Source organism: Cenococcum geophilum (genome assembly GCF_001692895.1).
Source record: "Cenococcum geophilum 1.58 unplaced genomic scaffold K441scaffold_33, whole genome shotgun sequence".
Taxonomy (NCBI): domain Eukaryota; kingdom Fungi; phylum Ascomycota; class Dothideomycetes; order Gloniales; family Gloniaceae; genus Cenococcum; species Cenococcum geophilum.
In genome coordinates this window covers 1,611,783-1,683,104 of record NW_027137591.1, presented here as the reverse complement: position 1 = coordinate 1,683,104, position 71,322 = coordinate 1,611,783, and the positions used below count along the sequence as shown (strand labels likewise).

At 39.1% G+C, this 71,322-nt stretch overlaps 8 protein-coding genes across 8 annotated transcripts; 1 reads left to right on the top strand and 7 right to left on the bottom strand.

Annotated features, from left to right (window-relative positions):
• Positions 1-26,167: 26,167 nt before the first annotated feature.
• pks6 (polyketide synthase) lies at positions 26,168-34,110 on the bottom strand (the record flags this gene model as incomplete). Its single annotated transcript, XM_067651234.1, has 9 exons — positions 26,168-27,115; positions 27,180-27,666; positions 27,735-28,075; positions 28,142-28,216; positions 28,275-28,553; positions 28,604-31,725; positions 31,783-32,232; positions 32,290-33,485; positions 33,542-34,110. The coding sequence occupies 9 exons, from the start codon at positions 34,108-34,110 to the stop codon at positions 26,168-26,170; spliced, it is 7,467 nt and encodes a 2,488-aa protein (XP_067501790.1).
• An 895-nt stretch (positions 34,111-35,005) lies between these two features.
• K441DRAFT_688547 (signal peptidase complex catalytic subunit sec11) lies at positions 35,006-35,598 on the bottom strand (the record flags this gene model as incomplete). The annotated part of the gene is made up of 2 exons (XM_067652202.1): positions 35,006-35,243; positions 35,318-35,598. The coding sequence occupies 2 exons, from the start codon at positions 35,596-35,598 to the stop codon at positions 35,006-35,008; spliced, it is 519 nt and encodes a 172-aa protein (XP_067501789.1).
• A 588-nt stretch (positions 35,599-36,186) lies between these two features.
• Positions 36,187-37,408, bottom strand: K441DRAFT_663556 (uncharacterized protein). Its single transcript, XM_067649217.1, has one exon. The coding sequence runs from the start codon at positions 37,046-37,048 to the stop codon at positions 36,560-36,562; it is 489 nt and encodes a 162-aa protein (XP_067501788.1). The 5' UTR covers positions 37,049-37,408; the 3' UTR covers positions 36,187-36,559.
• Positions 37,409-38,244: 836 nt separating this feature from the next.
• K441DRAFT_663555 (uncharacterized protein) lies at positions 38,245-39,701 on the top strand. The gene has a single exon (XM_067649216.1). The coding sequence runs from the start codon at positions 38,414-38,416 to the stop codon at positions 39,569-39,571; it is 1,158 nt and encodes a 385-aa protein (XP_067501787.1). The 5' UTR covers positions 38,245-38,413; the 3' UTR covers positions 39,572-39,701.
• Positions 39,702-42,025: 2,324 nt separating this feature from the next.
• K441DRAFT_663553 (uncharacterized protein) lies at positions 42,026-42,913 on the bottom strand. The gene is made up of 2 exons (XM_067649215.1): positions 42,365-42,913; positions 42,026-42,306 (listed from the first exon to the last, which is right to left on the bottom strand). The coding sequence occupies exons 1-2, from the start codon at positions 42,866-42,868 to the stop codon at positions 42,154-42,156; spliced, it is 657 nt and encodes a 218-aa protein (XP_067501786.1). The 5' UTR covers positions 42,869-42,913; the 3' UTR covers positions 42,026-42,153.
• A 5,998-nt stretch (positions 42,914-48,911) lies between these two features.
• On the bottom strand, positions 48,912-53,164 carry K441DRAFT_640492 (uncharacterized protein). Its single transcript, XM_067646618.1, has 4 exons — positions 52,528-53,164; positions 52,285-52,472; positions 51,653-52,201; positions 48,912-51,590 (listed from the first exon to the last, which is right to left on the bottom strand). Exons 1-4 carry the CDS (start codon positions 52,754-52,756, stop codon positions 49,119-49,121), a joined length of 3,438 nt encoding a protein of 1,145 aa, XP_067501785.1. The 5' UTR covers positions 52,757-53,164; the 3' UTR covers positions 48,912-49,118.
• Positions 53,165-53,884: 720 nt separating this feature from the next.
• On the bottom strand, positions 53,885-54,748 carry K441DRAFT_189693 (uncharacterized protein). Its single transcript, XM_067640431.1, has 2 exons — positions 54,040-54,748; positions 53,885-53,953 (listed from the first exon to the last, which is right to left on the bottom strand). Exon 1 carries the CDS (start codon positions 54,549-54,551, stop codon positions 54,054-54,056), a length of 498 nt encoding a protein of 165 aa, XP_067501784.1. The 5' UTR covers positions 54,552-54,748; the 3' UTR covers positions 53,885-53,953; positions 54,040-54,053.
• K441DRAFT_663550 (uncharacterized protein) lies at positions 54,594-55,319 on the bottom strand. The gene has a single exon (XM_067649214.1). The coding sequence runs from the start codon at positions 55,132-55,134 to the stop codon at positions 54,946-54,948; it is 189 nt and encodes a 62-aa protein (XP_067501783.1). The 5' UTR covers positions 55,135-55,319; the 3' UTR covers positions 54,594-54,945.
• Between the last annotated feature and the right edge of the window lie 16,003 nt (positions 55,320-71,322).

Below are 71,322 nucleotides of genomic sequence, written 5' to 3'. Positions count from 1 at the left end.
CTACCCCCTAAGGCCTATCGAAGGCGTAAGGGGGATTCATCCGTTCTACCGTTCTAATACTAAAATTAAAAGCGGGATATGTGTGTGTGTATCTGGGTATCTTTTGTGCCTAGGCCCCAGTCACTAGGCCCTCTTTACGGGTATTACTCCGTTGAGAGGAGATAAGGAAAACCATGGGGGGTTATCCAGCTGCCGGCTTTAGTAGTATTACGGCAGTACGGCGAGTGACCGCATGCTCCGCGGGCAATTGGCCTAGGGGTTAGGAGGGGCCGTATATTTGCTCGTTCGTTTGCGTTCGTTCGTTCGTTGATATAAGGTCGTCGATGCCTTCCATTGTAGGTTAGGGGGATGTTATCGAATACTGTGCATCCATGTAGGATCGTACAGGTGCTTAGTAGGGGAACAGTAGTGGCTGTATTGTGAAGGGGTACCGTCTACAGTGGTTTTCGAGATCTCACCATCCTATGTGAAAACTTTTTACTACGCCCCATGACGCATACAACCACCACCAGGCCCACCAGTACGCTGTGCGACGTCTCTGCGTTGGCTCTAAGTCTGATCTTCGAAGACCTAGGTTCGTAGCCGTCACCGCGTACAGGTGCAGAGTCCGATTTCGACGGCCAAGCAGACATATATAGAGGACAAGAAAAAGATAAATAGTAAGTTTTAAAGATCGTTAGTTATAAGGACGTTAATAATAAAATATAGTACGAGGTTAAGTAAATAGGCTATAATAAGACTACCTAGGAACTATTAAAGAATTTAAAGAACGCTATAGGAAAGGTATAGGAGTATTAGAGGAGATTAGGTTAGGCAGTATTAATAAAGAAGGATTACTAAAAAACGAGTTACGTCAGGAAAACGGGAAGTGGCGCAGGAAATTTGGTTTCGCTAAAAGTGTTTTTAGGGCCCGGGGCTAGCTTTCCGCCATATTAGCCAACCCCCCCTAGCCCGGGGCCAGCTTTTAGCCATATTAACTAACCCCCCCTAGCCTANGGCTAGCTTTTAGCTATATTAGCTAACCCCCCCTAGCCTAGGGCTAGCTTTTAGCCATATTAGCTAAGCCNTAGAGCTATACGCTAGCACTATNCTAGCTTATAGCTATAAAATAAATATTATTACTATTATTGTATTTATTGCTATTAGGGTATTAAAATCCTAAAGGCCTCCAGGCAGGCTCCTAGCAGGCTTCCTAACAGGCTCCTAGCAGGACTTTAATTTTCCTTATCATCTAAATCGTCCGAAGTACCATCGGGTCCCCACTATATTCCCGACAGCCTCTACACGTGCCTTTGCATACCCCTTATACACCTAAATACCACCTTTACCCTTCCTTCCTTCCTTCCTTACATCCTCCCTACTTAGGGAGGCACCAGAACGGTAGCTAGAGGACTGTGACCAGAACCAGACGACCGTCGCCAGAACTAGACGACCGTCGCCAGAACCAGACGACCGTCGCCAGAACCAGACGACCGTCGCCAGAACCAGACGACCGTCGCCAGAACCAGACGACCGTCGCCAGAACCAGACGACCGTCGCCAGAACCAGACGACCGTCGCCAGAACCAGACGACCGTCGCCAGAACCAGACGGACCGTCGCCAGAACCAGACGACCGTCGCCAGAACCAGACGACCGTCGCCAGAACCAGACAACCGTCGCCAGAGCCAGACGACCGTCGCCAGAGCCAGACCGATAATCGTTTAAACGACCAGCCAGCAAACACCATAATCAATTCAATCGATCGATTAAATCAAACTAAAGCCTTAAATATCATCCCATTACCAAATCAAATCAAATCAAGGCCTCTTAGGGAGGCCACCCTAGACAACTACATATTTAAACCGTACAGCTAGCGAACGCCTAGAGAGAAACGATTTAAATTAATATAATTAATCGCAATTAAATTAAGCAGAGCCTTTAATCTAGCCAATCTCTCCCCTAAATTACAGATACAGACAGTAGGTATAGACAAGTAGGCACGACCAGCAGGTATAGACAGGTAGGCACGAATAAGTAGGACAGTTAGACGGTAGAATAGGTAGGATAAGTAGGATAGGGAGGACAGGCAGGACAGGTAAGACAGGCACTAGGCCTAGTTAGGAAATAGTATATAGCCGGCGGATTATCGGGAACGCCGCCAATTAACGATTTAGAGACTCTGCGAGAGATATCCCTTATAGCTACTATTAATTTTAAATTTTAAATTTTTAAATTTTAAATTTTAAATTTTAAATTTTGAATTTTATTATAATTATACATATTACAGCTATAGGAAATATTATATAAAATATATAAAACGTATAAAATATATAAAACGTACAAAACGTATAAAATATGCTAATGTTGCTAATATGGCCCCGGGCTAGCCCCGGGCTAGCGTAAATAAGTATACATAAGCAGATCAGCGGATCCAGCTAAAATGACCCCAGGCCAGCCCCGGGCTAGCCCCTGGCTAGCCCCTACCACCCTCCCGTTTTCCTAACGTACCTAAGGGGGACCTAAGAAGAGCAGTTACCGAACTACTTAAATCTATTTCCTTCTTGGCTAAAAGAGAATCTATTCTTTTATTACCAAGTTTCTATAAACCCTATTTTATAAGCTTTTACTCCTTAAAACGGACCTTTTTATAAACCTTCTTAAGACGGATTAACCGAGCGGACGCCATAAGACGAGAATTAAGAGCCCGTTACTAAGTATTAGTAGCCTCTTACTCTATATTATAGGAACGGTATAACTCCGCTAAGGTAACGGACAGTTTATTATCTAGCCGTGTAATAGTAAATTAAATATAAGACCCTAAAATAAATTAGTTAAGGAACTAGACAACTATTAAGAGTAATAGGTTATATATATTTAGTATTAGAGACGAAGCAAACGTTACAGGACGAATAAATATTCGCTTTAGTACACTCTAAATAAGAGGACGGTTATCGTAAAAATAGACTCGCTAACGTAATATAGACTAACCCCTCTTTTAAATAATAAAAATATAGAGATGGTATAATCTTACTAAGAGACAATATTATAGCAATAGTGCGAACACGACAAGCAGTTAAAGAAGAGGAAATTACTTTAGGTATAATAAGTAACGATATTAACCAAATTAATTAGACGGATATTATACCTTTAGTAAACAACTTAGAGATATTTTAAATCTTTAAAAATAAAGATAGAGAGGAGGGAGATAGTATTACGGACGCTTTAAGTACAATATTATAACTACTTAGGGAAGAGTTAGAAGAAGCTAGTTAGTTAATATAGGCACGGTTTAGGATAAAGCCGATAGAACTATATAACGAAAAATGGTAATTAAGGTCACGTAATATAATCTATATAATCCGCAATAAAGTAGATAAAGCACACGTATATTATATATAAGAAGGATTTTATAGGAGTATGGTTATATATTTAAGGACCCTTAATCCCTACCTAGATAGTTCCTTCCTTATAGTGATTCTTAGAATATAATTAAAGTTAATCTATTAGGCAACCACTCCACCAGTTATTATTACGTTGTTAACTTTAACTTGCATTACCTATATACCTAGCCTAATAACGAGCCTATTATAGTACCTGCTACAAGGTTCCGTTACACTAAGCTCTTAGCGTTATTACCGCCCTACCACATAACTTAATCTAAAACAGCTATTCGGTTAATCGCCTTATAGGCTCCCTTTTTATAGCTAGCAAGCTCTAACAGCCTAGTAGATAGATTACTATATAAGGCCGCCTAACCTATAGGGGAAAGCTAATAGAAATCGCCTACTAGTAAGATATTTAAGCCTCTAAAATAGTTGTTATTACGCGTAGGGTAGATCTAACGGAGGCGGTAATTAATCTAGGCTAGATATACTTACTTAATTATAGATTTCTTATTAAGGATAAGATAGTAAATATCGTTAAAAGCTTGTTATAGAGGCATAAGACTAGCAGCAGGCAATTTTTTAAATAAACGGTTTACCGGCAACCTTAATAGATCGTATATAGTTCTACTATTAATACTAAAGGCAGCTACCCTAGTAGGGGCAGCTCGAGCCAATAGCGATAGCTTATTATTAGCCTTTACTATATTACAGAGCGTAGTAAAGAGGACTGTAATAAAATATAATTTACCGGTTCCTACCTTTCCATTAACATTAATCCGCAGTAGGGGGGGCCAAGGCCCACTTAAATCTACCTATAGTAATTAATTATAATATTATAGATATAACACTAACCTAGTTATAAGGAGGACGGAGTTACTATTTAGGATAGGCGGCTCTACGGTAGAGGTTATAGCCGTACTTCCTACTAATAAGTCCTCTTATTAAGCTCTAGGTACATACCCTAATATATACTCTAGTTATAGTTATAATTAAGCTCCCTATTACTAAGCCTATTAGGATCCTTAATTTTAACTCTATTAGTATTTTAAACGCGGGTATATAAGGCCTTAAAGGACTAATATAGCTCTAAGTTATCTGCGAAATCGCCCTTAAACTTATTAATATTATTAGCAGTTTCGCAACCTTCCTCTAGTTTCTAATTATAAAAGTAGTTAGGTAGGTACTAATAAGAGTTAACGCAAGCCTAATAGGAAGCTATATAATTAGGGGCCCCAAATCTATTAGTATAAGTAGCTACTTCCTTATACTCCCTTTACGGGTAATAAAGAATAAGCTTTATACGGCAGAACTTAAAATACTACAAATAGGAACAATCGCCGTTATATTATAGAAAGTACGATATAACTTAAGGCCTTACTCTTAGCTAATGCTTATAAGTAGAGTAATTAAAATAAAGTAGAAAATTAAAAAAAGTAACGTCCTCTACCCTATCTGGGCGGCGCTTATATTTCTTATAGTTAGATAGTCCGCACCCTCTTAGTTGCCTATTATTAAGCTTATACATAGCGCTTTAATTATCCTCTTAGTAGTAATCTAAAGTTACTATATTCCTAGAGCCTTTATAAAAGGGAATATTAAAAAGTAAATAGTATACCTCCTATACTAACTAATCGCGTTTAGTAATAAGCTTATTTATAAACCTAACTACAACTAAACTAAAGGCATAAAGGCTATTAGCGTGCAGCTATACTAATTAGAGCAACTTCTAGTAAAAAGTTAACTTCTTCTCTTTCTTACTATAATATTTGCCTATATAGTTAACTATTACTAATATACTTATAGTGGGTGACGTATTAATATTCGCCATCCACGCTAATATTATAGCCGCATTATAACCATTAAGAAGCTTATTATTACGCTGCAGACAGAACGTCTAATAGTATAGATTTTAATCCTTTAATATAGCAGCCTTATTACGGAGAGACTGTAGAAAATAGAAGCGGCACTCCTTTGCTCCAATAGAGCCTTTCTTTAATCTTAAGCAGTAAGATTCGGTGCAATTATGGTGCTGTTAAAATCGATTAAGGCAGGTAGTAAGAAGCTCACTAGTATTAAGCTATTCTTTATAGCTAAGAGCAGAAGGATATTAAAGATTAGGAGGCTTAAATTAATTAGAATTAATTACGGATATAAAAGTAGCCCAATACTTAGTAAAAGCCGCCCTTAATTTAATAGCTAATAGATCTAGCCTTAGGGCTATTAAACTCTATAAAAAGCTATATATGTGGCCGCTACCTTATATCTACCACTTATATTAGAACCAAAAGTTAATACTATTAAATAGGCCCATAAGTACGTGCTTCCTAAATAGATTAAAGCAGTAATATAGCTAGTAAGCAGCAATATACGGATTATTATTAAGGTTTTAAGAAGCAATCTAGTAGCGCTAAGCCTTATTAGTAGCCTTATATTCGTTAAATAGAGGTATATAAGAGTGTAGATTATACTAATATAGATTAGCAGCGCTAAGTATAAAGAATAGAGACCCGCTTTTAATATTCTTAGTATAAGCCATAAGCTTATTTCTCTTTTACCTCTAATAAGGTCTAGTGCCCTTAAAGTTCCGTATATACTATATAATCTTATTTAGCAACTAGCCACCCCTATTACTATTTATAACATTACTAAGCTTATCTAAAGATAGACTATTCTTATTTAATTAGCCGTAAAGGAAGTGGGTAGTATTAAGGACTTACTCTTTTATAATTCGATTAAACACGTAATAGTGAAATAAGGGGTAGCGGCCAAACCGACCGTCCTAACACTTAAGCATATACTTAGTGTACGCAGCTAGGGTAACCGTACGGCTTTATAGCATATTAAAATCGGCTTTACTATAAGGAAATAGGGTAGGAAAGGCGCTACGTATAATAAAACTAGCTAATTACTTAAAGAGAGGTATCTATCGCATAGTAGGAACCTCTAGGCCCGCTTATAGGTCTTATTAGTATTAAACCTTACGACCTAAAAGCTCCAATTTAGTAAGGTTAGGCACTAAATTAGGAACCAAAGTATCTAGTACATTATTATTAAATTCGCCGTCTAGTATATTACTGCCAAGCTTAGTAAGTAGAGGATTAATAGTAGGAGGATATTATATAGGAGTAGTAGGGTAAGCCGTCGGGCTACTAGAATTAGACTCTAACTTATTAATATAAGGTAGCTAATCTAATATAAAGCCATTTTTGGGTAAGCTAGTAAGCTAAATACTATATATTTTAATATTATAATAATTAAGATAATTAACCTTTAGAAAGTAAAGCCATTATACTATAGTAAAGCGCCTTACGGTATACCGCTTAGTAAACCGCCAACTTAGGTATTTGCTACCCTCTACTACTATAGGCCTTATAACTAGTATATTAAGTTTAGTAGGTAGCTATAGTAGCTGCCTTTAAGTCTTTAGTATATTCTGGCTAAAGTAGTAGACGTAGCTAGTATAGCGATATTACTAGCCGCGTATATATACGACTTGCAGATAAACGTATACGCGCGTAATTAAAAGCTCCTCTACTATAGTAAGTATAGGTAGGAAGCTAGGAATAGGCCCTAGATCGAGCCCATTGCTTTTACTAAATAGGGGAGAAAGAATTAGATCTTTAAGGCTATTAACGTCCTTAATACACGTCAGGAAAACGGGAGGGTAGTAGGGGCTAGCTAGGGGCTAGCCTAGGGCTAGCCCGGGGTCATTTTAGCTAGATCCGCTAATCTACTTATATATACTTATTTACGCTAGCCCGGGGCTAGCCCGGGGCCATATTAGCAACATTAGCACATTTTATACGTTTTATACGTTTTATACATTTTATACGTTTTATATATTTTATATAATATTTCCTATAGCTGCAATATATATAATTATAATAAAATTCAAAATTTAAAATTTAAAATTTAAAATTTAAAAATTTAAAATTTAAAATTAATAGTAGCTATAAGGGATATCTCTCGCAGAGTCTCCAAATTGTTAATTAGCGGCGTTTCTAATAATCCGCCGGCTATGTACTAATTTCCTAACTAGGCCTAGTGCCTGTCCTACCTATCCTGCCTATCCTCCCTATCCTACCTATCCTACCTATTCTACCGTCTGACCGTCCTACTTATTCGTACCTACCTGTCTATACCTACCGGTCGTGCCTACTTATCTATACCTACTTATTTGTATCTATAATTCGGGGGAGAGATCGGCCAGATTAAAGGCTCTACTTAATTTAATTGCGATTAATTATATTAATTCAAATCGTTCTCTCTGGGCGTTCGCTAGCTATATGTTTAAATGGTAGTCGTCTAGGGTACCTCCCTAAGAGGCCTTAATTCGATTTAATTTGGTAATGGGATAATATTAAGGCTCTAGTTCGATTTAATTAATCAATTAAATTAATCGTGGTGTTTGCTGGCTGGTCGTTTAAACGATTATCATCTAGCTCTGGCGACGGTTGTCTGGCTCTAGCGACGGTCGTCTGGTTTTGGCGACGGTTGTCTAGTTCTAGCGACGGTCGTCTAGTTCTAGCGACGGTTGTCTAGTTCTAGCGACGGTCGTCTGGTTCTGGCGACAGTCGTCTAGTTCTAGCGACGGTCGTCTAGTTCTAGTTATAGTCCTCTAGCTACCGTTCTAGTGCCTCCCTAAGTAGGGAGGATATAAGGAAGGAAGGAAGGAAGGGTAAAGGTGGCATTTAGGTGTATAAGGGGTATATAAAGGCACGTATAGAGGCTGTTAGGAATATAGTGGGGACCTAATGGTACTTTGGACGATTTAGATAATAAGGAAAATCAAAGTCCTGCTAGGAGCCTACTAGGAAGCCTGCTAGAAGCCTGCCTAGAGGCCTTTAGGATTTTAATACCCTAATAGCAATAAATACAATAATAGTAATAATATTTATTTTATAGCTATAAGCTAGTATAGTGCTAGCGTATAGCTCTAGGGCTTAGCTAATATGGCTAAAAGCTAGCCCTAGGCTAGGGGGGGTTAGCTAATATAGCTAAAAGCTAGCCCTAGGCTAGGGGGGGTTAGCTAATATAGCTAAAAGCTAGCTCTAGGCTAGGGGGGGTTAGTTAATATGGCTAAAAGCTGGCCCCGGGCTAGGGGGGGTTAGCTAATATGACGGAAAGCTAGCCCTAGGCCCTAAAAACACTTTTAGCGAAACCAAATTTCCTGCGCCACTTCCCGTTTTCCTGACACAGGCTTTACATGTGCCTATATTATTACCTTCCGTAGCTAGGCCTATTTAAAACCACTACTCTTTATAACAACTATACGTCTTTATATATTTAGCCTATAATATGCTCCTAAACTTCTTAATTTACCCCTAATTAATAGCTAAAACAGGGTTTAGTATAGCTAAAGCCGGAGCTTACTATAAGGAAGGTGGTATTAGCGCTAGAGTAGGCATTAAAGCTAGTTCCGGCAACGCATTCGGGCCCTCTTAGATGCCCCTTTTAGCTTTATCTATAGTATATAGTAAAGGAGTAGGCGAGTGAGCTTCACCCTACTAATCGAGAATGCGGTGCTCCCGTTATATTGCCCTAATTATCTTCCGCCGTTAAGCTATTTTAGGTATATCTTAGCTATTCTAACTATAAGGCAAGAAGGCGTTCTTAGGGTCGTTTTTAGGTTAAGTAGTTTACTGGCGCCTTATAGAATAATTCTTAGTAGTAAAATCTAGCCCTATAAGAGCTTTCCGCTTTCTTAAAATAGATATAGAGTTCTAGAAAAGTAAGTAGAAGTAAAAGTAATATATAGGGAAAACGTGCCTTTAACCGACATAGCTAGTATAGCTTTAAAAGCTTCTTTAATAGGCCGTTTTTAACAAAGTTAATACGGGGCTTATAGATATGGCACCTAATACACTTAATTATAGTAGGCTCTACCACGCTTATAATATATATTAGGGTGTTAATTAAGGTGTTAACAAAAAAGGAATACTAAGATATTTTAACGTTCGCAATATTTTAAAGTTCGTCACATAGATTCTGCCACAACTTACCGCGCGCTACATTTTTTAAACCAATCAAAAGTAGGCTTAGCAAAGTTTAAATTCTAAGACCCAAAAATATAAACTACTTATACCTTAGGTTAATCAATTAGGCCTTCTAAATCTTAGTAATCAATTCAATTATAGGGCCTGGTTGAATTGAATTAATTAAAAGTTAGTTAAAACTTTATGGTGTTTATGTAGTTAAAATACCTCAGGAGGTTTTAAGGGGTACTTTACCGCGACAAGATTTCGTGGTGTTCACGGCTCGGCTGAGCGCCCGCTCAGTCGCTGAGCCGCACGTGACACTTACGACCCCCGTCAACATTCGCGAATATCCACGGCCGAGCCTGCAGCCAAGCCGTGGACATCTTTGAATGTATTTACCCCTGCTAATCGAGTCGCTAATGCGCGCGTACTATTGGCCTATTGACCCAGCCGTGCGCCCGTATATTTACCCTATGCGGTAAGATCACTTATCCGCTCTCGCTAAGCGGCCGGTAAATAAGTATGCTTCCTCTACCTTTCCTCCCTAGTCTACGCCTACGTATATAAAAAAAAATAGGGACCCCCCCTAGAGCGCAGCTTCTCTAGCAGTATCCTATATATCTTAAAAATGCCGTTAGTTAGTCGTATAAAGATTAATATCGCGAATAATACCAAACTACGCGCTAACGCGTAGAGTATCCTTACCCTTATATATTCTAAGAGGCCTAAAAATATATCTCTAAATTATAAGCTAAAGCAGAAAGTGTTTAAGGTAGGTAGGTAGGTGCTTTATAGAGTAGTATACTTATAACTAACGCGCGTCTTTCTAGGCCTTTTATAAGCGAAAGCAGTACTATAATAGCAATATCGTTATAAAAGAGAAGCTACTCCTTTTTCTTATTAAGGAGGTTATAGGCTAGCTACTAAAAGCAAAAAGCTATAAGGCTAGCGACGACATACCCTAGAACGAGATGCGGCTCCCCTAGCGCTTAGTTTATAGCTATATTACTACCCTAATGGACCTTTACTAAACGTAGAAGGGTATAGGGATAAATAGCTACTAGTTCCTACGGGAGGACAATATTAGGGATTACCTAAAGATTCTATAATAGAGGGACGCGTAGTAGGAAAAGGAGTAGTTTATAGATAAAAGTAGGGATATACTACTTAATAGATATATAGAGGATAAGTTTAAGAGCGTTTACTATAAGCTATAGGCCCGCGGAGACTCCTTACTAGAATAATACCTCTACACGCTTATAGATATCCTACTAGGCCACTATATACTTACCCGCGGCGGTAATAGGCGCTCCGCTAAGATCTTAGATATATTTACCTTTAAGTTTAAGGGGGAAGGCCCTATACGCTATATACCCCTAATATTTACTATATATACTAGTAAGTAAAACTAGTATAGCCGCCTTAAGACTATTAGAGCTCTACGTAATAAAAAGCCGCTTATTTATATACTTAGCGGGCTAGCTTTTTACCTTCTATACTACTAGGACCTTAGTAATAAGCTATTCCTAAACTTTAGTAAGTGGTTAGTATAGTATAATATCCGCCTAATTAAGAGTAGCGCTAGGGACTATAAGACAGCCTTTTTATATAACTCGCAGTAGGAGTAGGTTACTAAGGCGTTTTAGGCTATTAGCGTCTTCTTATAAAAGAAGACCTATATTAAGTAAAGCGCTAGTACTAAAACGGCGGAGCTAAAAGAGGTTAGTAAGAACTAGATTAAACGCGCTAGTAGGTAAAACTAGGAGTAGATAGTTAGCTACTACTTAAACTCGCTACCGTAGGAGTTTATACGGATAATAGCCGGCTATTCGCTATAGATAGGCTACTTTAAGATTTATAGAGCAAGCGTTACCCCCCTTAACGTACTACTATTAATAATTTAGCTAGAGCTAGACGTCTAGAAGGGTTAGTTCAGCCCTTAGGTTAGCTAGGTTAATAACCTTACAGCTACTAGCGCTATAAACCTCCTATTCTACCTTTAGAAGGTTATTCTATAGAACTTAGTAGTCCTCTATAAGATATTCCTAAGTAGCCCTATATAGAACTACTCGGTCTTTTAGTATAAGGCCTATTTACCCTTTATATAGAAGGTTAAAGCCTACCTATAGTAGGAGGAAGAAGGCCCTAGCTAGCTATTAATACTCTACTAGGCCGTACTGGCTATTGCGGACCGCCTAAAGACTATAGACGCCTAAGCACGCGAGCTATAGGCGTTGCTTAACCGTATAGCCGAGTCCTAGTAGGCGTAGTCTTTATAGCTTTAATTACTTATATCTAGTAGCCTTACCTTTTAGCTTAAGGTCCCTTTAGTATCTATATATTTATATTTAATAATATACCTACTAATAACGCGTCTACCAACGGCATGTTTATTAGCGCCTCTATTTATTATAGAATTAAGCTAGGATATATTAGCCTAGGTAAGCGCTATAGCTTCCCCTTTACTAGCGCCGCTATAGCTATAGCTATAGTTATAGCTGCAGCAAAGGCCTAAGCCTAAGTAGCCGCCTATATATTATATATACCGTGCGGTAAAGTTTATATAGGCCCTTTAGTATAAGTAGACTAAGGGGCTTAGAGGTAATCCTTTTATAGTAGCGCTAGATTCTAAATAGGGTAGTAAATAGTAAGCTAGCTAGCAAAACGAGCTCTAATAGTACTCCCTATAGCTTAAGGTTATTAAGGAAATTAAGTAGGTCGTGTAGGCCTAGAGGGTTAATAAGGAAGCGGCTATATAATAGGTTAATTAATAGCAGGAGTAGATATAGTGCTTATTAAATTAGCTTTATAAACGGCTTTAAGTAGGTAAAAAAGCTTTAAAATAGTATATATATCTAACTTTTAAGGAGTCCTCTTAAAGCCTTTATCTATAGCCCCTTGGGGGGCTTATTTTAGTACAGTATAAGTTTTAGTAAGGTACTTATATAATAGTGGCGCCTAATCTAAAACGTAAATATCTCTATTAACCTATAGCTAATTCTTACTATCCTAGTATAAGTAGAGAGCCCTTAGATAGCTCTATATATAGCGCTTAACGAGTATTAGGAGCGTAATATTACTACGGCGTTACTAGCGATTAAAGATCAACTGTAGATATAGGGTAATATCTATATACCGCTAAGCGCATAGGCCTCCTACCTGCTAAATTATAACTTAGTAGCTAATTTAGCTATATAAATTAAACCGTAGATATACTATTAGTGTTTATAGCTTAGCTAAGCGCCTGCTTAGTTGCTAAGCCGTATATAATACTTATAACCCCTATTAATATTCGCGAATATCTATAGCTAAGCCTATAGCTAAGCTATAGATATCTTTAAATATATTTACCCCTACTAATTAAGTCGCTAATATACGCGTACTATTAGCCTATTAGCCTAGCTATACGCCTATATATTTACCCTATATAGTAAGGTTACTTATCCGCTCTCGCTAAGCGGCTAATAGGTAAGTATACTTTCTCTACCTTTCCTCCTTAGTCTACGCCTACGTATATAAAAAAAAATAGGGACCCCCCCTAGGGCGTAGCTTCTTTAGCAGTATCCTATATATCTTAAAAATACTATTAGTTAGTCACGTAAAGATTAACGTTATAAATAATGCCAAACTACGCGCTAACGCGTAGAGTATTCTTACCCTTATATATTTTAAGAGGCTTAAAAATATATTTCTAAATTATAAGCTAAAGCAGAAAGAGTTTAAGGTAGGTAGGTAGGTACTTTATAGAGTAGTATACTTATAACTAACGCGCGTCTTTCTAGGCCTTTTATAAGCGGAAGTAGTACTATAATAGTAATACTATTATAGAAGAGAAGCTACTCCTTTTCCTTATTAAGGAGGTTATAGGCCGGCCACTAAAAGTAAAAAGCTATAAGGCTAGTAATAATGTACCCTAGGACAAGACGCGGCTCTCCTAGCGCTTAGTTTGTGGCTATATTACTACCCTAATAGACCTCTATTAGATATAGAAGGGTATAGAGATAAATAGCTACTAGTCCCTATAGGAGGATAATATTAGGGATTACCTAAAGGTTCTATAATAGAGGGACGCGTAGTAGGAAAAGGAGTAGTTTATAGATAAGGGTAGGGATATACTACTTAACGGATATATAGAGGATAAGTTTAAAAGCGTTTACCGCGAGCTATAGGCCCGCGGAGACTCCTTACTAGAATACTACCTTTATACGCTTATAGATATCCTACTAGGCTACTATATACTTACCTACGGCAGTAATAGGCGCTCCGCTAAGATCTTAGACCTATTTACCTTTAAGTTTAAGGGGAAAGGCCCTACGCGCTATATACCCCTAATATTTACTATATACGCTAGTAAGTAGAACTAGTATAGCCACCTTAAGACTATTAGAGCTCTATATAATAAGAAGCCGCTTATCTATATACTTAGTAGGCTAGCTTTCTACCTTTTATACTACTAGGATTTTAGTAATAAGTTATTTTTAGACTTTAGTAAGCGGTTAGCGTAGTATAATATCTACCTAATTAAGAGTAGCGCTGGGGACTATAAGACGGCCTTTTTATATAACTTGTAGTAGGAGTAGGTTACTAAGGCGTTTTAGGCTATTAGCGTCTTTTTATAAAAGAAGACCTATATTAGGCGAAGCGCTAGCGCTAAGACGGCGAAGCTAAAAGGGGTTAGTAAGGACTAGATTAAATATACTAGTAGGTAGAACTAGGAGTAGATAGTTAGCTATTACTTAAACTTACTACCGTAGGAGTTTATGCGGATAATAGCCGGCTATTTACCGTAGATAGGCTGCTTTAAAATTCGTAGGGTAAGCGTTACCCCCCCTAATATACTCCTATTAATAATCTAGCTAGAGCTAAACATCTAAAAGGGTCGGTTCGGCCCTTAGGTTAGCTAGGTTAACGACCTTACGGCTACTAGCGCTATAAACCTCCTATTCTACCTCTAGGAGGTTATCCTATAGGACTTAGTAGTCCTCCGTAAGATATTTCTAAGCAGCCCTATATAGAACTACCCGGTCTTTTAGTATAAGGCCTATCTACCCTTTACGTAGAAGGTTAAAGCCTGCCTATAGCAGGAGGAAAAAGGCCCTAGCTAGCTATTAATACTCTACTAGGCTATGCTAGCTATTATAGACTGCCTAAAGACTATAGACGCCTAAGTACGTAAGCTATAGGCGTTGCTTAACTATATAGCTAAGTCCTAGTAGGCGTAGTCTTTATAGCTTTAATTACTTACGTCTAGTAGCCTTACCTTTTAGCTTAAGGTCCCTTTAGTATTTATATATTTACGTCTAACGGTATACCTACTAATAGTACGTCTACTAATAGTATATCTACTAGCGCCTTTATCTATTATAGAATTAAGCTAGGATACGTCGGTCTAGGTAAGCGCTATAGCTTCCCCTTTACTAGCGCCGCCGTAGCTATAGCTATAGCTATAGCTATAGTAAAGGCCTAAGCCTAAGCAGCCGCCTATATATTGTATATGCCGTACAGTAAAGTCTATACGGGCCCTTTAGCGCGAGTAGACTAAGGGGCTTAGAGGTAATCCTTCTATAGTAGCGCTAGATTTTAAATAGGGTAGTAGATAGTAGGCTGGCCGGTAGAATAAGCTCTAATAGTACTCCCTACGGCTTAAAGTTATTAAGGAGATTAAGTAGGTCGCGTAGGCCTAGAGGGTTAGCGAGGAAGCGGCTATATAGTAGGTTAATTAATAGTAGGAGCGGATATAGTGCTTATTAGATTAGCTTTATAAACAGCTTTAAGCGGGTAGAAAAGCTTTAAAATAGTATATATATTTAACTTCTAAGGAGTCCTCTTAAAGCCTTTATCTATAGCCCCTTAGGGGGCTTATTTTAGTGTAGTATAAGTTTTAGTAGGGTACTTATATAATAGCGGCGCCTAATCTAAAACGCAAATATCTCTATTAACCTACGGCTAATTCTTACCATCCTAGTATAAGTAGAGAGCCCTTAGACAGCTCTACGCATAGCGCTTAATGGGTGTTAGGAGCGTAATATTACTGCAGCGTTACTAGCGATTAAAGATTGACCGTGGACATAGGGTAATATCTATATGCCGCTAAGCGCACGGGCCTCCTACCTGCCAAATTGTAACTTAGTAGCTGATTTAGCTATATAAATCGAACCGTAGATATACTATTAAAGTTCCCATACAAATTTGTTAGCGGTAATAATCCCCTAGCTTCTAAGGAGCTATCCTTCTCACTTAATTTAATAAGGCTAGCGTGGTTAATAGGCAAGCCGCTTAATAATCCGCCTGCGATTAATTGATTATTAATATAATCAATCGCAACTATAAATTGTTATTAATCAATTAATCGCAACTAGAAATTCTTATTAAGCGCCTGCAATTAATTAATATAAAACCTCGCTAATAGGAAGATAGTTTGTAATAGACTTTTTGTGTTAAGGTTTAATTTTAATAAGGTATACGTTATTAATCTAATTAGATCGCTTAGAAACGTAGCTATTAGTTATTTATAAAACAAACTAAAATCCTTAGCATGCAGATCCCAAAATTTTATACTTAACCTTACGTATAAAACCGCAAGATAGCCCATTCCCATATTAAACGCGCCTTATTATTAATATAACATCCCTACTATTAGTTAGTAAGTTAAAGCCGACATCGACCTGCTATTTAACCTACCTTAACGCGTTTCCTAGTATTATAGTGCCTTATATTAACCCTACTCGTCGCGCGGATATAGTCTATCTACTTAAATTAGGCTAGCGGCTAGATACTATCGCAGAACAGCTATATATTAGTTAAACTACTATATATAATACCGAATATTACCTTATATAATATAGCTAGCCTATTAGGCCTTATATACGGAAGACTAGCTAGCTAGCGGCGTTAACGAAAGCTAATAGAGAGGCCCTCCTTAAACTCTTACTCTATAATAGTTAGAAATATCTAAATAAAATTTAGTACTAGCTCTATTATAAACGTGGCCTTAATATTACTAGTATTATAATCTACCGTATATTAAAGAAGGAAGAGTAGATAAGGAAGGCTATTAGGTGTATAGTATAGGGCCATAACTTATAGTTAAGGGAGCTCTATTATAATAATATAAGGTAGTTTTTAGTAGATATTATAGTATTTCTTAATAAGGCTATTTTTAATAATAAGACTAGCTAGTGGATAAGAGGGCGAGCTCTAGTTAGTAAGGAGGCGTGCTATAAGGGCGATCTTTAAAGAGGTAATACTTAGATATCTACGCAGCTATAATAATTAATAGCTGGGTTTGCTACTAAGCCTATAAGGGCTATTTTTATATTAATAACTTTATTAAGTAGCTATATAGCTACCTATTTCCTACGCTTTATAAGTAATATCTAAATTATACTATAGTAATTATAATAGATAACCTTAAGGTTTACATTAACGCGTAGATTCCGGCTGCTATTAAAGAGGAGGGCTATATCCTTCGCTATCTACCGCTATACTTACTAGATTTTAATCTAATTAAGCTTATATAGGCCGCCTTAAAGGTATAGATCTATCGCTAGCACCTATATACTTAAGAATTCTACTATAATTATAGTAAGCTTCTTAAGCGAGCTATCCGCAAGAGTAGGTGCAATTCCTTTACCTAGTAGTAGTTTTAATACGCTATAGGAGGAATATATATAGAATAGGCTAAGCTAGAGCGTTTACGGCGTTAGTTAGAGTAATTTAAGCGTGGTATTAAGGTTTAAGGGCTAGGGGAGTTAACTGCGGCCTTTAATATCGCTATAGGCACCTAGTTAGGAAATTATCTAATATTAAATTACTATAGAAAACACCCCCTTCTACCTAGTTTATATATCCTTTACCTCTATATAAAGCCTCCTACTAAGTCTATAAGGGCGTTTGCCGCTATAGCAGCCTTTTACTACCTATAGTATACTTTAAACTTATAGAGCTAGCTAGCTATATTACTAACGAAGCCGTTAGCAGTACCTAACTCTAAAGCCCTACGAAACTTATATAAATTTTCGTTTTTTATAGTACGTAGATTATCTAAACTCTATTATTATTCTAATATAATATCCCTAAACTACTTTAGTTTCTCTTATATTATAGTATTATATATCCCCCCTAGCTTCTAGATAAATAAACGCTAAATAGTATCTATATCCTCTTTATTAACTAATATAGGACTTAAGTATAGGTAATTGTTAATATTATATATAGAGGTAGGAGGCGGCGGTAGAGGGCTGATAGTAGGAGTAGTAGCTTAGATTTAAGGTTAAATAGGCAGTTAAGTAGGCGGCAGTATAGGTAGCTAAAGCTGCTATAGTGGTAGATAATAAGGCGCTTAATTCTATAGATACTATATATAAAAGGGGCTGGCGTAGTATTAAGAATACGTAGGTAGCTGCTAATTAAAGCTATATAGAAACATCGCTATCTACTACTACTGTCTCTATATAGTAATTAGACGGCGACGTTCCTCTTATTCCTTACGTTATTCTTTATAGCACTTATCCCTCTTATCCTCTCTATCCTCTAATTGACGTCTATAGGCCTCTATCTATAATTCTTAAAGCTTAGCTATACGGTTAGTTACCGTATAAAGCTTAGTTACGGCTAAAGGTCTATAAAATTGTTGACCTAAACGGCTAACTAGACCGTCTACTATAAGAGCGCGGAAAACCTTTATAGGCGGCTCCTTATAGTAAGCATCGCTAGAGGTAATAACGTTTGCCTAGGCTTCCTACTAAGCAGCGTTAATAGCGTAGTGTTAACTATTAAATATATAGTAGAAGTTGTAATAGTTACTATAGTTTATATCTATATACTTAATCTATTTCCTTAGGCGAGCTTAAAAGTTAGTAATATCCTTATATACTGCTTAATAGCTTAGATTCTACTATAGTAATAGCTCTAGGCGTAATTTTATAGGCGCACCTTTACCTAGTATAAGAGTAGGACTCTTAGACTATAAGGTAACCGGTAAAGAAGATAGGATCTTAATAGACTCTTTAACGTCCTTAATAACCTTCCTCTTCCTTCCTAACTTTATTAACGCCTTATAGTTAATCTTAACTTTAAAAGTTAATTAAATATCGCTATTAAGGTTATATACCTACTAGATATTAATAACTTTAAGTAGGTAATCGCTCTATTTAATAGAGAAGTCATTAATAGAGTAGTTAGCTCGTCCGCCGTAGCTAGAAATATACTATATAACTATAAGATGTTTAACCTAGGTAAAGATTTTACTACTAAGTTAATAGTTAATCTTACTTATAATAGCGTCTTTAATAAGGCTTAGGTTATATAACTACCGTTTCTACTTAACTAGGTAGTCTATAGTAACCTTAAAACTATTAATATAGAGCCTAAACTAACTATAGATAGGATAGTTAATGGTTACCTACTTAGTCTAACGCTTAAGACGAACACCTTAACCTTAAATTTAACGCCTTTAACGTAGATCTTCTACCTACCCTTTTAATATATCTTTAATATTAAAGTCCTTATTATTCTAATTAATAAGATCTAAGCTATAAGGGCCCTAATTAAGCCTTTCTAGATTTAATAGAACCTTTAAATTTAGGCCTTTAAGTCTCTTAATATTATACTCCTATCTAGCCTAAAGCTTATCCCTCCTATACTCCTTCCTTACCTTAACCTCCTCCTTAGTTTTATTATTATAGTATCTATAACAACTATAGCCCTCTAACGCTTAATACGGTATAGCCTCCTTAACTTCTTTAACTTCTTTAGCTTCCTTATTCTAAAACTATATACGCTAGCTATGGTCTATAGGCGGCTCTATATAAGTTATCTAAGTTACCTTTATTAGTTTAGCACGCTAGCTAGGCTTAGGTGGCCCTAGAGGAGAAGGAGTAGACGGCTTCCTATATTTATTTATAGTAGAAGCCTTAGGAGTAACACTAGCAGAATATAGATAAGCGCGGGCATTACTAATAGAGCGAGTACTACTAGCTAGAGGAGCTGCTGATAGCACTAATATTGCTAGCGTTAACTTTAAGGCTTACTTTACGGGCTTCTTTACGGGCTTCTTTGTGGGTACTATAATACTAGGAAACGCGTTAAGATAGGTTAAATAGCAGGGCGACGTTAGCTTTAACTTACTAACTAATAGTAGGGATGTTATATTAATAATAAGGCGCGTTTAATATGGGAATAGGCTATCTCGCGGTTTTACACGTAAGGTTGGGTGCAAAATTTTGGGATCTGCATGCCAAGGATTCCAGTTTGTTTCGTAAACGACAAATCTAATACGCCAAGATAGACAGATTTAGTGTAGTCTGCCACTAAGACGCGTCTATTAGCTGTATTTGTTTGCGCCTGTTTCTAGGGAGGGAATTTTTTAATAGCCTTTTAGTCTTTATTAACTTAACTATCTCTGCCACTATATCTCTTAGCTTTTTCCAATAGGCCAGACAAAGGCCTAGAACTTTGCCCTCACCGTTAGAGTCTGCATTATTATTAGATCTAACAGTTTTAACGCGCAATTCTTCTATTCTAGCTGATATAGGGGGCTTAGCAGCAGATGCGTGGGCACGTGCTCACGCAATCTGCTAAAGGCTGGCAGAATTCGGCAGAAGTGTTAGAAAGCGTCATAAAACATCCGTGGGAAGATCCCTTAAGGGAACTTGGTGGCGCGGGTGGTTTTTGTAACAAGGGAGAACTAATTGGAGTATATTTTTACTATATATAACAAGGTTCTGCCAAAAAAATCTAACTCTTACCTATATTCTCTATTACGGACTACCCAATTTGGTAATTCTTAGCAATCAATTGCAATTATTCAATTAATCAGCTAATTCTTATTAATTAGTTAATCGCAACCGGGGGTCCCTGCCTGCGATTGATTGCCTGTTGACCACGCTGGGTGAGGCTTTGAGTTTACCTTCAATGCGCACTCTCTTCTTCAACACTATCCGTCCAAAATTTAATATTATGGCCAATTGGTGCCGCCATGGCGTTGAGTTTATGGGACAAGGAGGGCGTAGTGGATATTTTAAAGACACCAAAGAGGGTGCAGACGGGAGGGTAGATACAATAGTGGGGGAAAGGGATAGCAGGAAGGTAGTGGTGAGTGAACACCATGCCAAGTCTCGTGATATTTGCTTACCAAGGCAGTAGAGAGGTGTATTCGGTGGTAGAGGACAATTTAGGAGATTTTAGTAGGTCCTTTTTGCTTACCACCATGCCAAGACTATTTATAATCTGATCACTAATCAACGGTTTAACTAGTTCAATCAATTCAATTCAATTTCAATTCAATCGGCCATCTGCTTATTAAGCTTCAATTCAATTCAATTAAGGCCTTAATTGAATTAAATTAATTGACCTAAGGTACGAGTGGTCTATATTTTCGGGTCTTAGATTTTAAACTTTGCCAAGCTAGCTTTTGATTAGTTTAAAAAATATTGCGCGTGGTAAGTTATAGCAGAATCCACGTGACGAACATTAAAATATTATGAACATTAAAATATCCTAGTATTGCGCCTTCCTTTTTGTTAATACCTCTATTTATACCAATATATATATTATAAATATAGCAGATCCTACTGTAATTAAGTGCAGCAAGTGCTATATCTATAAGCCTCGCCTTAACTTTATTAAAGACGGCCCTTTAAAGAAGCTTTTAAAGCTATGCCAGTTATATTAGTTAAAGGCACGTCTTCCCTATATACTACTTCTACCTTTACTTACTTTTCTAGGCCTCTAAATATGTTTTAAATAAGTAGAGAGCTCTTACAGAGCTAGGTTCTATTACTAAGAGTCGTCCTATAAGGCGCTAGCAAATTACTTTACCTAAAAATAATACTAAGAACGCCTTCTTGCCTTACGGCCAGAATAGCTAAGATACCCCTAAAATAGCTTAACGGCGGAAGATAATTAGGGCAATATAAAGGGAGTACCGCATTCTTAATTGGCGGGGTAAGGCTTACTCGCCTACTCCTTCGCTATATACTATAGACGAAGCTCCGTATAGTAGAAGAGGTACTTTAAATAGCCTAAATACGTTCTTGCCGGGGCTAGCTCCTATACCTACTTTACTACTAATACCTACTCCGGCTACGGCTATACTACTACCCGTTTCGGCTATTAATGGGGAGCGAATTAAGAAGTTTAGGAGTATACTATAGGCTAAATATATAGAGACGTGCAGTTATTATAAGGAGTAGTGGTTCTAAATAGGCCTAGCTATAGAGGGTAATAATATAGGTATATATAAAGCCTGCATTAAGGACGCTAATAGCCTTAAAGATCTAACCTTTTCTCCCCTATTTGGTAAAAGCAACGGGCTTAATCTAGGGCCTATTTCTGGCTTCCTATCTATACTTACCGCGGTAGAGGAGCTTCTAATTACGCGCGTATATATTTATCTATAAGTCATGCGTATACTCGGCTAGTAATATCGCTATACTGGCTATATTTGCTGCTTTAGCTAAAATACACTAAAGACTTAGAGGCAGCTATTACGGCTACCTACTAAACTTAATATACTAGTCGTAAGGCCTATGGTAATAGAGGGTAGTAAATACCTAAGTTGGTGGTTTACTAAGCGGTATACTATAAGGCGCTCTATTATAGTATAGTGGCTTTACTTTCTAAAGGTTAATCATCCTAATTATTATAATGTTAAAATATATAGCACCCGGCTTACTAGCTTACCTAAAAATAGCTCTATATTAGATTAGCTACCTTATATTAATAAGTTAGAGTCTAATTCTAGTAGCCCAACGGCTTACCCTATTACTCCTATACAACGTCCTCCTACTATTAATCCTCTACTTACCAAACTTGGCAGTAATATACTGGACGGCGAATTTAATAATAATATACTAGATACTTTAGTTCCTAATCTAATACCTAACCTTAGTAAATTAGAGCTTTTAGGTCGCGAGGTTTAATACTAATAAGACCTATAAGCGGGCCTAAAGGTTCCTACTATATAATAGATACCTCTCTCTAAGCGATTAGCTAGTTTTATTATACATAGCGCTTTTTCTACTCTGTTTCCTTATAGTAAAGCCGATTTTAATATGCTACGAAGCCATACGGTTACCCTAGCTGCGTACGCTAAGCATATGCTTAAGTATTAGGACGGTTGGTTTAGCTACTACCCCTTATTTTACTACTACGTGTTTAATCAGATTATAAAAGAGCAAGCCCTTAACGCTACCCGCTTCCTCTATAGCCGATTAAATAAAAATAGTCTATTTTTAGATAAGCTTAGTAATCTTATAAATAGTAATAGGGGTAGCTAGTTACTAAATAAGATTATACGGCATATACGGAACCTTAAGGGCACTAGACTTTACTAGAGGCAGAAGAGGAATAAGCTTACGGCTTATACTAAGAATATTAAGAGCGGGTCTCTATTCTTTATACTTAGCGCTACTAATTTATATTGGTATAATCTACACTCTTATATACCTCTATTTAACGAATATAAGGCTGCTAATAAGGCTTAGCGCTACTAGATTGCTTCTTAGAATCTTAACAATAATCCGTATATTACTGCTTACTGGCTATATTGCCGCTTCAATCTGTTTAGGAAGCACGTACTTATAGGCCTATTTAATAGCACTAACTTTTAGTCCTAATATAAGTGGTAGGTATAAGGTAGCGGCCACATATATAGCTTTTTATAGAGTTTAACAGCCCTAAGGCCAGATCCGTTAGCTATTAAATTAAGGGCGGCTTTTGCTAAGTACTAGGCTATTTTTATATCCGCAATTAATCCTAATTAATTTAAGCCTCCTAATCTCCAATATCCTTCTACTCTTAGCTATAAAGAATAGCTTAATACTAGTAAGCTTCTTACTACCTACCTTAATCGATTTTAACGGCATTATAATTATACCGAATCTTACTGCTTATAATTAAAGAAAGGCTCTACTAGAGTAAAGAAGTGCCGCTTCTATTTTCCACGCTCTCTTTATAATAAGGCCGCTGTATTAAAGGATTAAAATCTATATTACTGGACGTTCTATTTATAGCGTAATAATAAGCTTTTTAATAGTTATAATACAGCTATAATATTAGCGTAGATAGCGAATATTAATACGTTACCCACTATAAGCATATTAGTAATAGTTAACTATATAGGCAAGTATTACAGCAAAAAAGAGAAGAAATTAACTTCCTATTAGAAGTTACTCTAATTAGTACAGCCGTACGCTAATAGCCTTTATGCCTTTAGTTTGGTCGTGGCTAGGTTTATAAATAAGCTTATTACTAAACGCGATTAGTTAGCGTAGGAGGTATACTATCTACTTTTTAATATTCCCCTTTATAAAGGCTCTAGGAATATAGTAACTTTAAACTGTTACTAGGAGGATAATTAAAGCACTATATATAAGCTTAATTATAGGCAACTAAAAGGGTGTGGACTATCTAACTATAAGAAGTATAAGCGCCGCCTAGATAGGGTAGAGGACGTTACTTTCCTTAATTTTCTACTCTATTTTAATTACTCTACTTATAAGCGTTGGCTAAGAGTAAGGCCTTAAGTTATATTATACTTTCCACGATATAACGGCAATTATTCTTATTCGCCTTAGTTACTATAGTAGATCCTTACCTAGCAGTAACCAAGGCGCCTTAATCTTACTACTACTTCTAAATTAAGCAAAAGCTCTATATAGGGGGGTCCCAGGGGGTCTCCCCCTAGAAAACCTTATCTCTATATATATTAATTAAAGTCTATATAATAAAGCTCTAAAATTGATTGGCTTATCACTTATAAACTCGGGTCAAAATTTACGTTGGGGGATCAACGTTCCGCATGTTTGATTAGCAACCCTGGAACTAGATAATATAACGTATATTTGGGTGTAATAGAGTATACAAAGTGATAGAATCGTTTAAGATAGGAAAGGAGCAGTTAAAGAGGGCTAGAAAACGGTTCGGGGACCCCATATAGCTTGAGTGTGACGGGACTAGCCCGGACACCGTTTTCTACCGTTTCTGCGGCTTGTTCAGGAGTCTGTTACGGCAGATTCTGTGAGCACGTACTCGCTTGTTCGCTGCCAAGCCATAAATATTTAATCACAAGGCCCTTGCGATACCCAGGGTTGCCAATCAATCAACCACTTTCAACCGTTGATTGAATTGATTGCCAAGTTTCATTTCAACTCAAACCAAGTAGGCTCCCTACAAAGTGTATGGAGCAAGGAGGAGACTGGCAAGATTTAAGCAGGAGCTGCACTTGCACATTACTGTGGATCTAAGGTGAGTATTAGGGTTCCTAGAGATTGGCTACGCTGATAACAGTGTGCTCTATAGGGAGCAGGTCCACCAGGTGATGCTGGAGCAGTTAGATCGCATCGAAGACCTTGACCTGGCAACAAAGAGAATTGTCGATGCCATTACACAAGCATCAGGACGTCTTTCAAGCGGCGTACAATACACAGTTCGCATTGATGAGGACTGGGTGGCACGTTAGTTCCGGGGGCTCCATCCCTAAAACTCCAGTTATGTTTCAGGGCCATTGACTTTAAATTCGCCCCTAAATTCAGCGCTAGGGCTCCTTGAAAATCGGCCTCTGCACCTCCGCGCGGTGGAGCCCGGGAACCCAGCAGGAAATCATCGATGTTCCATTTGGATCGAGTCGTTGACCTGCTGGAGCTAACGCAGAGACGTCGTGTACGCAGTGGTGCTGCGGTACCCTATAGTAAGATAGGGGCAAGGAGAACTAGTCACCCTCACAACACCGCAGCTACTACCTACACGTCCAAGTCATTTTCAAATTACGGCAATTAAAAGTTCCGGCACCACCCTTCCGACAAAATTACATCCTTTATTGCGCGGCAACCAAACCGTATGCAACTCGCACGCGGGAGGCCTATAATAAGGCTCTCCTCCACCCGCCCTCAACACTACCGCCCGACAGCCTGGACAGCCTTACGCGGCTTTCGTCTTCCTCTACATCCTACCTAGAGGAGGTAGGGAACCTAGGTTGGGGCCCTAAAATAAGACACCTATTACACACCATCTGTCCCGCTGCTCCTTCGGTAGAGCAGGGTCACACAGAACTGGAGCATCCTGCAAGCAGTTGGACCGCAGGCGGCGCGCATACGTACACACAGCGGATTTACAAGAGACACTTTAGGGAGATCACAAAGGAGCAAGAAGTGGGAACAAGGCAGACAATCACGGCACGGATTTTCATTCAATATATGGTTGTAGAGGCTCAAGCGGCGACGGAGCAGAAAGGCTGTAGGGACACCCGTACGGGGGACCTGTACCTGTACGGGGATCCGCGTGGCAGAACAAAAGGTGTTTTTCCTCCCGTTGATGTGGTTAAGGGGCCTCTGGCACTGGGTTATCACCTCTCACGTTTCTCCTGGAGGTTTTTTGTCCACCTTAGCTAGGCAATGGTCTGCATGGACCCTTAAGGGACCGACATCAGACATTAAACAAGAATCAATAATAAATTCAGCGCTAAAGTTTAGTAAAGAATCCCGAGAAAAAAGAACCTAGACCTAATATGGATTAGATTTACAGTGTATCCCTGCTTAGCGTAATTTCATTGACCAAGCGGGGTGGATAAAACTTTCGAGAGCGACATCTGTAGATTGGACTGTGACGATTAGAGGAGCCATTATTAAGACAGCATCTCCAACTGATAGTCTTACAAATAAATTCTGTTGATACCATATGTAACTTCCGTGCGAGACACCCAAGAAACTCCTTATCCTGGTTTTCCCAAAATAGGAATATTCTGTCCGCCCAACTCCATCTACTCCTAATTGCTCTACTATATCCACTTGCCCCTCCTCCTCACCCATTCCCCAACCACCCACTCACTGCGAAGTCCCATTTTGTAGTGGAAACCGCCCTCTCAAACCCTCCAACGCCACTAACCCTAACCGCCCAATAGTACTCGCATCCAAAATCTCCAGCACGCTTATGTCACAACCTAATCTCTGCCTCCACCAGTTTCGTAGTTCAATTGCAACAAGGGAGTCGACGCCTAATTGGGCCAAGGAAAGAGATGAGATATCAGAAACGTCGAGAGCGGTGTCGTCTTCGTTGAGGAGGAGAAATGATCGAATCTTCGAGGAGATTGCTTGGGTTAGGATGTCGAGGCTATTACTATTGCTGTATATGACAGAATGGTCTCTGGCACACGAGGCTATGAAGGTCGCGAGGATGGATTCGGATGATGTGGTTGAAGATGACGAAGGGAAAGGGGCGGTGGAGGATTCGATGTTCCGATACACCAAGAACCGGGAGTCTCGTTGCCAGGGGAGGTTATTGTTGCTGTTATCTGATGCTCCGTTCACTAGGGAGGGAGTGTGTGGTCGGAATCCTGGGATGATCTGACTTGGATTCGTTGATCCCTCGCCGTCAAAGTTCCGAGCCTGTGATCGCACAACAGCCAACTCCACCGCATCAAGCAATTCTTTCTCAGGCAAAAAGTAACGGAAAGTTGACCTCATCCTCCCCGCCACACTCGGATTCGCTTCAGCAACGAACCCTATCTCATCAACTGGCCCGATATTCAGAACCGATGCCGCGAGACCTTGGCGACGTCGGTATGAGACAAAAGCGTCTTGGAAGGCATTTCCGGCCACGTAGTTGGATTGGCCATACCAGCCGTAGAGGCCGTTTTGGGAGGAGAAGAGGACGAAGAAATCCAAAGCCTCGGGCTGTGATAGAAGAGCGTTGTGGAGGTTCCATGTTCCGTGGATCTTTGGGGTCGTAGCAGCTTTCCACTCCTCGAAGCTCATATCGTTTAGGTTGCAGTCCTAAAAGAAGGGTTATCAGAAACTTATCGCGAAATGTGGAGGACGGCAGATGCGCAATATTTACCTTCAACTCCATAGCCATCTGCATCACACCACGGATCGGCTTCTTTGCATCCCTGACAACCCGCTCCACATCCTCTTGATTAGCAACACTCCCGCGAAACACCCGATAGCCACATCCAAACGCAGCCAACTCATTGAAGAAATCAGCCAACTTCCCGGATTTATCATCACCAGATCGAGAAAGATAAACCAGATGTCTAGCTCCTCGTTCCGCCATCCATATCGAAACCGCTCTACCGAGACCACCGAGACCACCCACTAACAGGTAAGCGGCATCAGGGTTGAAAGAAACGGAATTCCGATTAATTGATGTGGCTGTAGCTAGAGTGGTAGTATCGTTGGGCATGCTGACGACGATCTTACCAATGTGTTGGCCTTTTTGGAAGTAGCGGAACGCTTCTTCGACATTTTGGGCGGTGAAGACTTTCAGTGGGGTTACTGGTGATATTTTCCCTTCGGAGTAGAGTTGGGTGACTCTGTTCATCAGGCTGGAATGAAATGCACAATTAGCCACTTTGGTATCAATAAGCATAGAAGGTGGATGAGCATTGCGTACCTCATATTCAACACCGGATTCTCCGTAAGTATCTGCTCATAATCAACAGCATAATACCCTCTATTACGGCTGAAGTTGCTCATATCGAGTTTCCCTCTCTCTTGAATGTCTCTCTTGCCAAGTTCAGCCATGACCCCGAAATCTGCGACACAGTCCCAGGATGCATGGAGCAATTCTCCAGATAGAGAGTTCAGGACGACATCTACCCCTCTTTTGTTGGTTTTGGTCATCAAGGCATCTCTGAAAGACACATTGTGAGAGTTAAGGATGTGATCGGATGGAATGTTGTAAGTTTCCTGCAGGTACCGTACTTTTTCATCGCTGCCGACAGTTGCGAATATCTGTTGTCCGGGTTCCATGGTTAGCACGAGAGTGGTAATGAGGTGGAAGCGTGTGGATGAACCTACCTCAGCGCCAACCATTTGGCAGATCTGAATTGCTGAAAGACCTATGCCACCACAGGCAGAGTGGATAAGGACAGTCTGTGGAGGGGCTTGTCAGTGCATATGCTCTAAGGCAGCGTATGGTTAAAGAACATACGTTTCCCTTCTCAATCTTTGCAATATTCATGAGTGACAGGACAGAAGTGCAATACACGCCGTACATAGTGGCCGCCTCTCCAAAGCCAAGAGAATCCGATATCCGAACACAATTAGCTCTTGGAACAGTCGTTCGGGTTGCAAAGCAGCCGCTGCGCGTTACTACCACTCGATCGCCAACTTTGAGATCGTTGACAGCTGTGCCAACTTGAAGTACAGTGCCCGCTGCCTCGATACCTAGTTCTCCGGCTGTGATCACGCCCATAGCAACCATAACGTCCTTATCAATCAGCACGGCTTCATCAACAAAGTTGGACTGGACAATCTTACCCTGAAATTCATTCCAACAGCTGCAATGTCGACTACGACGCTATCTTCAGCCAGGTCTTCTTGCTGCTGTGGCTCCCACCTTAGCGTTTGCAAGAGGCCTTTCTTTGCAATGGTTAACTTCCTTGAGAATACGGAACTCGAAGGATACGACAATGCTGAGTTGATCGAATACCAATGATATCGGCCAATCTGTACAACGCCGTTTATGAGAGCATAGTCGTAATCAAGGGTGTCAGAGCCAGTTGCACTCTGTCTATATTTCCGGACAAAGGATGGTAGGGCGTTGAAGTTTGTTGAATCTAATGTGTTGACTTCGAGGGTGGCAAAATCGAGCCCCAGTTCGAGCCTAGCGTTTCGGGCCATGCCTAAGATTAAAGAGTGACGAGGTTCTTCGGAGTGCAATTGAGAGGTTCTGGTAAGCCACAGCAGGCTTTGTGAGTTTAGACGCGTGAGCAGACGGGTAAACTTCACGAAATTTGCTTCGGAGATGTCGAAGAGGAAGGGATTATCCACATCCAAAAGAGAAATAACGAGTTGCTCATGGCGTGGAGATTGGTTCAGATAACAGAAATCTATTGCGATGCCCTCCTCGGAAAGGGTGTTCGCAATCTGTTGGACGAGGGTTGATTCCTTTGATTGGACAAGAAGTGTCACTCTGTCCACGTCGGACTTCTCGTGGCAAGTTGGCGCTGCCACCATCAAAGCATTGATAGCGAACGGGGCAGGATGATCGTACACAGTGACATCGGTACCGGAAAATCCAGCTTGCTTCAATTCGCAATCCCATCTCTCAGGGCTGACATATGGCTTTGAAGCGCGATTATCTGCCTCTCCCAGCCACCATCCCTCGAGGCCTCCCATCACAAAAGAGGTGAAAAAGGCTTCGGAGCAGAGTTCCTGCAGGACAAGAAAGCCACGAGGGTGTACCACTTTGCTGATGTTTTTCAACGTCTGGTGTAAGGATGGTGTTGAGTGAACCACATTGTTCGCTATGATAAGATCATAGAACTCTAACGGTATGCCCTGGTCAGAGGGACCCTTTGTGATGTCAAAAGTCATATAATTGATGGCAGGGTGTTGTTGGAACTTCGTTTTGGCGCGAGAGAGAAATCCCTCGGAGATATCTGTGAAGGCGTAGGTTGAGAACATACGTTCACCAGTGGAGGAATAGAGATATGGTAGAAGTCGTGACGTGGTACTTCCCGTTCCCCCACCAATCTCAAGAATGTTGAGATTAGGTTTTTCGTGCACCAGATGCTTAAGGAAGGGACCGTAGTCAAAGAGCTCACCAAAATCATAGTATTGTGAGAGGATGTTGTCCTCGAGCAGGATCTCAAGTGGAGACACCTTATCCTCGATGATGTCGGGCAGGTGCTGGAAAATGCGAAAAACAGCTGTAGCAGCACCACTGGCCAAGCCCAAATCATCCTCGCTTTTGATTGATTCCAGATGTGAACCTATTTTCTTCAATCGTTGCTCTGATGGCAGGAGACAGTCCTCAAAATCGGACCACACTGGATGCGCATATTTCTTCATCGACTGGGCCATAGAGAGAATCCAATGGCGGTATTGTTCAAGATGTGGCCGCTTGCCGGTTATCAAGGACAGAGTTTGGGCACTTTCGGCAATGGCCAAAAGTGTGATTTGCTCTATCAGCTTCTGAATATGAGACACATCTCGTGTTGGTTGGAACAGTGTGCTCATGTCCAGATATCGTATATGAGGCATCCATTCTAGCTGTGCTCCGGATTCCAAATCGTCTTGTGGGTTGTCATTGCCGTCCTCCAAAGGGGACATTTGAAGACCTTCGCCTCGAATGACGATGTCACCATCCGCCACACCCACAACTGAGCCACAAATCCTCTTCGTCAGATCAACGTCTACCTTAATCAAAACATCAGATTTGGCAGGCCGTACGCTGAGCTCTTTGATATACGTGGGCACATATATCCCTGTTACATCTCGTGTTTTGCCTTTGCAATCTGCTACACAGAACGCCTGAAAAGCCATATCGAGAGCAGCAGGATGAACGGCATACCCACTTCCGGGTATAGTGCGATCCAAAGGAATCGTTGCGGCAGCAGTTGGCCGATCCACGGCGGCTGATATCTGCTCGAGTCTCGAAAAGGAGGGTCCGTATTTGAAGCCGACTTTTCTCAATGACTGGTACCACCGCTGCGATGACACTTTTCTGACATATATGGCGGTTTCGGCTGTGTTATTCAATCGTTCAGCATCTCCTCGAACCTGGCCACGGCAATGAGTTGTCCATGCATCGTTGTTGGAAGAGGACACCGTGAAGTCATACCACGCCGAAACTTGAGCACCCGTTAATAGGTGTGGTTTAAGGCTGGTCATGATCTCCGTTGGTTGGCCTTCGCGCAAAATCATGGCTGCCAGTATCGTGACATTCCTGACAGTATAACTCTCTGCGCCGACAATTTGGCGAATAGCTTCCCCGGCAATGGTAACATAGCCTGCTCCAGGGAATACAATGTTGGATCCAACCTGATGGTCACAGATCCATGGCACATCGCTAAGTCGGAGGATGTTCCGCCAGGCAGGCTCCAGCTCATTATTTTCCAGAATTGGTGATCCCAGGAGATCATGACGTTGAAACTTGCGGAACCGCCAGGACTTAGATACGCGACTCTCTTTCCAATAGCGCTCATAATGCCATGGATAAGTCGGGAGGTCCGTCAAAACATTTCCGCTCGGCATCACAGCACTGAAGTCAATGTCGGCACCATTACAGAACAGACTACCAACCGTGTTCAATAGGCTCTCATGAGAATCAGCATCCCGAATGAGGGTTGGAATGTATGATGCATGCTTTCCCGCTGAAGATGCCCGAAAGCATTGACGTAATGGACCACGAAGAGCTGCATGCGGTCCAATTTCAAGAAACACTTTCCGCTGCGATGACTCTTCAAGGATTCCGCGAACGGCTGTGTTGAACAAAACTGGAAGTGTTAGATTTGCTTTCCAGTATGAAACGTCAAGAACGTCATTATTAGTCAGCCATCTACCAAAGGTCGTGGAGTAAAAGGGGACTTGAGGAGCGTTGCATCGTAAGTCACTTAATGATTGTGCGTAGACATCTGCAATCTCTTCCATATGGTCTAGTACAAGTCAGTCTTGGATCTGAATAGCCTTTGACTAGGTGTATGTGGACTTACGCGAATGATAAGCCATATCAACCTTCAAGGTACGGATAAAAGTCTCCGGCTTATCAAACTTAATATCTGCAACTATTTGCTCGAGCGTCTTCTCGTCACCTGACAAGGTCACATTGCTCGGGCTATTCTCGCAGCCAATAGTTACACCATTTCGAAGATATGGCATAACTTCAGCTCTGCCCAGTCCAACCACTACCATCCCACCACCACGAGAACTGTCAGGTAAGCTTTGGCCTCGTCGATAAGATAATTGGATTGCATCCCTCATCGAGAGGGCGCCACTTGCATATGCAGCTGCAATCTCGCCACTAGAATGTCCGAGGACGACGTCCGGTTCGACACCCCATCGTCGGAGTAAGTTGACCATCGCGATTTGAAGAGCGATGCAAAGAGGTTGGGAAATGACACCTTTCAGGAAGGAGTCTTCATTCAGAGGGTGCAAGATATACTCTGTATAACAACCAAATCAGTACCCCCTAGAGAAACGATGTCGAGATTCGCACGTACCTCTGATTGACCATGTAGGTGGTTGAGGAAGTCTAGCCAACTCTTCGTCGAATTTTCGAAGGTCTTCATCAAAGCTAGGGAAGTTTTCGCAAAGGGTCATGCCCATTCCTGCGTATTGGGCTCCCTGACCTGTGAACACAAACACGATCTGAGGAGTCGAAGAGGAGTTGATAGGCTGGGACGCCGATAATATCCCCTTTCCATCACCAACACAGAAAGCTCGATGTTGGAGGTGCTCTCTGCGCGTACCTAATGTAAAAGATAAATCTGCCACGTTGCGTGGTTCTGCTCTTAAGTACGTGTCGTAGTTCTGCATCATTTGTTGGAGAGACTCTGGGTGGTGAGCAGAGAAAACTAATAGGCTTGGAGATGTCTGCCGCACGTCAGAGCCGGGCCGCAAAGACTGCCCACTCCGGACCCCAAACGAGCTTGTCGATTCGAGGATAACATGCGCGTTTGTCCCGCCGAGTCCGAAAGAGTTAACACTTATTCTTTCTCGCCTGCTCGCTGGCCAACGCACCGCAGTTGTTGGGACAGTAAGCTTCGCTTCCTCGAACGGGATCTTCGGATTTGGCCTGTGGAACTTTATATTAGGAGGAATCATTTTGTGCTCTAGAGCAAGAATGGCTTTGATGATGCTCGTGATACCGGAGGCGCCTTCAGAATGACCAACGTTGGGTTTCACTGATCCAATATGGACACCATGCTGGCCAAATACTTTCGCAACAGCTCCCGCCTCGATAGGATCACCCACGAAGGTTCCCGTCCCGTGAAGCTCCACAAATCCTGTATCAGATGGATCCAAGCCGGCTGATCGATAAGCGTGCCGTATCAACGCCTCATGAGCGTCACCATTGGGATTCGAGAAAGAGGAGCTCCTCCCATCTGAGTTCGAGGATGTCGACCTAATTACGGCTCGAATTGTATCTCCGTCAACAACAGCATCGCTCAGCTTCTTTATGTACAGAGAGTTCACTGCTTCCGCTCTTGCATACCCGTTTGCGCTCGCATCGAACGTTTTGCACGATGCATCCGGGGATAGAGCGCCGACCTCGGCCAAGCCAGTCGTGTTTGTTGGTGATAATATTAAGTTTGCCGCTGCTACAACCGCCGAAGAACAATCGCCTTGTTGGAGGGCTTGACAAGCAGAATGGAGGGCCACTAGGGAGGCTGAGCAGGCGGTTCGAAATGTGACACTGAAGTCTTGTTAGCTAAATGAGTAGCAAAACCGAAATGTCCATTTCCGACACACCTAGGCCCTCTGAAATCATACTCATAGGAGATTCGATTGCTTGCTGCAAAATCAGACGAACCTGTCATTCGATACGGCCCAAAATCTTGCGTATCTTTCCTCCGTAAATCTTGCCAGTCTTCACCAAATGTCCCAACAAAGCAACCAATATTTTTACCACTCCAAGTTGTCTCCCCAGCATTCTCCAGACACTCTCGTACTATCTCCAGGAGCTGCCTCTGCACAGGGTCCAAATGTTCTATTTCGGATTTCCCCATAGAAAATGCGGTAGGATCGAAATCCCGGAGGTCGTGGTCCAAAAAGTATCCAGCATCCACTGATGCGGTCCCGGGCTTGGCCGAGAGATCGTAGAAGGCATTTGCATGATAGCGATTTCGCGGTATAGGGCCTCTAGCGTCTCGTCCCTCGATGAGAAAATCCCAGAGTGCCTCTGGAGAATATATGCTCCCAGGTAGCCTCAAGGCCATACCGACCACGGCAATTGGCTCATTGGGGACAGGTGTACTACCGATATGATTGCGCTTAACGTTATTATGAACCCCATTCGGGACTCCGTTTTGTAAACCCATATCGCGGCCTATGCGTATCCGGATGTAGAGCTATTAGTGACTGGTTCGCCGGGTCTCTCATGCGATAGCGCAGAATAGCCAATCATCTAAGGAATTTCCACTGCAATAGAGATATCGTATATGTCACTGCGATAACGAATTTGCAGGAAAGAATGGGGTATCTGTACCGTTGAGATGGTTAGACGTCACGGAAACTATGGAATGAATAGATCGCAGAGCTATACCCCAAATAAGAAATATATCATTAAATTGCAGTGCTTTAACGGCGATTCGGTGAATAAGAGTTTCAACGGGGTAGACTGATAGAAAGAGATGCTTCCAAATACTTGGTGGTGGCAATCGCTTGGATCACCGAAAATGACGGCCAAATGCGAAGAAGGCCTGGAACACATCTCTGAGGCACAGGAAATTCAGGAACACTACAAAAATAGCAGGCAAGCTTGAAATAGTGGCAGACTAGCCTGCTATGACTAATCCGTAAGCATTGCCTACTAAGTCAACCGGTGCTGTAACACAGTCAGATTGATACTGGAATGTGTTGCTTGAACGAATGGTACGATACGGACTTGTAACCGGAGCTCGGCAGAGCGATGCGGTCAGAGTTCGTCGTGCTCCTGACGCCACAACAATTACTGTGGTATCTGCATGATATATTGTTGGTTCCGCCCTAGGCAGGGGGGACTACGCTAGCCATGTAAAGTAATGAAAAATTGCCCTTTACCACTTTGAACTTAGCGTTATGTTGTCCCAAGACCGCTCGCGATAGCCCTGTAAGTCTAGCCAATTAAGCAAAGAGTAAAAAGCTAGCGAATTAACCCCTGCTTAAGGCGGAACTAACAAAAAATCATACATGGTGAGATCAGAATGGCACTACCGCCACTGCAAATGATCAAAGCTATTGAAAGACCAGTACCAGACCCGAACAGATCCACATCACGCTCTCGACCCATGAATTCTCTCTGAGAAGGATTGTAATCCACCCAACAAAAGGCACGTAGCCCCGCACCGTTCCGATCACGTCAGTACGGTTCAAGTAGGGTCGACCTGGTGGATACAGCTCTGTATCATCCCGGTTGTTATTGTCGCCCTTTGTCAGCAGAAGCTGATGTTGTGGCTGGAAGCTTAGCTCAGGCCTATAAGTGAATTGCTTGTCAGCAGTGCAGGTCTTAGCAGATGTCATCATTTGAGCTAAGTCGTCTGTTGTTACCTTTCACCGATAGTCACGCTCTTGATAACCCGGTGGACCATGGGGAGATTTCTGCCTTCAAACCAACACACTGCGATATCACCTACTTCGATTTTCTCATCTCTGTTCCAAACGAAGAGGATGTCGCCTCGGTTGAACGTCGGTTCCATTGATGCCGATATAACGACGACTAATGGCGAACGAGATCCGGTGATGATACGTAGAGACTCCCATAGCATGAAAACCGAAGAGACAATAAGGCAGTAGGGCATGACTTGCAGTGCAAACCGTCTGGCAGCCATGTCGAAGGTTGGGTGCCACCCAGGGAAAATGCTGCAAGGAACGAGTCAGAAGATGCCGTAGAGCGAGTAGAGAAGTTCTGGTGGTCTGTTCGGGACATAACACAGAGCAACATTTCAAATGAAGGTAATGTGGAAGATATGCAATGGTGTTTGAGCCACAGTGTACTCGCGTGGTACTGGAAAGCGAGAGCAGTGCGCGCCAGGCTGAGAGTGACGCGCCCGATTGGAAGACCTGCGGCCGCAAGGCATGCTGACACCAGCAACAGTAATAGCGCATGGCTTTGGTCGCCCTAGCCAGACCAAAATCATTTGCCATACCGAGCAGGGCAGTCATCACAATTTGGACCACGACCACATGCTGTCGAACTCCGCCGAGCTAGGATAATCTTTCGTGTAGCGTAATGTCAACACTTACAAAATGTGTAAGGGTAAAGACACCTGGTTGTATGGGTCATGCACTTTTCCCATCCCGAATGAGATCAAAGAAAAAATATTAATGAGCTGGCCAAGGAAATCGAAACTGGTCTGCCACAGTAAGCATGGCCACAACCGTATCATAATAGTAACCAAGCAAGACTTCAGTGGGCGTAAGCACACGTGACTTTTGGTAAGCCACTCGCATGAACTGGTTGTGAGCGGGCACAGTGGAAATTGTGTCTGGCTCCATACTGTCTTAAAAACGTTCATCAATTATACCGCAGTTACTGTAAACGAAAGAAGACATCCTGCCAACAATGAATGAGTGACTGGTGAAAGCAAATTTCTCCACACTGCCCCCCCTTGAACAAATAGACTTCCGAACAAATGCACAACGCGCGGAATAACGCAAAGCATCCAACCCGCCTCCTCTTGAAGCACCCAACATGTACTTTCCCTCCTTCCTCCAACAGTAATTGTCCAATAGTCATTTGCTTACACGAGCACAGCTCTAGAACTGCACCGTGCGACGCATCATCATGGCTTAAGAAGCGGTGGGAGGCAACGCCGCCGTCTGGCCCCAAACGCTAATCCCCATGTATCCCACACCCACGGTCGCAATAGCAGGCGCCTTGTAGATGCTGACGGTTGAGCCATCCACCTTCTTAACCTCACCATAAATCGAGCTCAGGGCCCCGATATTCGGACGTGCGTTCCAGCTGTCGAGCTCGGCCATGCATGAGGCGGGAACGTTGTACACCATAGTGAGTTCCTGGCTGGCACCCACTTGGATGTAGGAGCTACTATTGTTTATATTGTTTATGGTGATGTCGAGGAGACAGTTGTCTAAACCACCATCACGTTTTGAAACTCCGCCGTTGTTATTGATGATGTCGGCAGCGGTGGCTGCGGAAAGACCAGCGACAGCAGCACCTCCAATGGCAACTGCAAATGGAAGGACGGGTGCTGGGCAAGGCTGGATCAGAGAGACCAGGGCTGCGGTCGCGGACAAGACAATCGCTGCTGTCTTCATGATGGATATGTGAGGAGATTGCGGCTTTTGGAGGAGAAAGAATATGATTGGCTCTGACTATTAAAGCAGGGTAGATAAGTGAAGGTAAGTAATAAAGATCTTGCAAATTTCTAGATGAATTTGGAAAATAGAAATGTTATTGATCTTATAAGGATCAATAGGCTCTACTCTATCATCATCGTGTACATATTTTGATATCCATCATACGATAGTCTATTTCTAACCAAACATTCTTATTTTTAACCACAGAAGGTCGAGGTCATTTCATTGATACAAGGGGGCTACCTGAGCGGGTTGCTTGCGCTCCCTGCAAGCGCCTCCGTTAGTGCTTATAATTGCCACATCGCCACATGAAAATAGTGCTTATTTAGGATATAAGATACAAGATACAAGGCCCCCTGCCGTTGTTTTATATTATCTAGCTATTCTAGTGGCTTCTGTGGATTTATAATACGCTGTATATGGCTAAAGCAACGCCAGCGCTAGCAGGGAGCGCAAGCAACCCGCTCAGGTAGCCCCCTTGTATAATTAGATGGCCAAAATCTGACTGGGCCGATGAAATTACCTTTCCCCGGTATGTACTCATTGTCTGAGAATCGGTTCCGCGTGATAAGCCATTCTACTGCATACGTGTGATAAAAAAAACTACTGTGCTTACACGTTAAGTGCCCCTGAGCTTTGTGGCTTATGCTTAGCTTATCTTACTCTTTCATTTGGAATAACGTAATCCACCAGCAAGCGGCCCACCCCACCAAGTGGCCCACTCTAAAAACCACCAAAAAAACCAAAAATCGCTCTTTAATATCTTAACAATAGCTTAATAATAAATTATAAAAAATTATAATTAGACGTTTAAACTTACTTTAAGACCTTTATTAAAGTTTTAGAGTAATTAGTTTAGCTATTATTAATATATTAAGATTTATTAAGATTTAGCTCTTAAATTTAAGCTTAATCATTTATATCTTAAGAACTACTTATTAAATTACTTTAAAACTTTAATAAAGGTCTTAAAATGGGTAGAAGAGTCTAATTTTAAATTTTTATAATTTATTATTAAACTGTTGTTAAGATATTAAAGAACGATTTTTGGGTTTTTTGGTGGTTTTTGGAGTGGGCCACTTGGTGGGGTGGGCCGCTTGCTTGTGGATTACGTTAAGTCTCATACCTCTCATCTATAAATAAAAATTACTTTCGATAATTTGAGTTTTCTAGAAAATGTTTCAGTTTATTTAAGCTGACAAGAATCTGGCGCTTCGCAATCACTGTTCACAAGCTGACGTTGAATCTTTGTTTTGTACCTAACTTTGATTCTCTCATTAGAGCTGTATGGTCCAAGATTTCATTCATTTCAATCCCTTCAAGATGTCTGCCTGGCAACCTCTTTCTTACTTCTCTGCTTCTGCATTCCTCAGTTTGGTCGCACTCCAATCTCAACAAACGTATCGTCCATTCCTGCTGATCCTGGTGGTGACTCTTGGGGTTCTCGCATTTAATAGAATCCCAGACTTAACATCGGACCTATCCATTTCCAGCTCAATAGGATTATTTGTGTTCATCTGGCTGCTGCATATCACGTGTGTGCTTTGCGTCGAACAACATGTCTCCTTGTCTTGGACGGCAGCATACAAGATGTTATTCAATCCTAGGAGAATAGTTGATGATAGCCAACGGGACGTCAAAAAGACCAAGGATGATACAGCAGCGGCAGAAAAGAAATCTTCAGATGCTGTTGCGCACACGAAGGCCACGTCGAGTCAAAGCCACTCCAAGTTCCTCGTCAAACAGCTCATCCTCGCTCTAACCCTCTACACCATCCGCCACTTCTACTACAAAAGCTTCACACCATACATCCTCACCAATCTCCTCCAACAACTACCCCACTCCACCCCTTTGTCAACCCTAACAGTCTACATCCGCCGCATCCCTTACATCACATTGCCTGAAACCCTCCTCCGTATCTTCATCGTCATCGACTTCGTCCTCTCAACATACCTCCTCAACAACCTCTTCCACGCCATCTTCTCCATCACTTTCGTCTCCCTCCTCCGGCTCGACTCTCCCACTGACTGGCCCCCTCTCTTCGGCTCCCTATCCACCACATACAGTCTCCGCGCCTTCTGGTCTCGATTCTGGCATCGCCTCGTTGCCAGAACATACCTCTCCTATTCCTCCCTACTGACACTAAAGCTTTTTCGAATCGATCCACGCAGTACTCCAGGCAGACTCCTGGTTGCTTTTTTGATTTTCTTCCTCTCGGGCATGGCGCATGCGGTTGTGACGTGGCGTATTGGTTTCAGGTGCGGGTGGTGGCAGGATTTGTGGTGGTTTTGTGCGAATTTTGCGGGGATTCAGGTTGAGGAGGTCGTGAAGGTGGTGGCGAAGGCGGTTTTAGGAAAGAAGGTTTTGAGGGGGTTGCCAGGGCTGGAGAGGGCTGTGGGGTATGCGTGGACTTGGGGGTTTTTGTTCTGGAGTTTGCCAAAGTTGCAGTATCCAAAGATGATGTGTGGAGTTGGGATGTGAGTAGAGAAGGCCCGGGAAAGTCCAGAATGTAACTGATTTTGATGAATTTGGGATTGATAATGTACAAGTTGACTGCAAATATTGGCATATGTATTTCACTCCCACGAAATGATCTTTACTGTGGTTGCGCCACGATTATTCTTTCGTATCTCTTACAACTTCTGTGGAAGGAAACGAGGAGGGGGGGCGGTGTAGTTATCGGTTCGGGCATAACTATGGTGGGCCATACGCACCAAACCGCCAACCAGCCGAAAACCGAAATTTTAAAACTTCAAATTCTTAGGGGTCGTTCGGTTGCACCTCCGTTACGAATATGGAGGCTCCATATTGTAACGGAACCGGAGCTCAAATGTGAAAATGAGGGTGTTGTTCGGTAGATCTGACGCCGTTTGAATATGGAGCTCCTCCATATCGGTAAGCGCGTCAAATTTGCAAGCTATACTATATACAGTAGTTATAATAAGGTTCTTGGCACCGTTTTAATATGTAGCTTTAAGCTCCCGTTATATATTCCGTTTTAATCTAGAGCTCTCATATACACGCCTAAGTGACGACTTTTCATAATATGGCGACTCCACACACCCCAACCATAATGCTGCTGTCGCATTTACAAGCCGTATATAATATTATTATCTTAACCTTCATAATCACGATGGGCTTGTTTCCAGGGGGCGTTTATACTTAGTATACTAATACATAGCAAGGAACGAGGTGGACGGCGCAGTTGCTCTATAGCTATAAGTAACAACTTATAAATATAACTTATATAAGGCCTAAGGTGTTTAGGAAGCTTCTTAAGTAGTTATAACTATATAGCGACTTAAAGGACATAAAACTTCTATTAGCGGCTAAGAAGCTATTAATATTCCTAGCTATATAACTTAGCTACTATTTATCCTATAGTTTAATCGGTTCTAGCGCCTCTTATACTATTTTAACTAACCCATTTATATCTTTTCTTAGTAGTACGACTACCGCTAATATAAGGTTCGTAATATTATATACTAAAAGTAAATAGATAGCTAATAAGGTTAAAGGCTTATTAAATTATTTAAATAAGTTTTTAGTAGACCTAATTTTTATAGCTTTAATTACTAACGTCTAAAGGCTTTATATTTTAACTAAAAGCCCCTTTAACTGTAGTAGTGGCGGTAATAGTAGTAATAGTATAGCCTTAGGGCCGGCTTACTAACTCCTTATATCCGCCTATAGAAGCGGCTCCTTTAGCTCTATTTATTATAGGATCTAGTAGATATATATCCGCCTAAGTAAGCGCTATAGGCTCTTCTTTTTATATAGCTTTACTATTACCGCCGCTACTACTACCACTACTACTACCACTACTACTACTACTACTACTACTACTACTACTACTACTACTACTACTACTACTACTACTACTACTACTACTACTACTACTACTACTACTACTATTACTACTACTATAGTTAGAGCTATAGTCCTAGCTAGAGCCTAGGTTTAGATCTTCTTTTATATATTATATAGGCCCTTTAGACTGAAGGGCTAAAAAGTCATCCTTTTATAGTAGCGCTAGATTCTAAATAGGGTAGTAAATAGTAGGCTAGCTAGTAGGAAAAGGTTTGATAATACTTCTTATAGCTTAAAGTTATTAAGGAGATTAAGCTAGTTATATAGGCCTAAAAGGTTAGTAAGAAAGCGGCTATATAGTAGGTTAATCTATAGTAGAAATAAATATAGCGCTTACTAGATTAGCTTTATAAACGGCTTTAAGCGGGTAAAAAAGCTTTTAAATAGTTATATATATTATCTATATCTAATTTCTAATAAGATACTAAGGGATTCTATTAAAGCCTTTATCTGTAGTCCCCTAAAAGCTTATTTTAGTACGGTATAAGTTTAATAGGGTGCTTTAGGGCGCTTATATAATAGCGACGCGCAACTTAAAACGCGAATATCTCTATTAACCCGCGGCCGATTCTTACCATTCTGGTACGAGGAGAAAGCGCTTAGTAGGCTCTACGCATAGCGCTTAACGGGTATTAAGAGAGCGCCATCGCTGGCGATCAAAAATCGACTGTGGATATACTATTGATAGTCACAGATGAGAATGCCTCGAAAATCGGCGTCAAACTAGGCGGCCTTTTACCAATTCACGCATTCAACCAGTAATGCCTACGATAAGGTTGCACACGCCTAATTTATATTTCATGCCATTTGTAGATTAAAACATGATCTCTGTCCGCGGTTAGAATATCTATCCTAGAGCAAACGAATTCAATGGACACCAATATATTATAGGGGTTAAACAGGCTACATTAATCTTATAATGTGTCAAAAGGTTTATCTACAATTTCAGGCCCCAAATAATTTGCGATATAGTATAAAGTTTCAGTTTCCAATATTCTTATAAAACTCGCCTACCTTCTTTATGCAATCCTCCTTCCGATACTCCTCACCCGGCCAGCCATGCTCCCTGAGAATAGCTTTCAACCTGTCTTCGTCACTGCCAACATTCCGCGGGCCCTTCGCGAAGTGCACTTCACCGTTTGGATGCGGAATCTTCAAAATGTCAGCGACCTCGCACCCTCAACCAACTACAACTAAGGACGCACTAATTTAAGCTCCGTGAACTCTTCTGTTAATTTTACAAAGAAATCGGGAGTGTTGTACGTAGCATATCCCCTCCATTGCTCGGTGCACTCGCCCCCAAACCTGTCGAGCCTCACAACGGGATGTTCGACGTCATCTATAGCCTACATCGATCAGCTTTCCATGCCATTCACTAGCCTACTACATCACATGAGTACGCACCTCCGATAGATCTGTCTGTTCCGTAGGACCCACCTGAAAATCGCAGATCGTGAACGTTCCCCGCTCGGTATCCACAAATATATAATGACCATTCCTACCCCTCGCATACCCAACCATTAGCGCATGGCTGGGCAGCGTCGTGAGCGACGGATCAGGGTTAACATCATGCGGCCCCGCCCCATCAAACGAACTGTAATCGACTGCTTCCGTTTTCTCATAGATTTGCAGACTGTCCCAGGACGTCGGACGCCGGAGATACGGCATGTGTTTCATTAAGTCGATCACTGCAGCGCTCTTGGGTGGCGAGAAGGTGATATTTCCGGGCCATGACCAGCCGGAGGGTGGGGGATATTTGATTGAGTTGTCGGGGAGGTAGAGACGGGTGAGGAGTTTGTAGTGGTTGGTTATGGCGGATATAACTTCGCCGCGCGAATAGGCGGGCTGTTCATCTTCGCTTGAGTAGGTCTCTTCGTCGTTTTCCATGGATGCTCTCTGGAGAACCATGTGGAAAAGGAGAGCTGATGTCGTGACGGGTTCCGGACTTCTAGCAGGCACCAATGAGCAATTTTAGGCGCTCCTGCCTGGGTTAGCATGCTGCGACACCCTAGCTAGCGTGATTTTATTAGCAAGCCTCACCAAAACGCGTCAAAATTGCGATGCCGATGAAATACCATAGAAGGCCACCACCAAAAACACCTCTATAATTTTTTTTAAGTAAGTTAGGCAAAATGTCGCGATATATAACGTCATGACTGTAGAAGACTTGATCAGCTTGTGCACGGACCCACCTTATGCACGCTTTTCCTTACCAAAAAATACCAATTTATACCTTTTTATACCACCTATAACTTAATTACCTTTATATAAAAAAAAAATTTAAATTTATATATGGCTTATTAAGCACTAAAACTATTAATATTATAAAAATTTTAATTAATAATAATAAAGCTATTATGTGGCTATATTATATGTATTTATATATATATATAATAAATATCTTTTTAATATTTATAAAGATTATTAATTATATATATTTTTACTAGCTTATTTACTTTACAAGGAAAAGAAGGGTAAATAACGACCTAGTATTAACGGTAAGTATTTAGGGCTGCGAAGCAGAACCAGAAACCACTCTTAAGGTCCTAGGAGTCTAGGTAGACGCTAAACTGAACTAGAACGCACATATTCCATAGGCGACTCATAGGGGAGCAGCGGCCTTCGCAGCGGCATTACGAATCGCAGCCTCAACCTAAGGATCCTTATTTAGACGCATACGCCTACTATATACAGCAGTAGTACGACCAGTAATGCTATACGGCGCCTAGATCTAGGGCATAGGACTAAATAGTAAACCACTAGTAAAAAGCTCCCTAGCGCCACTAGAGAAGCTATAAAACTAATACCTATATAGGATTATAGGGGCCTATAAAAGGACACTATATACTATACTAAAACGCGAAGTAGTAGTAGTACTACTAAATATATATATATAGAGTAACTATAGTATATAGTTACCTAGTAGAAAAGGAGATACGCTAAATACTAGAACGTATATAAGGAGCGAGGGCCCTCTAAAGGAGTACTGCGCCTAAGCTAAAAAGCTAAAAAGCCCTTTGCCTATAAGTAATAGAGAGAGAATTTAAAAATATAGGAGCTATTATAATACTAAGTAGAGACCTACGCTACGCTAGTAGAATATTACTACAGCAGTAAAGGCTAGGGGGCTACTAGTATAAGTGGAGATCTACTATATATATTATAAGATAGGTAAATAGTAAATAGAAATAACGCTAAAAGAAGGCGGTGAAAGTATATAGAGTACTCTATAGTTAATACTAACTCTCTCTATATATAAAGGATAGACAAAGATAGAATCTATAGCCGCCTTCCTATTATAAATAGGGGTCCTAAGATTATCTTGCCTATCTCCTCTAAATCTAGAAACTCGTAACTAATACGCCATTAAGTTCAAAGTACTATAATACCCTTAGTATATCCCGCAGAATTCTCGCTAATTCTAGGGTACGCCAACTTTATAATATTTACTTAGTCTATAACCTAGTCTATAACTATATCCTACGGCTCTATTATTGTGGCGCTTTATAGCTATATTACTAGGACCTCTACCTTACTGCGAAATTTAGTAGTTCTAGGGAAAGAGTTTTTTTTTAAAGTAAATTTTACAATATAGGGATTATTTCCCCTATATTATCCTAGATCCTCCTAGTTTTATTATCTAAATGTCTTAATAATTTATTAGCGGGGTTTATCTTTCCTAGCCGATATATAATTTTTAAGTCGTACTATAATAGTACCCTTACCTACCTAGCTTATTGACCGCTTAATACCTTTATAATTATAAAGTATTTTAGGTTATTATAGTCTATAAGGACTTTAATAGAATAATTATTTCCTATATAATAATATTTCCAGTACTTTATTACTGCGACTATTATAAGTAGCTCCTAGTTATATATTATATAACACTATTTTATAGGGGTTATTTTCCTTAACTAAAACGCCACAGGATACTATTTTCCGTCTTTTAACTAAAATATAATTACCCCTAAGGTAAAGCCGGATATATCCGTTTTAAGGTATATATAAAGCCCCTAATAGAAGTATATTAAAATTAGCGCCGATATAAATAAGTTTTTTAATCGGTTTATAGCCTACTTAATAGCTTCCCTAAATATAAAGGGTCCTATCTTTCTACTATTCTTAGATCCCTTTAATAGGTTAATAATTAGGAATACTACTTACGTATAGTAAATAATAAATATTTAATAGAAGTTCGCCATGCCTAAAAAAAACCTATACTTCTCTAAATATTATAGGGTAAGATTATTCCCTAATAGCGTCCACTTAGCTTTTCTCTATTAATACTCTATTAACACCAATAATAAAGCCTAGAAAATTAATACTAGTAGTATAAACCGTATATTATCTTAGGTTTATATAAAGCTTATACTCTCGCAGTCTTTCTAATACTATTCGTATATAGTACATATATACTTTATAGTTATTTAAGTAGACTATAATATTATTAAGGTAGACTATATATATTATGTCTAATAAGCCTAACAATACCTTATTAATATAGGTCTAAAATATTACCAGTGTATTAATAAGCCTAAATAATATTACTAGGTACTTAAAGTGGCCATACTATATTTGGAACGCCGTTTTCTATTTATCGCTAACTTTAATCCGTATTTAATAGTATATATCTTTTTAGATCTAATTATATAAATATTTTTGCGCCTAATAATCTATTAATAAGCTCCTCTATTAAGCGTAGCGGGTAGCAATTCTTTATAGTAATCCTGTTTAGCGCCTAATAGTTAATATAGAGGCGTAGGATTATATTCTTCTTAGGTATTAATAAGATTAGTACCCCTACTAGGCTTATAAAAGGCTAAATCTATCCTTTTTAAAGATTGCCTACTATATATTAATATAATACCGCTAGCTTATTTTCTAACACATTATATAGTAGCCTGAGAAGAGGTTACTTATCCCCTATATCTATCTTATACTTAACCAATATAAGGTTAAGTAAGGTTTATATAGCCTCTTTACTAAAAATCTTCTCTAAGTCTATATATTCCTATAAAATCTCTAGTTTCTTAACTATATATAACCGGACATCTAAAAAGAAGTACTCCGTGTCCCTATTTTTAGAGTTAAGAGTAGTATATATAGTATATGCCTACCCTTCTTCCTATATATAGTTTAAGAAAGTCTTTTAATCTTTAACTATAATACGTAGTTAAACTTCCGGTATTAATATAAGGCTAAAGGCTAATTAATATCTAGATTAACTTATTAAAGCTATAGGTATCCTAAGATAAGGTTATACCCCTTAATTTCTACAGCGCAGAAGCGTATCTCCTACATATTCTATAAACTATTATAGTCCTAGCTAGCCACAGAAAAAGTCTATTCCCTATAGTATAGAATCTAGTAGCCTTTAATACTTTGTATAGTACGCATCTATAAGCCGCTTAGGTCCAAATCTAATTCTTTTACTAGTAATTAAAAAACAAACCCTATAGTTGCGCCGCTATCTATAAGGTAGTCTTATATTACCTATTTATTATTAACTTAAATAAAGATAGAAATAACTATACGGTAGCTTACTCCCTCCTTCTCTTACTAGCCTAATATAAGGGAGTAAAGATCTACTAGGCTCTCTCTTTTCCTGGCTAAGTTAACTCTTACTTCTTCTCTAGGTAGTAATATTTCTTATAGCCTTCCTTATAGCAGTTTAAATAGATAAATAGCTTTTCCTACCTATTTAGATCGGGTTTCTAACTATTATTATTCTATGGTTAACTAGCGTTACTCTAGGGCTATAAAGCCTACTCACGTTATCGTTTTATAGAGTAATTTAGTTAGGATCTACCCCTATTATTAAAGCTAGGTCTAGTTCTACGTTCTTTATTATTAGCATCTCGTTCCTTCTACTTCTCTAGATAGTCTCTTTTAGTATTCTTAATCTAAGTAGCTTTAAATATAAGCTTTTCTTAAAAGGTAGAAATTTCGCCCTTCTCCTATATAGCCAGTTAAATCTTAGGTTATAGCTTAGTAAGTAACTAGTAAAGTTATATAGCGTTATCCTATAGATCTAAGTAGGGTATATTATCTTCTACTTCTTCTAGGTAGTTTATAAACTAGACTATACTCTAGCCTTCTTACTATTTAGTGTTATAGTATTACTAGTTATAATCCATCCCTTAATTAGTAGGGTCTTAGACTTAATTAACTAACTAGAACTTAAATTCGCTAAATTTAAGGGGTATAGTAAGTTTCTTCTTATAGCGTATCTATAAACTCTTAATAGTACTACGTAGAAAGGTAGAAGCAATTAGTATCTAATTATACTTATTAAAGTAACGTTTTGGATTTAGTTAAAATATAGTTTTATATTAATAGATAAGATAATTATAGTTCCGGAGACTATCACCCTTATATCTATTAGGGTCCTTTATACAAAATATAGGTTTTTTTTAATACTATAGCGTAGTATAGTATTACCCCTTTAAGTCCGCTTTATATATAGGGTATCTATACTTCTTCTATTTGTCCTTACAATTATTCTTAGTAGTCTTAATATACTTACCTTAATTACATCTCTAACTCCTTTATTTTTTATAGGGTCTCGTATAGTAACCGCTCTAATAACTCCCTAGTAGTAATCGTTTCTAAGGATCTTATAAGGTTAGATGGACTAGCCATAGCTTCCTAATCTTCTCTTTTATAAGTAGAGGGGATATGCTCCTTTAGGGAGACTCTATTAGATTTTTATAATAAGGGCATTATTTTAGAGGGCAAGGTAGTATAGTCCGTTATTATTAATTAATAGCTATACGTTCCTTCCGTAACAGATTATAAGCGATTAAAATTATAAAAGGCTAGTTTAACTAGAACGTATAATTATCTAATTGGTAGTATAGTATAAGAGTTATAGATAAGTATAAGGTAAGTTAAAGGTAGAATAGGCTTTATATATTAAAGAATAAATACTTTTTAACCTCTTCTATTTAGAGACTAATTACTAGCTCTTCTCTAGAGGAGAACTAGCTCCCTTTATAAACCTCCTAAAATACTAATAAAACTCTTTACCCCTTATCTACCTAACCATATCTTCTAGGACATTAGTAGGATATTAGTAAAACCTTTATCTGTCTTATCTAATATATACCTCTTAGAGGAGCCTGTTATAAAGAAGGAGGTCTTTAATATTAATATATCGCTATTTAAATCCGGTTTAAATCTAATCGCTTCGTAATATAGGCGCCTTTATAAAATAGTCCTAGATTTAAGAACGGCTAAATATTAGTAAAGCGTGTATAAAAGAACTTATAGCTTAACGGAAGGTAATATTTTATAGAATTATTTAATTAATATAGGCCTAAATATAGCTAGCTACCTAGAACGGCTAGCGTTTATAACTACTAGCGAAAGTAAAAGCTTCTACAACTAGTAGTTATATTATACTAGTATAACTTTTACGTTAATAATAAGGCTATACTTTAATTTTAAATAGCGGTTAATATAATTATTGCCGTTAATTATAAGTAAAGCACCTAATATTTAAGCTAGAGCCTTTTTTTATACCTAAAAGACCGTTCTAAAAAAGGTCTACTCTGTACTTCTATACTAGTAACTTAGTATTTGTATTTACTAGTAAGATTAATTAGATCTTAGCGAAAGATCTAAATATCCTTAACTTCTACTAAAAGCTTTAACTTACTAGATCTTACCGCCAAGACAGCGGGCTGTCAGCTAGCTGTAGCCTTATAGCTGACTGACTGTCACAACTCTATAAGCTTGCTGACTCTTGGACACACTGATTTCATATCACGCTTCTACATAGTCTCTACACCTCTATTTATGCCTTTGGATCATACTATGGTACCCGGCCGAAGTTTTGTACATTGTCAATTCGCTTGCAGGGGGCCCTACTAACGCCACTCGATAAAAATACACCAATCAATATACTAGTTCGTATAGTAAACAATATATCTTTAAAGGCAGTAGTCGCTGCGCAAGGCGGGTTTACCAGGTTCTGATTCGTAATTGAATAGATTTCAAGCCTATTTGGCCCCTGAAAGCGCATTGACAATGTACAAAACTTCGGCCGGGTACCATAGTACACTTTGATAGCCTAGAGTTACACATCAAAAAACCGAACCTCCCCTACATCAGCTTCCTGTCCCATATACTTCAATACCCAATAAGCAAACCATCACCACCCAGCCGTCACGACGGGGGGTTCTAGACTCACACCAAGCCTCTTACCCGCCGGTTGAGCCCATCTCTTTTCTGGCACCGCCGTCGGAACGACATTGTCATTCCTCTCCGGCATCATCCCCTTCTTCTCTATCACGGCGGGAATAATCGCTGCAATTTCATCCTCGCTCAACATCCTCTTCTCGTTAGTGCAATCCGCGCTCATGCACTGGATGATCTCTATCTCTCCATCCGCAAGCCTTCGCGAAATATTCGCACTTCGAACACCAAATCCATCATCCAGAATCTCAAACTCACGCTCGCTCAAAAGACCTCCACGTCTGGCTCTCTTGTTTGGCTTAATAGCGCCCGAGACATAGTTGGCTGGCGGGTCCTTTGCGTACAGTACCTTCTGCTGCGCACGAGAGGTTTGCTGTTGCGGAGATCCAGCCGTCGTGTACCAATTATCATCCGTCAGGAGATTGTATCCCGGATCAGAAGTCGCAATAGCTTTCGGCCAACAAGGATTTTCGCTCAAGAACCAATCATTAGTAGCATTAGGCTTAGGCTTCCCATCCCAATCGAAACCCAGCTCAAACACGGCTCTCGTGTACTTCGCTTCGTAGTATGTGATAGTAGTCGTCTTTCCATCGTTGCCTTTCACACTCTTCTCGTTAGGGTTAGGCTGCAAGTCAACAAGGTCCTCATTAATCACATCAACCTTATCGTCCTTCTTCCTTCGTTTGAGTTGGCCATTCCCTTTACCTCCGTCTCTATTAGCGCAAAACTGAGTCCAAATTTTGCCGCCTGCGTTGTTGTCCGCCTCTGGAAGCCAGCGGATGATCTGCGGATTTTTGTTCTGCTTGTTGGCTGTCGTATCAGCAGGCATAAAGTAGGCAGGCGGGTACTCGTCTCGCTGACATTTGACAACGCCATTGGCACTAGTCATCGCCACAGGCAGGTAATCTCTCCACGCGTTCTTAGGATGTTGATTTTCCCATATTTGCGTAGCGTAGCCGTCGTGTCGCTCCTGGCTGTCGCTGCAGGTAAAGTGATCCCAGCCTCTGTCCGAATTGTTATCAATGACCGAGTAGTAGTGGTAGCAGGCCTGTCCTGCTTTAGCCACCGAGCAGGTCTCAGTGAAGGTCTTGAGAACAGGGACGGACTTGGTGATTGAGGTGATGCGTAGTGTGTCTTGAGCTGAATTGCACCTCTTCCGGGTGGTCGCTCGCTTTGCATTCTTGGCCGGCGAGTCCCGCTCTAGTATGCAGGGCTCCTCCTCGTCGCTGGCAGTTGTGGTTGTTGTGAATAAAGTGGAAATTGTTGATGACTCCTTAGTCGTAGTTGGTTCGTTCATTGTTAATGGCTTGGTTGTCGTCTTGGGTTGATCACTGGATCTCGGAGAATCGCTCTCGCCAGAAGAGGATGCAGTGGCGTTGCTCCTAGGCGTGCCAGAAGCAGGTTTGGAAGTTGCGACATGCGTGCTGGATACATTGCTGAAGCGTACACCGCTAGAGGAAACGGAGCCCGAGGAGAGTGGTAGTGAACCAGAAGAGGGTCGTGTTGAGTCTGCGGAAGCCGTATCTGACTTTGAAGGCACAATGGTCGAAGTAGTAATCGTGACCTCGGTAACGGTCGGCTTTGAGGACACCGGCAGGCTGTGGGATCCGGAGTGACTGCTTTCAGCGGCCGAGCTTCCCCCTTTAGATACACTATGCTTCGATGAGGACTTGGATGCGTTGGAAGTATGACTTGACTTATCGGTGGGTCTAGGGGTGTTCGTAGTCTCAGGGGGTTTCGTTGATTTCGTTTTGGTCGGCGTCGTGAGTTTTGGGTTTGTCGGGCGACGCTTTTTACTTGTGGGCGTAACAGGCTTCAGTGTCTCTTCTGGAGCCGAGGTCTTTGGATGAGCACTTGGCTTCTTGCTGGTAGCCTTTTTGGTCTTGCTCTTCGGCTTCTTGGTCTTCCTGGGGGGTGGCTTTCCTTCCCCACCACCGGTAGCAGCATTATCTGGACCGAAGGGATAACATTTGTCAATGAGCGTACCTAATGTCTTGTCAAATAATGTATGGGTCCAGAACGGAGAGTCGTCGTCTAGGGAGGCCGAAGCATATAGCTCGGCGCCAACATCGGCCTGAAGATCCACACCCAAGGTCTTCTTGGTGCCGCAGACTCCCTTGCTGTCGGCCAGAGCGGAAAAGTCAGCGCGAATATAGGGCATCTTCATGTCCAAGCCAACGGAGAAGCCGTTACTCAAGCCTTTCGCGGTCACCTCAATACCTGCCTGTGCGTAGGCTTCCGCAGAGCCTTCAACCTTTGCACTGAGAGATGGAGGGATCTTGGAAAACTCAGGTACCCAGCCGGAAATGTCATTGTCGCCCTTCCCAAAAAGGTTGACTTTCAAGGTAGACGTATTCGGAATAGACATTCTCGCCCCCATAGAAGCCTGCGCTGTCCCTGTCCATTCGTCAATCTCGAATCCGAGATCCTGCAGAGCAAGTCAGCTAAGGTTGCTTCGTTAGCAATATTCTTAGAGTAACTAATACGTACCACAGTCAGAAAGACGCCGAGCTTGAAAAAGCCGCCGACATTGAATCCCGTAAGTGGAACGCTCACAACATTAACATCGCCCGGGCTATAGGCACTTGCCAGTTTTCCATCCAAGTGCAAGGACAGTTCGATAGCCGCTGCAATGTTCCGAGGCGTAATTTTCATGGAAGCGCCGACAGGTACCTTCATAAATGTCTCCAAGTCGAGATCAACATTGACTGAACCTTCGATACCGCACGGGCTACAGGAAACCCCAATATCGAGACCCTTTGTATTCACGTCGAACAGTTGTTGACTGAAATCATGGGCCAAGCTAAGAGTTTTGCCATCTCTTTTAGCCAGAGCAGGACTGCCTGGAGGGAGTGGTTCATTTGTGATCTTGAAGCTGTAGGTCACGGCGATATCTTCCCAGGTCTTCAATACTGCCTTCATGAGAACCTTATTGTTTACTTCATCAAAGTCCAAGTCAGATACGAGAAACGGCTGTCGGCGCGACTCGGGCGCACAAGCCTCAGCACTTGCGATAAGAACAAAAGTGAAGTTATCATCCTATGTGAAGGTTAGAATCTTCGCTCCTTCCGCGTGGCCCGAAGTATACAACGGTATGTATTTGAAGTATTGGAAGTACTAACCGAGTTAACCCAATCCCAGACTTGGTGAGCATATGCGAATGATTTCTCATCCTTGAATTCGAGGTAAAGGTCGGGAGCAGAACAGTCAATCGACTTCACAAGGCCAGCAAAGTCATCCATGTCAACGATTGCCTCGTAATCTTGTGAAAAGTCGAGCGTCAAATTGGCGATCATCATGGTAGAAGTGGCTTCATAGATCATCAGCACGTGTTTGGTAATTTGGACAAGGGGGGTTTATGCTACCTTGCGCTCCCCATAGAAAGATGCCAAAATTTTGTAGATCCAATCCGCCATAGCCATCGCCTGGATCCTCCATTCTCTTTTTGAACGAGGTCGTCTCCCCATGCTTGTTAAGCGGTAGGAGTTCAATTTCGGGGACGTCGATTGCTAGCGAAAAAGTAGAGAAGAAAGACAGAATAAATAGAAAGAACGACAGAGTAAAGATTGACAAGCGTGCCATAGCGAAAGTCATGTCCTCGTGCGGAGGGAGAATCTCTTCAACTGGTCACCAACGAAGGATGGAGCATGACGGAAGAACAACGGCGATACGTGATATGCACGAGGCTATATGTAACATTGATGGACATTAGATTGGTAGCCCCCTCTTGCTCGGTAGATCTATGTAAATATAGAATGCGATATATGCAAAACTTCAGCATCTGAACAATGCATTCGGCATGGATTGCGGGGGCGGAAAGGCGTACCTGCAGCCTGACCAGAGCTTTTCATGTTTGAGTAGCCCGGAAGAGGTCCCGTATTCCGCCGTGCTGTTATACAGAATTTTATTGAAAGGGTCATGCAGTGTTCTAGGGGAGTCGTCTCATTAGGCAAATCCAAGGTAATGTCTCGTAATCTTTCTCTAGAGAATGGAACAAGAGCGGGGCCAATGGCGGTGACAAGGATAAAAACGAAGCACGAAATGATGATGGGGGCTCCGCCGAAATGCCAAGCCTGCCAAGATATACGCCAAGATAAACGAATAAAAATACCCCCGTGTTAATTTCCCTGTCGAAAGTTATTGTGGACGGTGCACTTGACTAGTGATTACCGAAATTGCTGTGTGTTGCGCACGCACACAGGGGGCTGTACCTGCTGCTAACTGCATGTGAATAAGCTTATTACTAGGCAGAGCTAAGCAAAGCAGTGCGAGAACGTGAGATGTGCTGTGTACCATTTTTGAAGTTTTAGCTGTTTCACATTAGATGAAAACTAGGAAATGTACATCTGCATACAAATCGAGGAACACGGCGGAGATGTTCTTGGTTCACACTCTTCGTAGAAGCTTTTGCTACGGCCCGGTCCTTTGACGACGTCTAACTCTATCTCGGTCCGTACTCGCGGCCATTCCGGATTCTAAAACGCTCCCCGCATTTTCGCCGCCAATCTTATCTAATTAATCTTGCGAGTCAACTCGCTATCGAGGAAGTTGGTTATGTCCTGCTTGTGTCCTTCCTGTCCTTCCAGGACCAGACCCAAGCCTTTCCGGATCGTGATGTGCGGGTAGTGCCTGCTTGAAAAGCAGACTTGGAACTAATACCGGCTGATGCAGCGAGTTCGCCAACATGTTCAAAGAATGATATTAAGTCCTAAATCTGACTTTCCTTGTATTTATCCAAGGCGTTAATGAAACATACTACGGAAGCCTCTCTAAGGCGTTTTGTAGCTTGTTCTAACAGTATCTTTAGTGATTTGACACTCCATTGGCGGTATATGCTGATTCTTGACGATGAGAGACCGAGCGAATCGAAGACGTACCGAAACGCTGGAAGTTATTCGAGGAGTTGCAGTAGCAGCGACTGATATGTCCCGATTATAGACTTCTCTAAATCCTCGCCCCGCGCATTAAAGAATGAAATAACTATCCCGTCCTTTATCGTCTCGCGGGCATTAGTCAGAGCAAACTTTATTAATGTTAACTTTCCTGTTCTAGGCTTCCCTTTAATCCACAAGAAGCCGTGGTATTCGCCTAGTTTAGTGCCATCGAACCAGTTGGGGTATTCGGACCCTTTCAACAGCCATTTACATGTCCTGGCGTGGGCGTTCTTGATAGTCATCTGGCGCGCATTGATTTGACTAAATCTTAACGAGTCCAACAGCGTCCACGTTTGGTCTTCATTCAAAGACTCTTTAATCTCCTTCTGAAGCCGAACCAACGCTTTTTTCCGCCCTTCGCCGTATATAAGCGGCATATGGACGTCGAAAAGGCCCAGCTGAGAGAATACCGCGTCTTCTTCGCATTTTGTCTCGCGTTTTGCTACCCAAGACATGCGCTTATTTATACTAAAATAAGATAAAGGACTTCCTCGAAGGGCTTAGATGGCAATTCCAGTTAGCTTATGGAGAGTTTATTCTAGTGATTGCTTATCACCAAGCCGCTTTTTATCCTTAGAGAAGAATTTAACTAGTGTTGGGGCAATAAGCTCTTAAAGTGTCCAGCTACGAGTAAACCATTTGCTTTTCTGAATGCTGGTTTCTATCTCTGAGAGAACTCGTCATCTCTAACCAAACCATTAACTGAAACGTTAGACAAGTACACGTAGCATCTTGCCGCATCCTAATACCAGCGAAATATGGAGTTAATTACCTCTAAAGCTCTGCGCTGCTTAACTTGGTAATGCAGCAAGTGTCAACCTAGAAATATTACAAGCCGTCCTTAGCAGCTCACTTTCCGCAAAAAAGGATTTTGTTATAGCCAGTTGTGCCCTTGCCTATGCCCTTTACTAGGTCTTTGAAGGCAACTTCTTCGTCATCCGCTCCACAGGTATGCAAAAGAATAGCATAGCGGAGGTTTTTATTGCCAACAATCTCGGTTAAGCTGAACTCGTTATCTTCAAGTCGTAAAAGACGCATGACGAGAGGATTGTCGGAGAGCTTCTGGGTAAGGAAATCGTTAAAATAGATATAGGTAAGATGTGCTCGTATCGAGCAATCAAAAAACTACAATTGTCCTAGTTGGTAGACTCAAGGCAGAACACTTAAAGAGATGAGTGGTGATGATGAGGGGCAGAGGGGCAGTGCAAGGTGGCTGAGCTTCAATGATTAATATCGTGTAAGCGAGAGGTATCGGAGGTCCGGGTTAGGCTTAGCATAACCTTAGGTTACGCACACCCCCTAAGGTCCGCGATATATCGTCCAAATATTACCCCCCCTTTTGGTGGTGGCCCCTACTTTTTAGACGCGTTTTTAAGGCCTAGGTTAGTACTGGGTTAGTATAAAGGACCTTATCGCGCGCCTTTAACCTTATCGTCACCTTAATAATCTATTTTTTAACCCTCTTCCTATTCTTACGCCTATACTAGCTCCTAGCTTACGCGGGGCTTCTAATTTTATATAGAACGGCCTACTATAATTCTAATTCTATAATATAGAGCTCTCTTCTTCTCCTCCTCTATTAATATTTACGTATTTAGTGGCTTTATTTACCTATGCCCGCGCTATACTTATACGTCTTCTCCCTAACCTCTTACGGAGATAAAGTCTTTTAAGAATCTTCTTACCCTATAGTCTACTTTGTAGTTAAAGGAAGCCCCCCTAGTCTCTTTCTCTCTCTTCTTTTATAGCCTTTAGAACAAATTTAAGGCCTAGACGGCACGGCTATATAATATTTATAAGGCCTAGCGCTTAAAGAATACTATAAGGGCGTATAAGCTAAAGTAGATATTACGGCGCTGGTGGAAACTAATAGATATTGGTAGAAACTAGTAGATTGTGGCTAATAGATATCGGTGGATTATAGCAGATAGTCGTAAACAGTTATAGATAGTCGTAGATAGTTTTATATAGTTTTAAATAATTGCCGTTACGTAACCAAAGGATTGTTTATAACATTAAGCGGCGCTACCCTTTATCTCCTTTTCTTTCTTTAGCTTTAGATCCTTATTTATAAACTACTAATTATATAGGCTTACACGTCCCTCTTGCTGTGTTTATGCCTTAATTAACTAAGTCGCTAATATGATTTAAAGCTTATCTACTCTTCGTTCTAAAAAGGAATTTAAAAAAATATCTATAGATTATAAATAAAAATAGAACATAGAAGTAGACCTAAAGACTATTACTAAAACTAAAAGAATAGAATAGAACTAGAAGAATAAAAAATAATAATAAGATTTATAAAACACGCATAGACTTAAACCCCTACAAAATCCTACTAGAAGTTGCCCTAATAACTATACCACTATACTAAAAAATACAGCAGCTGGTAAAGTAGGTGTAGGACCCTTAAATACCTCTAATAGTGAAATAGCAACTAACTTAAACTCTTAGGTGGAGCTTATAGCAGCTAATACTAAAATTAAATAACTCTAAGAGCTACTTAAAGCTAGAGAACCCCCTATATCTAGTAAGGAGTTATTAAATACCTAAAGACTTACTATAGTCCTTAAGGCTCTAGCCTAGTATATAGTATTAGTATTATTGCGGTCCGCAAAGGTTATAAACCCCCTATTACTTACTAACGGAACTAATTCTACATTTAATAATTAGAAGCTTTAATTATAAGATAAGCTTAAAGTTAATATAGACTACTTCCCTACTACTTGGGCTAAAATGGCTTATATCTTTAGCCGTACTAGCGGGGACGTATAGACGCACTTACGTCTGTAATACGTATAGGACTTAGCAAATCCCTTCCTCTCTAAAGAAGAGATAATTATTTACCTCTCTTCTATTTATAAGGACCCCTTTAAAGTATAAAACACCTAACTTAATTATAAAAGTCTAAATATAAAAACAATAGAGACCTTTTTAGCCTTTTAGACCCACTTTCTATACCTAGCTAGCTAGGCTTAAATTCCCTAGGAAGATCTAATACTAGACCTATAGAGAGCTATACTGCTAGTTTTTACTATTATATAGACGCTAAAGGAACTTACGGACTAGTGCTTAGTTATTAACTAAGGCCTTCGCCAAATTAAGGTATACGCTAAACAGTATAAAGCCAGAAACCCTTTAAATTAGATTATAAGTAATATAAAAACGGCCTATAATGCTCTAGTACGATTAGCAACCCCTACTATACTACCTATATAGCCCGTCGCTAATTTAGCAGCTAGCTGTACGGCTAGTCCTACTATAGGTCTAGCGAATACTTAGCCTATATATAGCAACCCCCATATATAGGCCCTTAATAATTAAAGAGCTTACTTCTTTTATGGTTAGAAAGGCTACTATATAAAGGATTATTTAATAAATATAAAAGCGGACGAGGTTTTATTAATCTAGGAGGATAGTATAAAGTTAGAAAAAGAGGAACCCTAGAGAAAGACTTCTCTCTAGGGTTAAAAGGGATTAATATATTAGATATTAATCTAGGTTGGCTAGTTAGTAGAAGAAGCTGCACTATCCCTTATAATTTATTTCGTAATAGATACTAAGTTTTAATCTTTACTTTAGCTAACTTTAAAGTAAATACCTTTGCCTTAATAGATACCTAGTGTACTATAAAGCTAGCTAACTTTTTAAATATACCTATTAAAGAACTGCCTAAACTAATTCCTATTTATGGGTATAACGGGCGGATAGGGCTACCTATTACAACTATCTTACGAATTTACCTCTGTGTTAACGGATAAAGGTAGTATAATATCCCCTTCCTTATTACGGACCTAGGTAGCTATAATATAATTTTAGGGCGAAAATAGCTAGCCTATTTAGGCTTATAGCTTAATATATAAAGTAGACGGCTTATCTAGCCCAAAACCCTACCCCTAACCCCTTCCTTTATAAAAGAAATTAGCATTATAATAGAAAACCTTATATAGCCCTAGATTAATACTATTTATTAGGCCGATGCTATTTATAGGGACTAGGCCTTTAAGAAAGATATATAGCTTAATTTATAACGGATTTATATACTACGTCGCCCCTAGACTACTTATATTATGCCACCTGTATTAAAGACCTAGGAAGTTAATAATAACCTAAAAATGCCCCCTATAGAGAGCTTAGGCCCTATATAGCTATAAAGAACAGTAAGGGACGTTAGACGTTATACTAAATTAATAGATTAGAGGATAACCTATAGAAGATAGAATAGGAGCTAAGAAAGATTATAAACCCTAAACCGCAAAATACGGTCCGGAAAACGGCTTTAAGGAAACCAGCAAACCTCCTACTAGTTAATATTTACTATATTAGTGCTATATAATTCTACTAGAACTTAGTTTAGCTTAATACCGTCGCCTTTATAACAAGCTTATATAAAATTAATTAAATAATTAAGGAAAAGGGAAGCGAGCTTAGTGGATAAGAAAACGAGCTTATAGATAAGGAACTAGTAGAACAAAAGCTGCCCTATTAATACTAGAAATTTAAGGACGTATTCTCTAAAGCAGCGTCTAATATACTTTTACTTTATTAACCGTATAACTACAAGATTAAGATTAAGTAGGGTAAGGAAAACACCCTTAGCTTTAGCCCCCTTTATAAATAGTCTATTACCAAATTATAGGCTATAAAGTAGTATCTTATTAATAATCTAAATAAGGGCTTTATTAAGCCTAGCTAAGCCCCTTTTACCTTACTTATTCTCTTTATTAAAAAGCTAAATAGAGGACTCCGCTTTTATATTAACTACTATAAGCTAAATAATATAACCCGCAAGGACCGCTATCCGCTACCCCTACTTAATAAGACTTTAGCCTAAATAAGTAGAGCTAAGGTCTTTATAAAGCTTAATATTTACTAGGCTTTTTACTAAATTAGAATAAACTCCGGGTTTAAAGATCTTACTATATTTTAGACCTATTATAAAACGTATAAATATAAGGTACTTCCTTTTAGACTAACTAACGGATTAGCTATATACTAGCGGTATATAAATAATATACTCTTTAACTACCTTAACGACTTCTATACGGCCTATTTAGATAATATTATAATCTACTTTAAGAATAAGCTAGAATATAAGGAGTACGTCTATAAAGTTCTATAACGGCTCCACGAGGCTAGCCTCTAGGTTAATATTAAGAAGTTAAAGTTTAGTGTTAAATATATAAAGTATTTAGGTTTTATTATTAGTATAGACGGAATTAAAGCTAACTTAGAGAAGATGGCCGTAATTAACTAATAGGCACCCCTATGGACCGTAAAGGGGGTATAATTATTTTTAGGTTTTTGTAACTTCTACTACCGCTTTATTAAGAACTACAGTAGAATTGCCTAGCCTCTTAATCGTCTTACTAGAAAAGATTAGCCCTTTTACTTCGACGCTATATAGAGGCAGGCCTTTAATAAGCTTAAAAAACGGCTAGTATTGGCTCCCCTACTTGCCTATTTTAACTTAGAACGGCCCTTAATACTAGAAACTAATGCCTTAGACGGCGTAATAGCTAGTGTTTTTTCCTAGAAGCAACTAGACAGAGAATAGCACCCTATTATATACTATTTAAAGACTATAATAGATGCTAAGCTAAATTACTATATCTATAATAAAGAAATGCTGGCTATTATCTTTAGCTTTTAGTATTAGCGTATATAGCTAGAGGGGACCCCTAAGCCGATTAAGGTAGTTTTAGATTATAAGGCCCTTACGGCCCAGTAGGCACGTTAGGGAGATACCCTATCTTAGTTTAACTTCTTAATTATATATAGACTAGGTGCTACGAACCGTGCGGACACTCTTATAAGGCGCGAATAAGACCTAGATAACTAGACGGCTATAAAGATCTTATTACGGATTTAAATGCTACTATAACTAAAATACCTTAACCCTTAGATATGGGCAGAACTAAGTACAGACTCCTTAGGCGCCGAGATATATCCTATTAACTCCTCTGAACTTGACCTTATTAATAAACTACTATAGGCTAACTAAACGACCCCCTCTCTATAGGAGTACTGTAAAAAGGCAAAGAATATTACTAGCCTATAGTCCCTTAAAAATAGACTACTTAAGCACTAGGAACGGCTAGTAGTAGCTAAAAAACAGAACTTATGGACCCGGCTTATTGCCGAAGCTTATGCCTAGGTCTTTACGGCTTACCCTAGAAAAAATAAGACTTATAAGATTATTAGTAACTACTACTACTGGCTTAGAATAGTTATAAATATTAACCGTTATATACGGAACTGCGACAGCTGCTATAGATCTATAATCCTATAAAAATAAGACCCTAGGACTATTAAAATTACTTCTAATACTAGAACGCCCCTAGTAGTATATCTTTATAGACTTTTATAAGCTACCTATAGATTGTAACGGATATAATATAGTTATAATTCTAGTTAACCGCTTTAACAAGCGCCTGTTCTTAATCCTATATTATAAGAATATTAATGCTAAAAAAGCGGCCTAACTATATATCTATTACGTCTACTAAATTTACAGACTATTAGATACTATTATATCTAATTATAGGCTGTAATTTATATTGGCTTTCTAGAATAAGTTTACCCGGATCTTAGGTATTAAGCTAAAGCTTTTTATAGCATACCATCCCTAGATAGATAGTTAGACGGAAATTATAAATTAATAGTTAGATTAGAGACTTTAGCCCTTTATTAACTACTTTTAAGATAACTGGGCTAAACTGCTACCCCTAATAAACTATACCTAAGCGACCCTACCCCACGACTCTATAGGGTTTGCCCCTATTTAACTGGAAATAGGTTACTTACCCTATATAAGCTTTAACTGGGAAAGGCTAGAAGAACCCTAGACTATACGCGAAAAACTATTCTATAAGGAAGCATAGTAGTGTAGGAGGGTACGACCTCTCTTAGATGGGAAAGTTACGGTGCTATCAGTCAGTCTGTCTGTCGGTCTGTTGGTCGGTCAGTTAGTTAATCGGTCGGTCAGTTAGTTAATCGGTCGGTCAGTTAGTTAATCGGTCGGTCGGTCGGTCAGTTAGTTAGTTAGTTAGTTAGTTATAATCAGTTAGTCATAATCAGTTAGTAAGAAAGAAAGAAAAGAGTGTATTTCTGGTAACTAGTAAGGTCGTGATATGTATATAAGATAGAGGGAAGAAGGAAGGAAGCCGAAGGCTCTATAAATATAGGGAAATGCTAAGACAGTAGGCGACGTCCAATCTACACCACCACAGTAGTACGCTAAGCGCTTAGAAGAAGCCTAGATAGTAGCCTATACGAATCTAGAAAAGGTTTAGAAATTAATATAATAGTAGGCGAATAAGTATAGGCGAGAGCCTAACTTTACCGTAGGAAATAGGGTCTAGGTTATAATAAAGAACTAAAAGACGGAACAATCTAGCCGTAAGCTAGACTATTAGATAGTAGGACTATATAAGGTTCTTAAGAAGAGAGGCAACTTATATAAAGTAAAGCTCCTAAATTTAATTAAAGTTTACCCTATTTTTTCTCCAGATAAACTACGGAAAGCTATAAATAACCTATTACCTAGATACAAGAATAAACTTCCCCTACCAATTTAAGTTAATGGCAATAATAAATAGGAAATTAAAGAAATACTAGCCTATAAGCTTATAAGGGGAACGTTAAAATATTATATTAGTTGGAAAGGGTATAATCTAAACCCTACTTAGTACCCTATATAGAACTTTATAAGTAGTCCCTATAAGCTTTAAAAGTTTTATAGCCGTTACTCTAACGAACCCGGACCCCTAAAGTACCTTAATAAGTAAATAAAGTGCTAAAATAGCGAAGATAATAAGCTGCCTATTAAGTATAAAGATAAGAATACCTTATAGATATAATATGGATATATAAAGCCTAAGGGTAAGCTTTTTTAGAGGGGTGGGTAATATTATAGCGCTAGTGGAAACTAATAGATATTAGTAAAAACTAGTAGATTATGGCTAATAGATATTAGTAGATTATAGTAAATAGTTATAGATAGTTATAAATAGTTGTAAATAGTTTTATATAGTTTTAGATAATTGCCGTTATATAACTAAAGGATTATTTATAATATTAAGCAGCGCCACCTTCTATTTCCTTTTCTTTCTCTAACTTTAGATCTTTATTTATAGACTACCAATTATATAGGCTTGCGCGTTCCTCTTACTATACTTATACCTTAATTAACTAAGTCGCTAATAGTAGAAAGAGTAGGAAGACTAATATATAAGACTAGAAGGTAATATAGACGGCGCCTAGGTAATAAAAAATAAGCTTTCCCTATTTTTAAAGCAGTAAGTTATTAACTAAAAATTATAGGCTACTAGCTATTAAAAACGGAAGTTAAAATAGAAAGAGATATAAAAAGATAGTAAGTAGGTAAAGAAGAGGTAGAAGATAGTTAAGTAGGTAAGGCAGCTAAGGGGGAAGGTAGCCGTAGGGGTAGCTATAGGGGCAGCTATAGGGGCAGCTATAGGGGCAGCTATAGGGGTAGCTATAGGTATAGGGGAGGAAGCTATAAAGGAGGAAGGGGAGATATAGGATAAGGAGGCCCTAAACACCCTATTTAATAAGATAGTCTAATACTTAGTTATAAATAGCTATATCTTTACTATTACTAAGCTTTACGCGTAGTAGTTAAAAGGTAAGATCTTATAGCCGCTATCGGAGACGAAGCTCTTAGTAGTACTAGATAGCGTCCGCTATAATAAGGACCGGATTTAATGCATTAACTTTATTAATTAAGGCCTATTTATAATTACTAGCGGCTATAATATTAAAGGGCTTAAAAAGGTAATTACTTAGTACTAGAAGACGGGCTCTAAGATACTAGGTTTAGTTAAGTCTTACCTTTAAACTACAGCTAAGCATTTATTAGGTTTATATATACCCTACCTAGTTTATATAGCTACCGTTTTCTAACCCATTCCTTAGGTTATACTACTATTACCTATAATAAAAGTAGATAAGACGTTTAGCTTACTAACTTTATTTTTATTAAATTAGAGAATAAAGGGCCTAAACTAAATAAGTTAGCGCTATATATAATTATATTAATAATATAAGGGAAGTAAAATTAATATAGTAAGGTTAAGTATATAGGCTATATACGGAACGCTAACCCTATCCTTTACCCCCTCTCTATAATAGCCTTTTACTTCTTTAACTACTAGGGTAAAGATAGCGCTAAGAGCTTTCTATCCTTTTAGTAGCTAGAGGACTACTATAATCTATGCGTCTTCCCTAGTAGTATTAAAGTACTATAATAGCCGCTAAGCTATTATACGCAGTTTAAATAGAATAAAAAGATATTTTAGGAGGTAGGAATTTACTTAAAGGAGAAGACCTATAGCGCCTATAAGTAGAGCGTTTAGTATACTAAGCTTAGCGGTATTAAGGAGACCTAAATTAGATAGGCCGGATGCTGGAATATAGACGTAATAATAGGAGCCTACCTTAGCTACCTACCTTATATATTTATACGGTTAATTATTAGCTTCCTAAAAAAAAGAAAAGGGCTACTTTCTTTCCTATATATAGGAGGTGCTAAAGAAGGCCCTTTATTTAAAGATATAGCCTAAAATTAATATTTAGCTAAAACGTATAGAGGCCTACTACCTAGGTAGGGCTAATAATAAGATTATACAGCTTAACCTTATAGGCTTAGGATTTCTACGCCTCCTCTATATGCTTAAGGTAATCCTATTATAGGACTTAGTAATTCTATATAAGCAGTTCCCACTCTACCCTTTATAAAAGGACCTCCCTTTTAGCTATAAGGAGTACTAGAAATTTACTATATAGGTAGAAAGCTCGCTAGCTAATATAGTTATACTAAATAAGCTAATAGTACGAAAATACTAGCTAGCCTATAAGGCTAAGCTAAAATATAAGACCGCGATCCCTAAGATAAAGGGGGTTTAATTATATATATAGACGATTTTAGAACGGCTTAGTAAGATAAAAAGGTTATTAATATTATTTGCACCTATATAGATCTAGTAAGGGAAGATAGGTATTTAGATAGGGCCTATAGAGTCTATATATCCACCTTTAAGCGAGCCTACGCCGTCTACTATAACATCTACTATATTCGCGCCGCCTGTTTAGCCATCTGTAATATCTATACTGCTTACTTAGCTGCCGTCTATAATATCCGCACTACCCGCTTAGCTATCTACTATATTTATATCGCCCTTACTAGCGTAGGTATAAGCTAATATATAACTATCTCTCCTATTTTTCCTTAACTTATAGGCGCTACTAAGGAAATATAAAATGCTTTAAGGCGGTAATTTAGTCTTCTAGCTTTAGACTAAGTAGACTTTAAGGCTAGCAAATAGGCTATTAATTAAAGCTCTTAACCGTTACTAGGAGGTATACTAGCGGGTTAACAACAAGGCTATATTCTATAGCCGTTGCCGTAAGATAATTAAGGATATAAGACGGCGCGTAGAAGACGGTATAGCAAAAGATAAGAGATAGGCTATTAACTAGCTAGAAAGGCTATAAGGCCGGCATTTTTTAGATTAGCTTTATAAGAATATCTAGGGTAGAGAAGGCTCCCTTTTAGGGTACGTTTAATAACTTTTTTTTAGCTAGGTAGACTCTACTAGGTAGGCGCTCTAAAAAAGCTACCTAGGTTTACCTAGGCCGACCTAGTTATAAATAGGCTACTAATATAATATCCACCTAGTAGACGCTGTCCGTTTAACGCCCTAGGTGGATTTTAGGTAGATTGGCCGTCTTAGCAGCTAAAAAGAAGGTCTAACCTGGCTAGGTAGAGGCGTTTGCGTTAACCGCGACTAGGCTCCTAAATATAGTATAGCAGCGAGTTTTGTAGCAATTTAAGCCACTTAGGCAGTTAACTTAGGCGAATTCTACTAGTACCTACCGTTTTAAAGGGGGGGTACTTATAAAACCCTAACATGACTAGGTTAATTAATTCTACCCTCCTTTATAATATTTTTAACCTATTTTTACAATTATATAATCTAATAAACGTTAACTATAAAGCCTTATATATTGGCCATAGTATTAACAGGCGTTTTAGCAATAATATTGCTGCTTTATATACTTATTAAGTATATAAGGAACCTTCTAGTATTAAATAGTAGGCGCTAGCAACTTGTTAACCCTCTACGCGGTAAGGTAAGAATAGTAAAGCTATTATACGGTCCTCTGTAGGCGCTTAAAATAGTAATACGCCTTAATTAATAAATATTTAAATTGCTCTTTAATTAGCTCGTTAGCGACTACAGATTATATATATAGGAAGGTATATTGGCAAAGTAGAAGCTAATAATATTTATGGCTAGATATAGGGGTAGGTTAACTAAAAAGTTTATAGCGTGGGAGTTTTAGCACTTAGCGTCTATAGTAAGCCTATTAGTAGGTAATAAGACGCTATAACTAACCTCTATTAGCTCCTCCTATAAGGTTTTTAATACTCTATATAAGCTATATAAGGATATTATTAAGCCACTACCTAATTAAACGCCTAAATGGGTGGAATCTAATAATAAGATATAGCCCTTTTTTGTAGATTATATTAGAGCGCTTAACGGCTTATATATACTAATATTAGTTCCTAAAGCTTAGTAAGCAGTATAACGTAATAGGAAAGGCTAGATCTTATAGAATGTATTTATGGTATGCGATTTTAATATAAACTGTATATTAATTGTACCTAAATAGAAAGGCTCTATATACGACAGCTACGTATTCGCTTTTATAAAGGATAGTGGCTTTTATATACCTCTAGGTCGCTATTATTTAGTAAACGCTAGCTACGCTATAGGCAATCCTATAGTGCTTATTCTATATTAGAAGGTATAATATTATCTAAAGAAATAGGTAAAGGCGAATAAAAGGCTAAGGAATATAAAAAAAAAAACTATTTAACTTACGCCATGCTTCCTTAAGGAACGTAATTAAATAAGTATTTAGTGTTTTAAAAGCCCGATTTTCTATACTTAATAAGGGCTATAAAAGCTATAGCTTAAAGACTTAGGTTAAAATTATATAGGCGTTAATAGCAATTTATAACTTTATAAATATAAACGGCTAGGACCTAAATAAAAAGGACTCTGACTATATAAGTAAGGAGGATATAGATATTAATAAATTTGTAATTTTATATAGAATAAATAAGCGTAGAATAAGCTAGCGGTAAAAGAATATAGCGGAGGTAATATAGAAGCAGTATCTAGAGATTCTAAATGTAAGAGGCGTTAATATTTAATAAAGAAGCAATATAAATAGAGGTAAAAGCTTTTAAAAGTAGTAAGCAGTGAAAATAATTAATCTATAGACAGAGTATCTAGAGTAGTAAAATAATGTATAACACTACTAATAAAAAAGTCGCGATAGAGGATTTAATTACTGTTACGGCACTAACCTAACGCGTTGTTATGGCTTATATACGCATATGTATAAGCACGGACCTAACCCCTAAGTAATACGTATATATACCGCCTCACCTCCTATATAGCTCCTTACACGATATTGTTTATTAATTATATACAGTTACCTTATATATCGTACCTTAACAGTCCGCACGTACTGTAACAATTACAGCTTAATTATATCGCTAGCTAAGTAAGCTAATTTCCTAACTTAATTAAGCCTCTAATTTACTATTAACCTCTATTACTTTATTAATTAATACTAGCTGCTTAATATATATAGGCTTTAGCTGTATATTAACTATTAGTTAATCTATATACCCATTTTAAACGTCGCTACTAAAAAAATTAAAGATATAGGTCCTATTTTTTACTTTAAACGCTTTTAGAATAAGCTGCTAATTAGCGGTAGTAAGGTACCTAAAGTCCTTAATAAAGCTATATACTGTCGGGAATAAGGCAAGTTACCGTCACGTACGGCAAACTGCCGTCACGTGATGGCAAGTTGCCATCACGTGTCGCCGCGGCACTAGCGTAGCGAGGAGCCTTAAGTTCCTCGCCCTTCCTTATTCTAATTAATAAGCTTTATTAATAAACATTACTATAACCTACTTAAGTAGTCGTTATTAGTAAGTTACCCTATATAACTAACACTAATTAGTGGTTAAATATATAGTTAACTATAAAGCAGCTAGGCTTTTAAATAGAAGAGATAGTCTTATATAGGGGTACTATATACGCTTATATGGAATGGATCCTAGCAATACTATACTACCTTAGACTTACGGAAAACTAGTAATAGAAGTGTTACTAAGTACTAGGAGATACTAAGTTGCGTTTATTATATAGAATAGCCGCGTTTATAAAGATTTAGTTAAGTATTTTAGGTTAAAAGTGTTACTGTTAGTTATATAGGGTGACTCACTAATAACAATTACTTAAGTAGGGTTATAGTAATATTGGTTAATAAGCTTAATTAAATGGAATGAGGAAGGGCGAGGAACTTAAGGCTCCTCGCTACGCTAGTGCCGCGGCGACACGTAATGGCAACTTGCTATTACGTAACGGCAGTTTGCCATACGTGACGGCAACTTACCTTATTCCCAACACTAGCAACTCTTCTTTTATAGTTGCTATCTATATATAAATACTGCTTAACTATTATAATAAATATAAATCCTCCTTACTTACTATTGCTATTATAATATAAGTCTCGCTGTTCTAAAATTTGCCTCTTAGCACGTAGCTCTCTTGCTTAGGAGTTATAGGTAGATATCTTATTTAAAGGGCCGCCAAGGCGCTAGTAATAAGCGAGCTAATAGCGATTTTCTATCCTGGGGATAGAAAATCCTAATTAGCTGGTTAAAGTTAGGGTTTGCAGAATCTGGCTAATTAGATAACTTTAACCAGCGGTTAAAGTTCCTAGACATCTTAAGACCTTACATAACTAAGAAATTTCTAGGGACTCCCTTTTAACCTAACCTTTAACTTATATATATAGAGTATTTATATTAATAAACATCTCTAGTGCCTTATTTAGGTTTGCCTTTGTTATTATATCTACTAGGTTATCTTAGCTATTAATCTATTAAATTTTAAAGAGTTTTTAACGCTTATAGGATTGCTGAAGTGCTATAATATTAATTATAAGGCGCTTCTCCTTTATAGTACTAAGCTTAACTAAATACTTATAGAGGGAATATAAGTTGGTATATATAATTATAGGGATAACGGAAAGTTCGAGTTAATCTATAATTATCTTTAGGGTAGTTCTAATTATAATTACTATATTAACTCTACTAACCATTCTATATATCTCTAACGCTAGAACGCTTTAAATAACGCATTTACTCTTAGTTAAGCTCTAATAGATAAGATTACTATAGATTATAAAGTCATTCTCTCTAGTAGATTTGTTCGCGATAATAATCTTATATCCTAGCTAGGAGCTAAAATCTTTATTATTTATAAATAATCTATTAATAAATACAAAGAGCTTAATAGTGGGAAGATTAATAGGCATATAGAGTAGTCCCTAATTAAAATGGTTTATTTACTAAAAAAGACGCTTATTTAGGGCAAGAACGTTATCTTTAGTTGGTTTTTAGTATTAAATAGTAACAGAGAGATTAAATAAAGCCTTAGGTTAATAGATAGAAGCGATATAAACTCTATAAGCGCGTTGCTCTACGTATCCTTATTTTAGAGAATTAATGTTAATAATATTAATCTTCTTACCTTAACCCTTCTAGTATAAAGTAATAGAATCCTTATTTAGGGAGAGGACACATTTATTAAAAAGTAATAGTGTTGTTAAATTAAGCTTTTCCTTTAGCTTTGCTATAAGATTTGCCTTTACTAGCTTGTCCTCTTTAAGAGCTAAGAATTAGTCGTCTCCTAAGATAATTATATTGTTAGTTTATATGCCGACGATTCCGAATAGAGTTCCTATAGTTATAATAAGGAAGTATAAATTAAATATAGAAGTAGTTATTAAAAGCTTCTTTTTATGGTGCTTACTATAGGTAGCCTACTAGTGAGTTCCTACCTCTGCAATTCTATATAATAGCTTAAGCATAACCATAATTATATCTTTGGAGTATTAGTGGCAAATTTACTCTAGAAGGTATGCTAATATTAAGCGCTAAAGGTGCGTCTCTAATTGGGTATAGGCCTAAGTAATATCTCGTAAATAGACTGCTATTCTATTCTTTATTAGGGAGGGAGCTAGTGTAATAATAACTTACTAACTGGCTTATTGAATCATAGGAGATTATATAAAAATTACCTCCTTACTATTATTATTATAGCCTTAGATAATAAGCCTTAATTTCTTAAATAGGGCGTTAATAGCTTTGCCTTTAATCTCGTTAACTATTCTTAACTTAAAGATACGAACTTTATTAAACTTAGTAGGGTTATACCTCTTAAACTTAAAAACTCCTCTTATAATAAGACTATCGATCTCTTACTTATTAGATGCTTAGAAAGGAGCTCCTAAAGTTATAATATAACCTTTTTTTAGAGCTATTTTGCAAGTTTAAAGTCAGCCTTCTCCTTAACTGTTATAAAGGCCATTAATAGCTTAACTCTATTCTCAATAGCGGCAATAAATTGCTCTTTAAAATTAATAAGATGTTAGCAATTTTGTAATCCCTTTAGGCGACCTCTACCGCGTTATAATTGCGGCGTATCTACTATAATTATATTAGGATTGTGGTCGCCTTCTAGAGCATATTAATTATGGCTCTCCTCTAAGGTATCTTCTATAGTATCCTATAAAGGCTTAGAACTATTATCTTTATAGTAAGGCTTAATAACAGTTAAATAAAATTAAGTAGGTCCGTAAGGCATCTAAATAGTATAAGTTTAACTATTAATTACAATAAGTTGATATAGGCCTAACTATCCTCCCTTTTTACGCTATACGCGTACCTCTAACTAAAGTAGCAGATTAAGCGTAGTTAAGGTATTTAGGCCATTTCTTATTCCTAGTACGTCATTAACCTAGCGTATAGCGTAGAGATGTTATACCTCCTTTATTACCTTATAAATAGCCTTAGCTTATTATATAACGGAGGGAGATAATAAAGAATTGTTAGTTATTTAAGGGTAGGCGCTAAAGACTAGTAATATAGGTACAAGTCTATTCGGGCCAGCGGAATTATTAATAGCTTTAATAGCCATTTATAAGGTAAGTTCTTCGCTAGCGTCCTCTAGTTTTAAAGAGATAATTTTATATACGCGGCGTAATAGCGTGTAGTATTATTCTACTTTTTTAATACTATTATATGCCTTAATAGGGACTTCCTTAACCTTAATTGCTATTACCTTTATCTATTATTAGAACTCTATAGATAAGAAATTCTTTTCTACGTTATAGACGATTTAATTAGGGGGTCCTAGGTAGATACTAATCTAGTATAATTATAGGGTATCCTATACGTTTTTAGCTAATATATTCTTTAAGAAACATACAGCTTAAAAGGAGGTTAAGAAGTTAATAACTTAGAGTACTAGCTTGCCGCTAAGGTATATAACGTTAATAATAATATAAAAATTAAAGTTATAGTTATCTTTAAGGCTAAACTTAAATCGGCTAGGGGACTTCTAGTTTATTTAGTAGTAATAGTAGTACTTTATAAGATACTTAATCGCCTTAACCTTAACTTTATAGCCTACTTACTAAAGGACCCTAAGTAGTTAGTAAATAGATAGGTGGCTAAAGCGACGGTATAGTTAACGTAACTCTAACTTAGTTAAGTAGCTCTAAGCAATACTCTTTTTTGGTTAATAAAGGGGTAACTAGGGGTAACCCTACTTACGTACAACGGGTACCCGATTATCTCCCTAAATAAATATATTCTTAAGGTTATTAAGCTTAACGCCTAATTTATTTATATCTTTAATATAAAATAGAAATAGGGTATTTATAGAAATAACGTGGAAAGTAATGCACCCTAAGGGGGTTTAGACCCTAATTATACTAAAAAAGATTATAGTACCCTTGCTAAAACGAATCGTGTGTTAGCCTGCCGTTAAATAGTTAATTTAAATAGAGCTATTAAGCTGCTAAAGGGCTTAAACTTAAGGTTCTCCTACTATAGATACTCCTACGGCTCCAGTATCCGGCATAATACTATAGAAGATATTCGCCGAGTATTTATTATTAAAGGAAAACGTAAAACTCTCCTATAGCTTATTAAAGATATTTAACTTTATAATAGAGTGGAGCGTAAATTAGTTATTAAGAATAGTAACGGTTTATATACTATCTACCTTACCATACTTAGTAAAGTATTGGTTAGGTAAG

What these genes read in the sequence shown, in the direction of transcription:
- K441DRAFT_663556 (XM_067649217.1), bottom strand. Translation starts at nt 37,048, where the DNA reads ATGAAGACAGCAGCGATTGTCTTGTCCGCGACCGCAGCCCTGGTCTCT.
- K441DRAFT_663555 (XM_067649216.1), top strand. Translation starts at nt 38,414, where the DNA reads ATGTCTGCCTGGCAACCTCTTTCTTACTTCTCTGCTTCTGCATTCCTC.
- K441DRAFT_663553 (XM_067649215.1), bottom strand. Translation starts at nt 42,868, where the DNA reads ATGGTTCTCCAGAGAGCATCCATGGAAAACGACGAAGAGACCTACTCA. An exon ending in AACAGACAGATCTATCGGAG is followed by an intron (nt 42,307 to 42,364) that starts GTGCGTACTCAT and finishes TGATCGATGTAG; the next exon opens with GCTATAGATGACGTCGAACA.
- K441DRAFT_640492 (XM_067646618.1), bottom strand. Translation starts at nt 52,756, where the DNA reads ATGACTTTCGCTATGGCACGCTTGTCAATCTTTACTCTGTCGTTCTTT. An exon ending in CTTTCTATGGGGAGCGCAAG is followed by an intron (nt 52,473 to 52,527) that starts GTAGCATAAACC and finishes TGATCTATGAAG; the next exon opens with CCACTTCTACCATGATGATC. An exon ending in TCGGCGTCTTTCTGACTGTG is followed by an intron (nt 51,591 to 51,652) that starts GTACGTATTAGT and finishes CTTGCTCTGCAG; the next exon opens with GATCTCGGATTCGAGATTGA.
- K441DRAFT_189693 (XM_067640431.1), bottom strand. Translation starts at nt 54,551, where the DNA reads ATGTCTTGGGTAGCAAAACGCGAGACAAAATGCGAAGAAGACGCGGTA.
- K441DRAFT_663550 (XM_067649214.1), bottom strand. Translation starts at nt 55,134, where the DNA reads ATGCGTCTTTTACGACTTGAAGATAACGAGTTCAGCTTAACCGAGATT.